This window comes from Chenopodium quinoa, unplaced genomic scaffold (genome assembly GCF_001683475.1).
Source record: "Chenopodium quinoa cultivar QQ74 unplaced genomic scaffold, ASM168347v1, whole genome shotgun sequence".
In the NCBI taxonomy this organism is placed as follows: domain Eukaryota; kingdom Viridiplantae; phylum Streptophyta; class Magnoliopsida; order Caryophyllales; family Amaranthaceae; genus Chenopodium; species Chenopodium quinoa.
In genome coordinates, this window is record NW_018743204.1 from 2,380,489 (window position 1) to 2,452,577 (window position 72,089).

Sequence of the window (72,089 nt, forward strand, 5' to 3'; positions counted from 1 at the left end):
ACAGGGAAGAGGAACGTCATCCGGCATGTTCAACCAGATGGATCAAAGAAGACTTATTCGGATGCCCGGATGTTAATCCAGCAGGAGAAAAGTCAACAACTGTATGAGTTGGCTTCAACGTTAACTTACCTAGACAGCTTTCACAATACCTCAATGAGGTATTCGCAATCAAACTGAGAGAGTCAGTCAGGCGGCTTCTCCGTCCACACTAGCCCTCAAATAATCCATTTGGCTCCGTATGTGCCTCAGCAGCCATACATGCCGTATGGACAACCATACATACAGCCGACCCTCTTTGGGGGTCAAGCGGCACAAAATGTCCAACCTTTGGACTGGCAGCTTCGTCTGCTCAAACTTTGAACAACCTTCTGCGTTTTCCAAGGAGATAGCCGAGGCGGAACAGCCGGCCAAGGTTAAGAATGTCATGGTGGGTACTTATGATGGTACCACCAACCCTGAAGATCACTTGATGGCCTACACCAACCTCATGTACTTACAGGAGTTGGATGATGCCACCTAGTGCCGATGCTTCCCGGCTACATTGAAGGGCATCGCCCAACGATGGTTTGACAACCTGCGTACTTGTTTGCTTCTAACTTCTCTATGAACATCCCTACTAAGAAAACAAGTCTTGACTTGGGTGCAATACAGCAGGGAGATATAGAAGGGCTAAGGTCCTATGTCAGGCGGTTCAATCTGATGAGAATTCAGATTCAAGGGCTATCTGACGAAGTGGCTTATACAAACTTCTTTAAAGGTCTGAAGGACGGGTCGACCATTAAGTTCGACCTCGTCAGAAAGAGGGTTGCTACTCTCTAAGAAGCTCTGATGGAGGCGGAAGCCTATATACAGGCAACTGAACTTTGTGCCATTAGTAAGAAGTCGGACCTTAAGAAGTCTGACAAAAAAGAGAATTGGCCCGCTCAGCCGGCTAAAAAAGAAGAGAAAAAAAAGAGAAAAGAAATCTGGGTGGCAGATGATTCTGAACAGCCGTCCCAAAAGAGAAAGAAAGAGTTTAAACCGTACATTCTCAAGTACGAGTTTAACAAGGACTACTACTCCATCCTCATGGAGATTAAAGACCTGGTGACAATTGAAAAACCGGTTGCAATGAAAGGTTTCATAAAAAACCAGAACAAAAACAAGTAATGTCATTTCCATGAGGATATTGACCATGACACCAACGACTGTTATAGCCTTAAGCGGCTATTGGACCGACTGGCTGATGAAGGGGTGTTGAAGTCTTACATTCTGAAGTCTAAGGTAACCCTGAGGACGAACCAAGGATAGCCTTCTAAAAAGGCGGCCCAACTTGCTCATAGTTCGGACACTGATGAAGAGCCGATCTATATAATAGTAGGTGGCTTTGTTAGAGGGGATCCAACCATCCAAGGCATCAAAGACTATATCAGGTGGCTGGATGTCAACTCAGTTGATGAGGGCCAGGCGTCTAAAGACACCTTTCCTGAGGTCATTATCACTGAGAAGGACAGAGGCAAGGTCAGGCGACCACATGATGACCCTATAGTTTGAATGCAAAGTGGCCAACCAAAGGGTAAGCTGGATCCTTATTGACACCAGCAGCTCGTCTGACCTTATCAACCATAAGTGCTTGGCAAAGCTCAAGTACAAGCCCAGCAGTATGCATGAAGTATCTCACCCGTTAGTTGGTTTTGGGGGTGGAGTATTGCATCCGGTAGGGAGGATTGACTTACCCATTCGGCTAGGGGGAAAGGGGGAAGGACGCCACATGGTAGTCCGGTTCTTGGTTGTAGAAGAGTTGACCGCCTATAATCTGATATTGGGTCGTCCAACATTGAACGAATCCAAGGTTGTTATTATTCCATCCCTCATGATCATAAAATTTGAGAAGGATGACGGGTCTGTAGGCTCCCTAAATGGGGATCAGAAGACGGCAAGAGAGTGTTATCTCTCAGACGTCAAGCCTACTGTGGCCGCATCCAGCCAAGGTGAAGAGCCTATAGACCTTAATGAACTCAAGGAAGCCGCACCTGCTCCAATAGCAGCTGGCAAAAAGAGAAAGGTCGACCAGTTGGTGGCCGTAAAAAAGAGAAGCAATAACAATCACTGATCGGGGAACAATCAGCTGAACTCCGTCTCCATCCGGCTGGTGAACACATTGACATCGTTCTGGACGCCACCCGTCCGGAGCGTACTGTTAAAGTTGGAACGATTGCTTTTGCGAAGTTGGGTGCAGACTTGCACAATGTACTGAAAGAATTCAAAGACATTTTTGCCTTTGAAGTAGAAGAGATGCCAGGCGTCAACCCGAATCTCCCAAAAAGAAGCCGGTTAGGCAAAAGAAAAGGAACCACGGTGAGGAAAAAAGCCAGGTGGCAGCCGCCGAAGTAAAGAAGTTGTTGGATGCTGGGTTCATTCGACAATGTTACTTCCCGGATCGGGTTGCAGATGTTGTTCTTGTAGAAAAGCCGAATGGTACTTGGCGCATGTGTGTTGACTACGCAGATCTGAACAAGGCATGTCCAAAGGATAGTTACCCACTTCCAAAGATCGACAGTCTGGTCGACTCTACAGCTGGTCATGCCATGATGAGCTTTATGGGCGCCTGCTCAGGCTTTCATCAGATACCCTTGTGGTAGAAAGATCAAGAGAAGACGACATTCGTCACTGATCAAGGGTTATTCTACTATACCGCGATGTCGTTTGGGTTAAAAAATGCGCCTGCTACCTTCCAATGAATGATTAATACAGTCTTCATTAATCAAATTGGGAGGAACGTAAAGGCGTACATTGATGACATGATAGTCAAATCCAAGCTACACACGGATCATCTTGCTGACCTCCGAGAAACCTTCACCGCCCTCAGGCGGCACAAGGTCATGCTTTATCCCTAGAAGTGTGTCTTTGGTGTTAAGTTAGGGAAGTTTCTCGGATTTCTGATTGACCAAAGGGGGATAGAGGCCAACCTAGAGAAGATACAAGCGGTTATTGACATGAAGTCACCCCGCACTGTCAAGGAAGTTCAAAAATTAACCGGTTGTCTGCGGCATTAGGGAGATTCCTCAGTCGGTCAGGTGACAAATGCCTTTATTTTTTCCAAGCAATAAAAAGAAGACTAGATTTGAATGGGGAGAGGATGTTGAGACGGCCTTTTAGAAGTTGAAAAGAACACTTGCACTCGTTGCCAATGCTTGTTAGCCCTCTGCCACAGGAGGTGCTTTACATGTACTTAGCTGTCTTAGACTGTGCCTCAGTGCCGTTCTCCTTGCTGAGATAGACGGCACCCAGCTCCCGGTTTACTTCATCAGCCATGTTCTTAGAAATGCTGAACTACGGTATCCAACCGTTGAAAAGTTTGGCCTTGCTCTTTTCATGGCAGTTAAGAAGTTGAAACCTTACTTCTTGGCACATCTGGTTTTGATATACACAGATCAACCCCTTAAACGACCAATGACAACTACGAATTCATCCGGTCGAATGATCAAATGGGCTATTGAAATTCAAAGCCTTGAAATATCTTTTGAACCAAGGAAGGCAGTGAAGGGTCAGGCGTTCGCCGACTTCATTGTCGAAATGACAAGGCCGACTGAGCTAGAGATCTTGACCAGGTTTGGAAAGTATACGTAGACTAGAGCTCTACTATTAACGGTTGTGGTGCAGGCGTTATACGTCAATCCCTTGAAGGGGATAAGTATGAATATACACTACGGTTTAAGTTCCAGGCCTCAAATAATGAGGTAGAATATGAAGCCCTACTAGCCGGTATCTGCATATGTAAGGCAGCAGGGGCAAGAAAAGTTGACGCCTGTTCTGATTCACAATTGATCGTTAGCCAATACCACGGTGACTATGAGGCCACCCATTCGTCCATGATCAAGTATTTGCAAGCGGTCAAAGAAGAGGCTGGGTCACTTGAAGAATTTCATCTAAGTCAGGTGCCCAGATCAGAAAACAATCAGGCGGATGCTCTTTTAAAATAGGCGGCAGGTCTCTAACAAAAAAGGTCAGGCGGCAAGGATACTTTTGGCCTACTCTTAAGGCAAACGCCATGAAAATGGTGAAGAAATGTAACAAGTGTCAAAGATTCGGCAAACTCATACACCGTCCGGCCACTGACCTGATGGCCATTCACAGCCCAATACCATTCGATAAATGGGGCATGGACATTCTAGGTCCATATACACCTGCTACAGGAGGACGGCGATATATTCTAGTTGTTGTTGACTATTTCACCAAATGGGTAGAAGTAGAGGCGGTTAAAGGCATTAAAACAAAAGATGTCATCTCTTTTATTGGAGGAATATTATCACCCGGTTTGGGGTACCTATGTCCATGGTCTTTGAAAATGGGCCTCAGTTTGAAACGCTTACCCTCAAGAATTGGTTGGGAGACCAAGGGATCTCTCACTATTTTGCATCAGTCGGCCGTCCTCAAGCAAACGGCCAGGTTGAAGCCTTCAACAAGCTTATCTCAGACCGCATTAAGAAGAAAATTGAAAGGGTTGGCGGTCTATGGGCAAATGAGTTGTCTCATGTCCTATGGGCCATTAGAACAACTGAAAAAGGGGCAACCAGTGAAACCCCGTTTCTTATGACATATGGCGTAGAAGTCGTCTTGCCTATTGAGCACCATGAGCCGACTCTTCGAGTCATGCTTTATGACGAAGAGGCTAACTGGGAGGCCATGCAGCTAGCATTGGACTCACTCCTAGAGCGCAGGGGCAATTCCGCCTTGCGTCATGAGATTTACTGTCTGAGAATGACAAGAGCCTACAACAAAAGAGTACACAAACAACCCTTGAAAGTAGGGGACCTTGTGTTACGGAAAATGGAGGCAACCGGTAGGGCAAATGAGTAAGAAAACTCGACTCCAAATTGGGAAGTCCCCTATCGGATCTATGAAGAAGTAAGAGGCAACACCTACTGCTTGGAAACCCCAGACGGTAGACAGCTAGCCAGAACTTGGAATGTAGACAACTTAAAAAAGTACTACTTCTAAGACTTCAAAAATTTTGTAAATAAAGTTTATCAATGAAAAGTTGTCCTTTATATTCAATCATATTTATTGCTTTCTGTATAAACACCGTCTTTGCAATGTACAAATGGACTTGTTAAAATTTTACGTCTACTCCAACATGAGTAGGTATAAGCTAAGTCCAAAAACTTAGCAGCTATGTGTTGTTCCTTTTAGAACACCCTGATGAGGCCAATGACCAGATAAATTTAAAACCTGTCTGCTCCAACATGAGTAGGCAACCGGCGACGCCCATTCGGGTGAATTCGTCGTAGAGAGCATCTTCCATTCAGGTGGCACATTGCTCTATAAACTTAAAAACCAACGGCCCTACCGATTGTCTGGATTAAGATAACTCGCAACCGTTTGAATGATCAAGTGAGACCTGGATAACATAGGTTATCGTCTGATTCGTAACAAACGGTAACCGATAACTATCTTGGTTGGATATAACCTGTCATTGTTCAGAGGCAATACAAACGGTTAAATTTGAGGATCTAAGCTAAGCCAAAAACTTAGCAGCTATAAAATACTCGTTTAAAGAAACTACACACGACCTATGATCGTTTGCTACTAAACGATAAATCGTCTGCTCCAACAAGAGCAAGACATCCGGCGAAGCCCATCCGGGTGAATTTGTCGTAGAAAACAATTGGTCAAGACTGATTTAACCCCATGAGGATTAACTCGCAACCGGTTGACCTGAATAATCTAAGATGGCACCTAGACGGCATAGAAAAAACCGCATGACAAATTGACACTAGCCGGTATCCGGTTGTCATTCCAAATTAGATTAAAATTCTCTGAAAATCGATTCAAATGCGGTCAATGACTGTGTGATATTCAGTCCGGATGCTCAATTGACGACTGTCCGCTTGGTTTGGGGCAATCAACCCACTTTTAAAACAAGCATACATCCGTCCAGGGGCAAATACACCTGGCGCATCCGGTAAACCGCATGTATTAGGCTATGTACTGGGCAAAATAAGAAATTAAAGCAAAATTGATAAAACCGACTCAGTCGGCTATTTTATAAAAAAATGAGCAATTGTCAAACCGAATCTACGTCCGGGGAGTTGAAACAGATTTTCAATAGGTACAACAAAGATACTCGGCACACAGGCCGGAAATACAGACGGCCCAAGGCCAAAGAACTAACAAAAGTTGATATTTACTGAGGCGTGGTCGCAGGCGTATCCTTCCCAGGCGGAGGTGGAACAAAGTTCACTTGGGCTTCGTTTTCACGTTGCTCTTCCTCCCCTGCAACAGGCTCTTCCCCGTCTGAGGCCTCTTTGTTGGCCCATTCCTCAAACAATTCAGGCTCCGGCTTCCCTTCCGCCCTTGCAGAAAGAACAAGATCTGCGTACTTATAGGCCAGGGCCCAGACGTCATACTCCACGTCCGGATGTACAAGCTCCCAGGCCATCCTCTTGCGGTCTTCGCAGTCCTGCTCATTCTCCTCTATGAGGTCGCTTTGCACAGCCTCCAGAGTTACCCTGAAGTTGCCTTGTGAGGCGGCCATCTCATTCTTCAGGTGGTTGACGTCTGCTCGATGAGTGGCGTTCTCCTTGTTGGCGTCCTCCAGAGCTTTGAGGTCCGCTTGAGCATCCTTGAGCGCCACCTCAAGATTTGTGGCCTTCTAGTTAGGGGCAAGGGCAACCGTTAGCCGCTTGATGGAATCCGCCTGTGACAATAGCTCAGCTTTAGTCTCAAGTTTATTTACGATAATCTAATATTGAGCAACGTCAGTGGACTTAGACGCCTATTTTTTGACCCGCCTTACCTCTTTATACTTTCGAGCATACGACTTTTTCAGCCCCTCTACTCGCAGCATCGTCTGTATACATGTAAACGGTGTTAGAAAAGTAACCAAAAATATACTCAAAGAATATGTGAGTAAAGTTATTATACCTCAGAAAGCAGGGAGAGGATGCGATCAACAGTGAACACCTGAATCCCATGGATGACCTTCTTATCCTCCTTGGGAATAGACCTCAGCATGGTCTTGACAAATTGCTGCACATCCGGCCACCGGGGGGATTGATCTGCAGCAGAAGGAAAATATGGTGAGAAAGCTACATAAGCGCCACTAACGACTGTTGGTTGCCTAAAGAACCCTCTTATTGTAGCTGTGAATGTGATTTGACCCGCATGGGCCAACCAAGCTCAGAGGAGTTGAAGGGATCAGCAGTACCTTGGGGACAAGGCTGAAGGCTCAAATTGCCTACAGCTGCTGCAGAACCGCTTCCAGCTTTGGGTGGCTCGCCACCCTTCGGCACCTTAGACGCACTCGACTTGTTAACAAGGTCTATCCCAAGACTAACATTTTTGAGATTCTTCCCCCCAATGGTCAAACGACCCTTCCCAACCGGAAGCTCAGGAGCTGTCTGAGCAGAAGATAATTTTCTGGATTTGGTGGAGCTGGTGACTTCGTCATCTAGCTTCCGCTTGATTATTTTCGAAAGGGATCTAGGAGCCCCTTTGTCTCCATCCTGAAAAATAGAATCATTCATTAACCATACAGTCGGGTAATAGCCGTTTATATACCTAAACGTCTGTAAACATAAACATGCAATGGGGGAGAAGCTGGGGCAGACGGTTTTTACTTGGCCCTTAGCCGCCAGTGCGGCTTTCTTCTTTTCCGAATTTTCCCTACGGATGTCAGCTGCAGAACAGGCAGGCATTTTGTCCTTGGAAAGCATTTTTCTAGCGGTTTCTGCAAAAAGAACCGTCTGTCAGATTATCGAGCAAACAAAAGTAAATCACAAGTTACACATTAAAGACGTCATAACATCGCCGGATGCATGCTCAACGTACGTTTGTCAAACTGGGTACTCAAACCACAGGCGGACAAGAACCCCTCATCTCTCAGAAATTCATGCTTGGGTATCCAGGTCTTGGGCACACTAATTAAGTCGCCGGATGAGAGAAGGGTGGTTGTAATTTCAAAAAACCCCGGCTCTATTATTTTTTCATAGTCCTCATCTGGGACCTGTGGAAGTTTACATTTCTGCCCTAATAGATCCAGCTTCTTATTATAATTGCGATAATCAAAGTACTCTTGCCGTTTCGGGGCAGAAACTAGATAAAACCGGTTCTTCTAATCAGACCACTTAGACAGTTTGTTTAGGGTCATCATATAGTTGGGGTAGGTGGTCAAGGTGTACCACGTCCTCCAGCCGCCCGGGCTACGACTCAGATAATGCATGTGGGCAAAAGCCTCTTAGCCGGGATGGATGCCCTACATCTCACAGGTGGCGATGTAGCCAAGAATGTTAACCCAAGAGTTTAGGGTTAACTGCCACACACCCAGGCTGTATCCTCGCAGGATAGCCTTGATTGAGTCATGAAGGGGAAAGCAGAGACTGGCTAGGAAAGCCGCCTCATAGCAGCCAAAATAGTCGTTGGCATTTGGCTGGTCATCTTTCCAGGCGATGGTTCCCAATTCAGGCGGCACCCGGATGACATATCCTTCACCAAGAGGACGTTTAAACTTAAAGACCTCCAGGTGCTTTTCCATGTTTGCCTTGTCTCTGGCAGATACATGGATCCGGAATGGATTCCCCTCATTGTTCCATTCTAACCTCTCCTCTATTTCACTATCCTCAACCGGTGATAGTGAGTTACTGCTCTCTTCAGGGCTAGACCCCAAGGCGGTCTCATCCCCTCCTATGTCACGATAGTCTCATCTGCCTCCTCAAAGCCAGACATAGAGGCAACTTCTTCACCGTCTCCATCCTCTGATTCAAGGATCCCGTCACTAGGAGTGCTGGGTGCACTCGGAGGGAATCCTCTTTCCTCTTCAGCCTGTTCTACCTCAGGCGGCACACCTTTTGTGTTATCCTCCCTATAGTCCGGATCTACAGCCGTCCATCTAGTCCGAGCCATAGTGTCATGCACAGACACGGAGACGGTCAGATTTGGAGATGAACAAGAGTATCCAAACACCTAGAGGCGGTACCCCCAGTCCTAGACTCAGCCATACCAGGGGATCGGCTGCCTATTGAACTAGGTTGTGCCGTGTGTGCTATTGGTGAACCCATTTATGAAATGATATGTACATAAACAAAAAAGTATGAAAGAGCTGAGAGGGGGGGGGGGAGACGATACCTTTAAGATGTGCTGAAAATGAAGTCAAGCGTTGACCAGCTGTAACTAGCAGGCAGAAATCGAGCAGTTGCTTGCAAGATATACAGGCGGTTAACCGGATGTACCTACTTTGAAAAGGAGAATTGTTTGCAAAGTACCCAGGCGGTTCTTAGAAGTTCTGTCTGTTAAAAGCACAGACGGTAGACCGGCTGTATCTAGCTGGGAAGAAAGGACAATTGGCTGGAAGGTACACAGGCGGTTGTCAGAGGTTCTCTCTCTAGAAACGGTTGACTCTCTTTCTAAATTTTGGAAACGTCTGGGAAAAAGGAGGGTGAAATGCTATTTATGGAAGGGTAATTTCAGGGGCATCCCCGTAATTTCCCAAGAAGGTGAATAGTTAAAACTGTTCACCAATACCTAAGTGACAAGTGTCACAGGCGCCACGTGGCACTTCACGTCACACTTGTGAGGGGCAAATGTTTTGGGTAAAAATACCCAAGACCACGTGGCCCAATAAAATGGTGACACGTGTCACCCTAAGAGAGGTTCAAAATGAACCAATCCTCAGCTGACACGTGGCATCTCCAATCATTGGGAAAATGACGGCATTAAGGCCCAATTTCTGAGAAAGGTCGTACAACGGCGCAGCCCAACATTCCTAGGTTTCTGTAACCTAGGATGGTGGCACGAATCCCAAGACTCTAAAAATAGAGGGATGTTCTCCCCCTAGGAAACACACCTTCATTATTCACAAAAAAACCAGAGAAGTCAATGATTGCAAATAATTAATTCTCACCACCGAGAATATACCTGATCTCGGAATCCGAGAGGATCCCACCTTTCTTTCAGCACTAATTACATCTTCCGAACACGTTCTAACTTGATCATCGGAGTCGGAACTCCACCCAACCGGAGTCTCCATTGTTTTGCAGGTACAGGCGTCCGGAATCCAGTCTTGGTGTTGTAACTCTCCCGATGGACACAGAAAACCCCGAAACATAACATATTTTCACTTAAATGTAATTAATCAAAATATTATATGGTTTAATTAATAAAATTATCCTTTTACGGAATTTATATGTAGAAAAATCGTCCAATGCACAGGCTTTCATCTAGTAAGTGAAAAAAATAATGACACGTTTCACACCTACTTTGCATAATATGCTCAAATACAAAAGGCCCAATATCTTTAGGTTTTTGTCCTCTTAAACTATCTTAATGGCCAAAATCTAGGAATTAATCTTTATTGTATACTTGGAACGATCTCAATAATATTCCATTCATATCATAGTATTTTAGGTTTAGCAAAAGGAAACACTAATCCCAAATGGTTATAAATAACTCTAAGAGTGTATCATTTATTAGGACATGGAGACTCATATTAGGTCAAATGTGCTCAGAAGCACTCACTTCTCTCTAGTTTTTCATTCTAGAATATTTTTATCACTATGTAAAAAAACGAAAGGAGTGAGATGATTACAAACAACTCATGGTATTTTTTGAAACTTTATTTGCAATGTGGTTTACTTTCACAATTTTCAAAATTGTACCTGTTGCAAATTGTAGTATTGTTAAAACCCAAACAAAATGTAATTTTCCAAATGTGCGTAAACTACGACAAGTAAACAATATTTTATAATTTGTGAATAGAGTTGATAGCATATATAACTATGTAGCATATATAATATATTTTATGAAATATAACTCTAATTAACAATTCAATTAGATGTAGAGGCAATGAACCTCAAACACATAAAATAGGATTGACAACTATTTGTGTCTGTGTTTAATGTGTATACATGTGAATACTAAACGAAAAGAAGGTACTAGTGAGGGTTCCAAGAGTAAGATATAGCTACCACCCCTGCAAACATCCATCCTCCTCGGTGCCACATCCCACGTTGGCGACCCCCAACCCCTTCTCTATCCCCCCACACAAGCAACACCTCATTATCCTCTTCCCTTTTCCCTACCCATCACCCTTCCCCGATTAAACTCTCAGAAATTACCCAGAAATTTCACATTACTTAGCTTACATTGAATTATAAGGGATATTGTATTCTTAAAAACATATATTATATTTTTATTCAATTGAATTTGATTTTAGGGCCCTTGAAGTAATCGATTTCACATATTTGATGGGAGAAAATAGAAAATTTCATCTGAGTATAAAATAAAATTCAATTGATGTTTTCTCTTATATACCTAACAAAGATTCCCATCAGAATGAAGCCTAAGAAATCCTTTTTGATTTTTTGCGATCCTTATATACTAAAATTAACCGAATAAAGAGGGAATGAGCGCCAACGTAGGGGTGGGAGCAACCGACTATTGGCAAAGGTAGTAGAGGGAGGGTAGGCTGGTGGGGAGGGATTTTTTTTTTTATTATTATTAATAAAATAATTAAGTTGTAAGAATATTGTTTTAATTGTTAAGATAATAAATTACCAAACTATAGTTAAAGAATTGTTAAAAAAACATCACTAATGTCACGAATGAGTGACTAGATTACAAAATTAATACATTAGTAGAAAGTTTTTTTTCCAATTCACAAAAGATTACAATCTATCAATGCACGGAACTAAAGCTAGTTTCATTAATCATTATATAGTTATGCCTATTCACACTTTCTTTTTCCAAAATTTTGCCTACTCAATTTATTTATTTATTTTTTATAATTTTTTTAGTGGTAAGAAAAATCTATACAATATATTAAAAGGTGTTAAAAGGTTGATGTGCCACGTAATCCCTTTTTTGTTGCGCCACATCATCTTCCCAACATCGCATGACGCCACATCATCACTCAAACAATGCCACATCACCCAATCATCAACTAACATTACTAAATATAAAAATGTAAGGATAGGAGAATTGAACCCTCAACCTCTTATAAGAAAGATAACAATTTCACCATCTAAGCCAATTATCAAGAATGTTGTTAATACGTAAAAAAAATTTATATAAGTGCAAACCACAAGGTTCAATGAAAAAAAAATACTCAAAAAATAACTCAATTTTGGTTTGACAATGACAATTACATTTTTGAAAAACCCTTAAAAAAATTGATTGATTGCACGTCTACAACAGTAGTAACCCGGGGCAACGCCTGAAATACTCACTAGTTATTATTATTGTTATTGGTAAACTCTAATTAGCTACATTAATCAAATGGTGACATAAATGATGCATTAAGGCATTATAGTTAATGGTTAACCATGGTTAAAAAAAATTTATACAAAAGTTGAAAACCGCTAAAATTCCTAAACTACCGTCACTGATTGCTTTCAACTAACTATGTCTAATGAATTAACACTAATGAAGGATTTAAACCATTTACCTTCTTCATCTTCTACTTTCGAATTTCAAGGAGAAATTGAGAATTTCGTTTCAATTGTTATGCAAATAAATTAGGGCTAGTTTTTTCTAGGCTTTAATTTGGGTATTTGTTTAAAGGTGTATTGTCAATCGCAAAGACAAATTTCGAGGGAATTTTGGTGAAAAGTGTGGGTAAATTGTGTGACGTTTTGCGCGCTAGTTTTTGAGGTAAAATTTTCTCGGCGATTGTTCATTTGGAATCAAAGTTCGATCTTTTGAAGATATATACCATTGTTAGTGAGAATTGAAGTTAGATATGTTTTGTGTGGTCTCTGATATCTTCAACGTAACTATGTGGTGGGAACACAATTGCAACACACATGCTTAACCCAAGCTATCTTATCATCCATGGTGATAGGCTTCATAAAGGAAGATGCGTGCGAATTTTTCATTGCAAATTAGAGAAGACAGGAATAGAGAGGAGAGAAAATTGGGGGAAATATTGAAAATTAGGGTTTATATAAAGGGGGAAATCGATTAGGAGGAAAAAAGGGAAATACCTTTTGGAGGGAAAGCCAGATTTGGGAATAAAATAGGGTTAAATTAGTCATTAAGTTAAGCCTTTAGTTAACTAGAGTTAGCCTTATAATTACACATAATCATCATTAGTGTCACCATTTAATTAATGTATGTAGCTAATTAGAGTTTATCAAAGATAATAAGATTTTTTACAATTTACCATTGAGAAAATTTAAAAAATATAACATTACCAGACATTTTTGAAGAACATGTTATTTCCATACCTTATAAAAGGTACTTGCATTACTTTTCTAAAATGAAAATGTCACATTACACATTATCAAGAAAGGTTTTAATGGTGAAAACTGTACTATTACCTTTATTTAAAACTCATGACTCACTTGATTATATTTCTAACAACCTATTAACCTCAGTGTATTATATCATGTGAGGTAAACTTTTTTTAAATACCGTGAATTGACAAAAGCAACTCGCAAGTAGCTCGAACTCGACTCGGTCAACGCTTGGTCAAAACTTGACTCGAGTTTGCTCATGCTCGCTCGAATGAGCTCGAAACTTGATAAGTGTACAAGAAATTCAATAATTTTCTATTCTTTTGTCTTTAAAAACAAAAATTTACCTTGACACTTAATAAATTTAAAATAATAAACTTAAGTAGGAAAAATTTATATAAGGATAATAAAATATTTGAAATTCAAGAGACCTAAACTTTTAAACGAGTAACTCGTGATCGACTTGACTCGACTCGAAAATTAACGAGCACGAGTCGAGCAACCCTCTGCTCGTGATCGACTTGCTTGATTAGTACCCCTAGTTGCAACTATAAAAAAAAGGAGGAACTATAAGTTTACTCATATGAATAGTGCAATGCCAATTATACCTTTTAAAAATGTGTATTTACATGTTACCCTTATTAATATGTACAATTTTTTTTAATAAATACTTAAATAGCATTTGGACAATTATACCCTAAAATGTTTATTTACTTATTTGTTCTCATTAATGTTAGTTGTTTGGACATTTATACCCCTAACATAGTTATTTACATATCAACAACTAAATTTATGATTTAAGACCAAAACGAAAGAACTTCCAAATATGGTTGCATCGCACGCGTAAGTTGCCTTACTTGTTTTAAACGCATATAATTATAATTTTTTTTATATAATTGCACACTTATTTAACCACAACTCTCCAAAAACCTCATCCTCAAATCCTCATGCATATTTTTTTTTTTGGTTTACAACATCCAATTAAATAACCTCCACTTTTATGATATTATTACTTCCCGTTCAAAAAAAAAAAAAAAACTTCCACTTTTCCTATTGTTTATTATAACTTCTACATGCTACATATTTACTGTGCGTTAGCACGGGATACACTTTAGTTAGGTTAAGTATTGACGCATAGCTGCTATTTACATGGCAAGTAAATAGCAGCTATAAGACAAAATAGCGCTTAATTATTTTTTTTTCTAGTGGTACAAATATAGCACCACTGTTACCTATAATGGCTATAAATAATACTACTAAAATAACTTATACTCTAATAGTATGAAAAATAGGATAATAATACATTAAAAATACCATTATAAATATAGTAGTACATTAAAAATACCACTATAGCAATAAAAAATCACGAAAATTAAGTGAATTTACCAATTAACCCTCCTATGTGCATCCCAGACAAATAACAACTATACGCCTAATTGCACTCCTCTAGTTATCCTAAATGCGGAGGGAGGGCTCATTAGTCCAATCGGCAAATCCTTAGTGGTTTGTTGTTTCACCGCCTCACTTGTCAAACAAACAAAGCCAAAAGAACTTCAAAGTTCCCGCCTTGTGAAAAAAGTTTCCGCTAACACACATTGCTCACTACACATTTCATATTTCAATTACCCAAAAGTTGAAAAAGCCCTAAACCCCAAAACTCGCCGGAAAATTGACGAATTCTCGCCGTCGACGCCGTGTAATGTCGACTTGGCAGATATTTTCCGATGCCGGAGACAATTTCCGGTGGGAAGTTTCTCCATCACATCAACCCTCCCACCAGCAAACCAACCACCATTGCTCTACTCCTCCGCCTTCTCTTCCTTCCTTCCACGATGTTCTGCTTCAAGGTATTCCTTTCTCTCTCCTTTAATGGAGGTTTTCAGTGATAATTGATTTGATTTTGATAAATGATGGTGAAATTGTGCAGGATGTTCGAAGATTTTGGAGGATTGTGACAATCGAAATGTTGTTGATGATGATATTCCGATGTTTCGAACTGGATCCGGGAGTTCTGTTGTTTTGAAGAAATCGTCGATTGCGAAAGCTTCTTCTGTTCTTGGTGATGATTTTATCGATAATTTTGATACAGGTTAGGGTTTCAACACTTTTTGTTTTGTAGAATTTTGATTTATTTCTTAGGTTTATGTTTGATATTTTGATTTTTAATTGTATTAGGTTTTTTTCAATTATGCGTGCTCAGCTGGAATTGATGTGATTGAAATTTGGGGAATTTGATTTGTGATAGGTTTTGCTGGTTTAGTTTTTACTGTGCTTTGATATATTTGTAGCTGAATTTTCAGCTATAATTTATTTTGAGGTGTTCGAGACAGTGCTGAACTCTTGCTGATTACCATTTCGTTGTTTGTTAACGTTATCTTTTGGCTGTGTGAAATTATTTTGAATAAGTTGATGTTAGTGTACATCCTAAACTAAGCACTATGCAATAATGCATTTTATAGGAACTGGTTAGAAATACTCCATAATTGGAATGTGAACACCTCGGGGATTGGAAAACTAGAATTGTGCATGTTATGCTTAATAAAGTTTTTATTCAATTGCTTTTTCAGAGCAACCATGTTTTAAGGGAAATGGGTTCAGTACTCCTAATTCTATGTTTCAAACGGGCTCTGGGAAGAAAGTTAATGTATCTTCTAGTGGGCTTCTTAGAGCTAGAGCATTGTTGAGTGTCGAAGAAAGTAATGATGATTTCTCTACCCAAGGGTCTGAGCCTGCAAAGAAGAAATTTCGTGGTGTGGACACGTCTGCATTTGAAAAACATTCATCTTCAGGGAAGAGGAAGTTTGGGATCAGCAGTATGGGAGCCAATAAGGATATGCACTTCTCAAAGTCTCCGTTTCATTTGAAGAGTGATTCGTCTGGAGCTGAGTTTGGTGATGAGGATTTTGCTAAACTTATACGACCAGAGATGTCTGATTCTATCTGCAAACCGCCCGCAATTAAGTTCAATACTGCTGGTGGCAGATTCATATCAGTTTCTAGGGATGCCTTGCAGCGAGCGCGAAACCTTCTTAGCGATCCAGAGATGGACAGTCCTTCACATGAGGGAGATGTAGGTGCTTCCATGTTTTCGTTTATCAAGGCTGGAGATTCTGATGGGAGCTTCTTTAATAAGGAAAATAAGACTGATTACTCTCATAAATCTGAACAAAATCCAAAGATCTTTGTATCTCCAATGAAATCATCTTCTACTATGAAGCCATTGTTAGAAACCAAATCAGAGAACTTGATCTCAGGGACCAATTTAATGAGGAAATTCGATGCTGAGGAAAGTAACTGCAAATCAAATGGTAAACTATCGTGCCCGACAAATAGTTTGCAAGGAAAGTCTAATGTACCTGATCCAGTTCTGCAGCCCTCCATGGCCAATGGTGCTGGTCCAGGATTCCATAGATTCTCAAAGTCATCCGGGGTGCCACTATCTGATATATCAAACACTATAGGCATTGACTCTAAAGTCTCTGCAATTAAAAAAGGAACAACCACTGAGCTGAAGAGACTTGGGAAAAGAAGTTCTGTTTCTCCATTCAAAATGCCAAGAAATTCAAAGTTCATCACTCCTCTGAATAGCAACCTTTCTTCCATCCCTGATGGTGAGTTATGAAATCATTTAATGGATTTGACAAAGATTCAGTACCCATTCCTACTTAACAAGCTGTTTGTGATTTAGGATTGTCCAGCAGGGAATCCGAGGCTTCAAATTGTCGAAAAAGAGTTTGTACCCGTTACCCCTTTCAGAATTCAAGATTGTATGTCAAGGAATTTTTTGAAAAGCCTCCGACCTATCCAGAATTGGTATGTAATGGAATTATAATCGATCATTTTACTGTTAGCACTTCCGTTTGTTGTACCTGAAATTTCCACTGAACCTTAATGAATGTAGCTGGACCATATTCCAGAGGAAGTGCGGCAGATAACCCCTCGAACGTCAGAGAAATACACATTTGTTGATGGATCCCAGCGGTTTGGTGTTGAAAATTTCTACCATCTGTTGGTTCAGTCTGGAGCTTCTGTGCAACATGCATCAAAAGAGTAAACTATTCTAACATTCCCCTCTTCTCCCCTATCTAGACCCAGACTAGTTGTATTAGGAAGAAGTTAAGTTTTTTTAGTCTTAGAAATCTTACCTTCTGACTTAGATAGCAGAATGAATTTAAAATTTTATGAACTGCTTGAGCTTAAGCTAGTTTTGATGTGTGCTCTGTTTACCTGATATATACCAGACACTGGAAAAGACCCATGTGGTACATTATAAGCAGTTTTTGTGAAAGTTAACATGAAGTTAGATTAATTTGGCTGGAAACCTGCGGAACAATAATATATTAGACCTGACTTGGGCCCCCCTCATCCACTTGCAGAATTGTCTAGCAAGAGTTGGAACACTATGAGATAGACCACAATTTTACCATGCATATTTATTTCATTCCTAATAATATGGGGCAGTTGAGATTCAGTTTTAATCTTTTTGATTCTTCAACAGTGAAGGTTGTTTTGCTTCTTATAACTTTTAGTCCTTGAAGCTAATTTTATTGTTTATCTTGTAGGTGGGTCACAAATCACTTCAAGTGGATTGTGTGGAAACTTGCAAGCTATGAGAGGTGTTATTCATCTAAATCTATGAAGAAATTTTTAACTATTTCTGATGTGCTTGAGGAATTAAAGTATAGGTAAATGATAATTATGTTATGTTATTTTTTTTTTCATTGAAATAAGTGCTTGAAGACATTTTTTAATGCACTTTTGCAGATATGAACGTGAAGTTAACCATGGTCAGCGTTCTGCAATCAAAAGAATTCTAGAAGGAGATGCATCACCTTCTTCCATGCTGGTGTTATGTGTCTCTGAGATTGAGGATCCAAGTACAAGTATGGCAGATAAGAGTAGCAATTCTAGAATAGAACTTACTGATGGGTGGTACTCAGTATGTGCCCAGTTAGATCTTGTGCTGTCAAAGCAACTTGATGCGGGGAAGTTATTTGTGGGACAAAAACTACGGGTATAGCATTTCTGTTTAATGCACTCCATGGCTTTCTAAGGATATTGCTTGAGAACACAGTTTCTTAATGATTATTTGTCCTGTAGATATGTGGAGCTGGTTTAATTGGCTGGAACGGACCTGTTTCTCCGCTCAAGGTTTGCTTTGCCTTTTTGGCTTTCTTGAAGACTTCAAAGTAGCTGAGTAGTATAACCAATTGTCTACATCCATTTGGGTTATTCTATGGGTTTCCTCAGACCTGTTCTTTTTTCTCAGGCATCACCATTAATTAGTTTAATGCTGCACATTAATGGAACGTACAGAGCTAGCTGGCATGAACGCTTAGGATTATGTGAGTATCATTAACTAATTTACTTCTCTTCTTTCTAAACATTTTGATTGTGACTTGATGGTAGTCTCATTGTCTTGGCTGTCTTTACCTGGTACATTGAATTTGAAGGTAGAGGAATGTGTGCACCATTGGCATTCAGATGCATCAAGGATAATGGAGGTCTAATCCCTAGGACCCTAGTTGGAGTTACTAGGATGTACCCTGTCCTTTACAGGGAAAGGTAGACTTCCGATGCTGATGCACATTTGAACAATGTTCTACTTTTGATGATATAATGTAAACCAATTGTGTCTTCTACAGGTTAAAGAGTGGAGGCTATATTGTGAGGTCAGAAAAGTTGGAGGCTTCACTAACTCAGCTTTACAACCGGAGGTGAGGTTTGCCCTGCTATTGTTGGTTAGATGTGTGATTGTTTCTCATTTTTTGAACCAATGATCACTTTAATACATCATGGTGGAATACTATCCACTGTCATTGTTGGTGAATGGCTAGTTGTTTACCTTTTAAATCGATGATTATTTGTAATCACGGTGGAATAGTTGTGTTGCCATTTATTTGGCATTTTTGGTGAACAATTTTGTTTAGATCCAAGTAATACTATTGAATCATGGTGGAGTAGTTGTGTTGACATATGCTTAACTATGAAAAAAGCCTGATCACATGTACTGTTGAACTTGTCTTTAATAATTATATTCAAGTGGAAAATTCTTCTCGAGTTTTCTTTAAAATAATTTTTTATCCTTTCTCATGTAAGCTTTGTTATAAGGTTCATATGAACAATTGCTGCAAAATTGTCTTTAAAGTGAACAAGTCCGCCAAAAGATTAAGTTCTTCCAATTCAAACCAATGTGATGTGATGAGTGTTATTTGACATTAATGATGAGTTTGGTTGACTGATTCAATAAAGCTCAAAGTTATTTCAATTGATGATTTTAGTTTGCATATTAACTGCAGCAACCACCTGGGTGCTGTCTCACCAGTGGCACTTGGCATGGTTGAAGAAGATTGCAACCTGATCCCTTAGGCAATGTTTGGATAGAGAGAAATGGAGGGAAAGGAAGAGAAAAGAAAAGGAGGGATACATCATCCTTTGTTTGGGGGAAATTTGGATATCTAATATTAGGAGGGAATGGGAGGGAATTGGAAGGATCCATTTTCCTTCTACCTTTTTCTAAACTAAATCCCTCCATTATTGGAGAGATTTGGAAGGAAGATGAAAAGCCACCTTCTCCCTCCCATCCCCTCCCTTTCCCTTCCCTCTTTTTCCTTCCCCTCCCTTTCCCTTCACTATTGTACCCAAACATAGTGTAAGAAGCTCAGACTAGTAGGGACATTATTTTCAGAAGTATTGTGGATGCCCCCCCCCCCCTCCCAAACACACACACACACACAACAACAACAACAACAACAACAAAAAAAAAAAAAAAAAAAAAAACCTGAAGTATGTACATTAGCTCTAATGGAACCTATGTACATTGGCTCTGTTTTCTGTTTGATCACTTTATCCATTCTTAATGGAACCATAAGATTCAATGTACATTGGCTCTGAATATCACTTGCCCAAAAGTATGCTGAAAAATTTAGGAGACGTTTCACACTAAACGTTCCACGCTTTTTTGTTGTGCAGGCGCTCTAACATTATAGAAGGACTTACATCAGACTTTCAGAGAGGTTTGGTTGGTTCTTGTACAGAGGATGACTATGACAATGAAGGAGCAAAGATCATGAAGATGCTTGAGAGTGCTGCTGAACCAGAACTATTGATGGCAGAAATGAGTTCTGAGCAGCTAGCATCATTCTCCAAATATCGAGCAACCATTGATGTGTGTTCCTGCTCTCATGCTTTGATGAGATTCCAAATTTTATATAAAGCTAATATACTTCCTTACTGCAGGAGACAAGGCAGGGTGACTTGCAGAGGTTGATTGAGAAAGCACTTGAAGACGCTGGATTAAGTGCTAGAGACGTCACCCCATTTATGCGAGTTAGGGTTGTTGGATTAAAAAGTAGAGGACAATACAAAGGTGAAGTTCAAAGAGAGGGATTAATTACAATTTGGAATCCTACCGAACAGCAGGTTGGTACAGATTAAGAGAAATCTTCTTTTGTTGCATGCTTCCAAACTTAGATGTAACTTCTTCCCTCATACACCATCTTGACTTGACAAATTGAACTTGTCTGAGTATCTGTTCTCAATTTGAAATGGTATTTGCACTTGTCAGAAGCTAGAGCTCGTAGAGGGGCAGGCTTATGCTATTTCAGGTCTTATACCATCGCATTCTGATCTAAGTACGCTATATTTACAAGCTAGAGGTTCTAGCACCAAATGGAAGCCTTTGACTACTAAAGAGAAGGAATCATTTGGGTAAGTATCTGCTCCCTGGATTGTCAAACTGTATATAAGACTTATCTAATCTGACTATATTTTTTCTTTAGGCCCTTCTTTAATCCTCGCAAGCCAGTATCATTGTCAAGAATGGGGGAGGTTCCTTTGTCCAGGTGATTGTAACATGGTAGCATTTTTGAGTTATTATGCTTAAAGCTTAAGAGAGTTGTGGAAATATGTGTTTTTCTTACTTCCATTATTTTGGCTGCACAGTGAATTTGATACAGCCATGCTGGTTTTACATGTGGGCCTTGAGTATATATCTGGTAAGCAAAAGAAACAGTGGGTGTTTGTTACTGATGGATCCTTGTGCGAAACAGAAGTATCAACATTCTCCTTGCTGGCTATTAACTTCTGTTCACCGTGTGGTGATGACGATTCCTTATCTCTAGTCAATTATAACCTTGTTGGCAGCATAGTAAGTAACCATTTTTTTTTTATATATTTATTTATTTATTTGTTTATTTATTTTATTTAAGCTAGAGAAGTTGTTTGCACTTTGCAGTGACATTTACTTGGAAGTATGAACATTTGAACTGCAATTTTGCATTTAATGAGGACTAGTTTAGCTAAGAAGGGATAGTTGGTGGTATGATAGGTTGAAATGAAGATCTTCTTCACTGATCAAGCTCAGGGCTGAGCTTATATATATGAGAACAAATCTAGACCATTGGTCAAATTAAATCTAATTATTTTAGGGATAATTTTTAGATTTTAGGTTTTATTATTTTCTAATCTTTTCAAGCTGTTCGTCTCAATAGAATCTGCGGTTAAAGGCTTTCTGATGTAGTTTATAGTTGAGATTTAATGTAATGGTTGACTTTCATTACATATAATTAGTGTAGAACAATTGAGCTTTCTTCTCTTTCTCACTGGAGTATGGTGAGGGTGTGGGCATATTTGATATTTTGCAATTGTACCCAGGATGGGATGGGGGAGGAGGGTTTAGTCAGCTTACTTTGTAAATTGATCATTAGCATATAATGAAAAAGTAGGTTCTGCTTATCTTGCATTACTTTATAGCGATTAATTATGATGTTGCGTAAATTTATTGCCATATGTTCATTTTTTGGCTCATTATTTATTCAAACTGGCATACATTGATGATAAATTCCACCAAGTTGCTTTCATTTTTATTTGCACATTGTTATATTATATGTGGGAGCAGATGTGCAATTATGCTCCCAGAGTCCCAGTCAATGTTCTTTTCATTATACTCCATAAAGAGTACTGTCATGTTCTTTTATTTTGAACTTGCTATGCTCTTACTGCATTTTTTTAATTATTTATTTATTATTTTATAAATGAAATTGAGATAAGTGTTCTAATTGTGAATTGTTTCTGGTAGAGTGTAGGATCTAATTTTTCTATGTTTTTTTCCCCTCTAATTTTGTTACAGATTGGCTTCTGCAATCTTGTGAAGAGAACTAAGGATCATGTAAATCTTATGTGGGTAGCGGAAGCTACTGAAAATTCGACATATTACCTTAAATACAATCATCCTTACTGTTCCCATCTCAAGGATGCCTTTGGGCTAGTAAAGAAATGGCAGCAGAGTGCAAGCTCGGTAAGCATCAGCTTCATATAACTTTTATTTCTTTGTTTTTCCTTTGATGCTCACTATCATAAACTATGGCGTACATAATACAGACAATCGAGAAGCTCAGGGAGAAGATTTTGCATATAGTTGGTGGTCCTAAAGGTTAGGATGTCTAAAACCTGACTGTTGTGTAAGTTGAGATGTTGCCTTTATCCTTTTTCATAACTCATGCATCTGAGGTGTTTGGAACTTTGGATTAGGTCCAATTGGTCTAGTTGTCAACACAAATGCTCACAAGTAGGGGACTTTTTGCAGTGATTATTAGCAGGAGCTGAATCCAGGTTCCTGTATGAGCCCTAGCAAGTTCTAATATTGAATCTTCTTATACCATGCTCTGACATATATGGAGCATCCATGCAACATATGAAATAGATGAAGCGTGCATCTTAGGAGCTCAAATTTTTAGCTGGATCAGTGAAAGAGGGTGTATCAAACTATTTGGAATCCCGCAAGTGATGATACTTCTCCAAGCTGTCTCTCAGCTACAAAGCACGACCTACAACCAGCAGGATGATCTTTGTTTCTGTCCATCAACATAGCCAAATGACAGACAGATGCTGGGATAACCAGGCAAGACAACAAACATGTAAGGTTGTGGTAAGAACATCCTTTTCAAGCTTGGAAACTTGATGGCTGCAATCAACCTAATATGTAACACAACACTGCCCCTGAATGATCTGATACAACTTCAAGCATTTAGATGGAGGTTGCGTCTGCTAGAATTGGCCAGAGTCATGCTAGTCTGTTCCTGCAGGACATTGCCAAATTTGTACAGCAAAGGGGGGCTGATGAGTTATTTAATGTAACAATATCTGTAATTGTGTAAATTCAGCATATTAGGTTGTACAGCCCCCCTCCCCCAACACAGAAAATAGGTACACACGAAGAAACCTTGAAAATTGAATGAAAGAGCTGGATCAATTGAGTTGTAGATATTTGGAAGTTGTTATCATCTTGTACCCAGCAATGAATTATTGGAAGATTATCACTTTTTCTTCCTCTAAAGGATAAGTCAAACTGTTTATTCAAGACAGGATGAAAGTATAGCTCCGTAAAACAGTCCCTTTGAGACAAGAATGGTTAAGGCTCAAGTTAAGCTGGTGAACAAATGTGAGTTGGCTTTGGCCTGCCAGAGTTGGTCCGCTAGTCACCTCTAACTTCACAAGTTTGCATAGAATTTGGATTCATGTTTCGATAAATGATGAAGCCTAATTATTCACTTATAATATACTCCCTCTGTTTAAATATAACGGTTACAATTTTCTATTTTAGTCATTTTAGAATAATGATTACACTTGCATTTTTTTTATTTGAAAAATATAAACCACTTCTTTTTAAACTTTAGCTCCACTACCTTATTATATATTTATTTTTCATATAATATTCCATTATTATACAACATTCCACTTTTTCGTTCTCTCCGCCATAGTACAATTAATGATTAGTTGATTAATTTTACTATGGCTATGATTAAAAGCGAAAATGTCCATTATTTTGAAATAAAGGGAGTAATTTAATTATCTATTATCAATTATTTCTTAAACTTTTTAAAGTTGCTTTTAATTTACACTGTATTGATTTCCTTCCAATATTACGTTTACAAAACATTGTCATTTGCTTGTTAATTATTATTCCTCATAAAGTCAATGTCAGTTGCCATTTTATGTAAGAACAAATTTTTTAGGGCTATCTTTGACTCTTTGAGAAAGGGTTCTAGGTTATACATTAACCAAATTCTACAATAGGTGTTCTTAGTATACTTCTAAGAACTTGTACTCTTGTTGTACCAGGTTCAGGATTTTTGTCTAAATAAGTGAGAGTATTCTAATGTATATTTTAACTCGATTAATTATTTTAAAAATCCTTATTTTAATGACTAACATGCTTAAATCGCGTGTACATATATATATATATGTACATAACCACATACCTATTCAATTGGACCAAATGACCAGAACAAACTAATAGTATATGCAATATCAAATTATGTGGTTTTTGATCCCAAAAGCATAAAAATTTCATCAGAAAACCATACTTTTCCAGACCTTTTTCTTACAAAATAATCTGAAAGAACATGTTTGAAGCTCATACAACATGCTCATTTGCTAAGAAAATAAAACAAGCCGCCATAATATTACACCCTATGCTTTTGCATGTTTGTTAATCTCTGCATTTTTTGTACTACTTTTATTCTTCTCTCTCAACTTTTATTAACAAACATTCTCTGTTACTCAATGGTAAGCTTTAGTACACTACTAGTACACTCACACATATAACTTCATTTAATCATGTCCGTTAATCGAAACACTATCATCAACCGTTGATCAAACTCTCACATAAGTTTGTTAAAGCCTGTTTCATCGTTATATGTATAAATAGGACAACAAGGAACAAGAATGTTCAGAGTACTTGAAACTTTTTTATTTTGAAAAGAAAAAACTAAATGGAAGGAATGAGAGTTATGAAGAAAAGTAACAAAGCAAGAGGGTGTATTAAGACTACTCAAGGGCCTTGGATTGTACGTCGAAACACTAAGAAGAAGGGTGTTGTTAGCTCCCTACGGTTTCCTAGTGAAAGGGAACGTCTAAATAACAAGGAGAGGGAGAAGAAACGTCGCCTTATCACTAGGAAAATATTTGAAGGGCTTCGAGCTCATGGTGGTTATAAGTTGCCTAAGCATGCTGATAATAATGATCTTTTGAAGGCGCTATGTGACGAAGCAGGGTGGCATGTTGAGGAGGATGGCACCATCTGTAAGAAGGTATCATTCTAAGACTAATTTTATTTTTCTTGAATACTTGAAATTTGAGACAGCTTATGTTTATTTTGAGTATTTGACTCATGAATTTTCTACTTACAATTTTGTACTAGGATGCTGTGACTCTAGGCTTGAACAGTGGGGTGATGACTCAAAACTCGAGTGATGGTGTTGCTTCTGAAGAAAACTCTCAGTTTAATGGAAGTGATGGATGCATTGGCGGTGGAGGCATTGATTTAACACTCTCACTTTCTCTGCCTGGCTATAACTAGTTAGGATTCAGAAGACAGCCAAAAATAGCAATAGATATAGAAGAAAAATTCAAGAAATGATTGATAAAAACTTGAAAATGTAAATGAAACTCTTTTAATGATTAAATACACAACAGATATGGTGGAAATTGTTACTTGGATTTCCAGGTTAAGATTAATCATAAACTACTCAATATTACAGTAATTAAGAGCAATTGTCAACTTAAGTTTGGTATGTGTTTGTTCCGAATTATTTATCCACTCGTGCATCAGATTGGTGCAAGTGCTAGAGTTTCAGAATCGGAACCAGTATAACAATTTTTATTTATTTTTTACACGGTAAGATACAGGTGGTGCCCCTCTTGTCACAGGAGGGGTGGGGTGACGATCGAACCCAGGTCACTCCTGCGGGAGATGGAGGGACAAACCGTCCCTCAACTCCATGATCCTCATCAGTATAACAATTTGTAACAGCAATCACTGCTTGATTTGAGAGTTGATGGTCAAGTAATGTGATAACTGACGACTCATAGGCAAATCCTTTGAAAAATTTGAGACAATTATGTAGTATTGACAGCAGATGTTTAACCAAGTGTAAACCTCATAATTCATATTCGAGCACATCTATGAATTTTTGGTGAAACTTTTGACTTAATTATAGTAAACAGTGTTGATAATGGAATATGCTAATTACAATTTTGTGTATCCTTCTAACAAAAAATGGAAGAGCAGCTCATTCCATACATCAGGTATACCAGGTAAGCACCAATGTATACAATCAGAATATGACTCAGGTTTTGACAACTGTTCAGGACTAAGTGTTTCCCAAAACTTGCGATAAATAGAAGGATGGCCATCTTTTCGATATTCAGAAAGCTGAGTGATGTTGAGAACTGTGACCTTAGATCCTAATCGACTAAGGATATCCTCCACAATACTCATTGTTTGCAAGTCGGAACCAGTTCCCCAGTAATTCTCCTTAAAAATGGGGTTACTCTCGTTGTAGCAGTTTCCTTGACTTTCTGGATTCCACTCTTGGCTCCTGAATGGAGACAAAGCAAGATGAGGTTAGTTAAGAGAGGAAAGAAGAGGTAGCCAGAAGTAATCAGCAATACTAGCTTTATGAAAATTGCAAATGATGAGTCCACTAAAGCACACTATAGAGACATATAATGCGGTAAATTTCAAATGTGTTGCTCAATAGATGCGATATTTCTGACTTCTCTCAAGACCTGGGACACAAGATGGATAGATATAATTGGCTAGTCGTAGATATCAGGAAATATAGGAGAGATTGGTAGTCTTGGCAAATGAAGGGATTTTGCAATAAACTAGGACACATATGTAACTACAGGTAGGATCTTTCCTCATTAAGTTAGGGTGACTACAAAAATGCAACTTTCCTAGACAAAATGACTGATATTATCACTGTTTCCTATCAATACAACCATTCAGATTCATAAACCATGGATGACACCACAATGAAAAATACAGCAGCAAAAGCCGAGCATGGACAATAAAATGGTGTTTGAAGTTCTTAACTTTGCAATGAAGAAATTGGAGCTGAAGTATAGGAGCTAGATAATAGCTTCTATGAATTCATTAGCACACTTTGTTTTATTTCACAAATATATTGATATAAGACGGCTTTACCAACTGCACTTCAGCACAGCTTCAGGAGGCTATGGTGTTTCCAAATGCAGTGTATACTATTAATACTTTAGGTTTAGAGGGAGATCATCACAATTGTATATACTCAAATGTACCAATCAATATTGGAGAGTCTTATTCCTACTATCAGTCTACAGTTGTAGAATAAGTTTGTTGATTGATTTTCTAATGGCTTTATGCTGTTGTTTCTTTCATTACTGAAATTAAGTACATATTACCGTAAGACGGCTACATAAGATTGACACACACAACATTAAAGCTGTATAACAGCACAGTGAAACAGAAATTATCTAGGGTGTTTGGAAGTGCCAGAAATTAGTTATCTTGAAATGTTTTGTTAAAATGTATTTAACTATATTAGGCTCCAATTGTACCAATCAACAAATTCATTTTGTTTCCACCAAAAATAGAAGATAAACAAACAGATGAAAGGAGTAGCCATCAACTCCTGGAGAAGAATTCCCAGTACTTTAGTTTAGCTTAACATAGCTGAAAGCCTAAAATTTCCAAATATGATTCTATGCCTATGTCTATTGCCTATTGCAACCATTTAAAATGAAACTCACATTAAATTTTTACTTTTTAAAAAAAAAAACTTAAAAAAAAAGTCTTAGATTTAAGAATCATCAAACAATCTTTATGAAGCCAATATCCTGAATCAATTTTATACATGTGCCGTAGAGGTGCTGGCTTCAAAACTCAGAAGCTTCATACAGTTTATAAATATACATAAATAAGCTGCTTTAACAAAAGATTGAAACATTAACAGTGTGGTGCCACAGAGAAATTCTCTTTATTCACAAGGAATCATCATACCATCCAAACACAATAAAAGACATTTGTTCTCCAATTCCCTTGGGTGACTATCCTTATCACAACATACCATTACAAAGCAATAAGAGGTGATATAAGAATAATATAAGGGACACAGATTTATTCACATATTTATCTAGGAATAGGATATGACAGTGTATTCCGGTTAGGAGAATATAATATGTAATAGAACTGTAATCCTATTAGGATTCTAAAAAAAGTAGTCCAGGCTAATTGATTGCTCTAAACTGTAACTCCGTAAGTTGTCTTTCAAAAGGTAATGACAAAATTTTTCTATAACACAGTAATGACAATAATTGTAGGCAAAGGAAACCAATGTTGGATGCTCAGGTCAATTTGAAACTAATTAGCAAGGTTCAATAAAATGATTTAGGTGGTTAGGCACTCACCACATATGAGTAGGTGACATGGTAACAAAAAACACCCGCTTCTCAAGAGGACTGACATTGGAATCCACCCACTTAGCCCAGGTTTTCATGGCCAGCTCCATGGCTCGTACACCATCCAACTCTTCACAAACTCTATTATCTTCACTACTCCATCTGATGATTCATAAAATGCATGACAGTTAAATATTAATTCTTGGCCACAAGTTAAATCTGTGCCAAAGATTAAAAAAGGATCATACTCACAACAGCTTTACCGGTCCTTGTCTCCACCATAAGTACGTATTGAATACAAGTATATCAGCATTCTCCCATTTGGAAAGATGCCTTGAAGTTGAATCTGGACGAATTATTCGATCACCTAACCTATGATTTACAGGATCATCGGAATTCGAATCAACAAGTAAAGGAGCCCATAGAAATTCAATTGAGGCATTATACTCCTGCATAACAGAGGGTGTTCAAATCAAGAACTTGAAGTTCCATGAATTATAATGGGATATTAATTAGCTACTACAAAAGATCCTCAACACTCCAACATAGATACGGACACTTACACTTCATTTTGAATGGGAATTTTACCCAATATTACTAAATTTGCTACTTGACATGCACAACAGTAAAGTACCCAAGTTTGAGTAACAAAGCTGACAAGTACAACGCACATGAAAGGAACATTCAAATAGAGAACTGCAAAAAAAATTACCTCTGCTCGAAAGACAGTAAGATGAGCATTTGGGGACATAGACCTCTTGTTAGCTGGAATCACTGACTGTAGCAAGCACACCATAGAGATCCATTGCCCTCTATTGAGCGAATCTCCCACAAACATTAATCTCTTCCCTCTCAGCTTTTCCCACATTTCAGTAACACTCCATCAATTAACAACACCAAATCAAACCATCATCAAATTCAGTAGAAACAACCATAATACACAAACCTCAACTCAAAAACAGCAAAATTACAATGTCCCATCAATCATTCATAACACTTACCTTTTCAAGTTGCAGTCGTTTGGCTGCCACCTCCAATACTGGTACCCCAAATCAGGTCTTCCATGCTTATGACAAGCTAACTGATCAGACATGTAAGGACAATGGGACTCATTGTATAGAGGATATGATCCATTATCAAACACCCATTTTCCTGTAAATACATCACACTCCTTGACACCACCCGAAACCGGCGAATGCCGGTCACTTCCACCCCACCTCACATCTCCTCCACTGTACTCTACAGCAGAGCTACATGTAGTGAATCTATCCAACTCCACTGCAACAACCAATTCAGAAAAAATCACCTTTAGGGCAAAACATAAACACAAACACAAGATACTCAACACTAAAAAACGCAAGAAACCCACCAAAATTCAGCCACCATTTTAAGAAATTCAACAAACCCATTACTCAAAACACAGAATTTCAACAAACCCACAAAAATTCATCACAAAAATAGCAAGAAATTGAAGAAAATTAGTGATTATACATAACAAAGCTGGAGATGAATTCTGGGTATTTTGAAGATGAGGGTTATGATCTTGGGGTTGATACTCGTGAATTCTGAACTCGTTGAAAAGAACAGTAACAGTAATTAAAAGCATAAAGATAAGAGAAATTAGAGGTAAGTGAGACCTTCTTCTGCTCCATTTCCAGCCCTGCACCATAGCTGCAGGAGAGAGAAAGTGAAAGGGACGAAGTAGAGATTCGAATGTTGGATTTTGTCCTGAAAATTAAATATAGCACTAAATTGACGTTTACCGACAGTGACTGGTAATGGAAACTTGAAGAATTAGACGAAGACTCTACCTTATTTAATGATTATTTGATTAATTAAGGGTTGAATTTGAATCATAGTACTGACTTTACTGAGAATATGTTCTTCAATAATATAGTATTTTTTTGGTTTACTTTACTAAAATTTTAGTTTACTTTAATGGTTTTAAGCAATAAAAGTAATTGATCCTTAAATTAAATGCAATTGTATTTGGTTGTAAGTTGTAACATGTAAGGTGCTATTTATATCGGTGAATTAAACACTCTCTAAATGTTGCATAATGCAATTGCTATTGTATATTTTTTTTCACTACTTCCTCCGCTTTTTTTTTTTTTTTTTTTTTTTTTTTTTTGGACATGATTTGAATTTTTTGACCTACTTGATAATTTTATTTTCATAACATCAACCTTTTGTGCATACATATTGATAAATATTAACTAGAGATTTAAATCGTTGAACTTGTGTGTTGACAAACATGACAACAATATATTATCTAAAAAGAACGAAACAAATATTTATAACTTTAATTATGTATTAGTAAAAATTAAAAAAAATAAATTATATTCTCTTAATATTTATGGAGACAAATCAAACAAGTCGTCACTTGATTACGTTTTATCTTATACTCCGTATATTAGAAATAATTTTATATTTTTTCCCAAATAATAAGCATGCACCCCGTTACTTATATAAAATGGGTAGGAGTTTTGTGCTCTACGTGCTTTTATTGTTATCATAACTTGGTTGTCCCTTTGAATTCAAATCTTGGGATCTCCATTCAACTAAGTTGGATAGCCGCTACAACAACTTAGTTGATATTGTAGGTCTTAGCCACATCCCTTGGATGACTAATCCATTAGCTCTCTAGTTAAAGTAGTGTTTGATGAAATCATGTCTACACTCTACAACGTATGTATCTAAACTTTCCATTATACATTATGACATTCTTGATTCCTTACCCTGGCCTCTTTAAATTAAGCTGCTTAACTAATAATATGACTATCACAATGTATGCAAATAGCATGCGTAGGTTTTGGCCAATTCGGCCGAAATTAGCTCTTATTTACAAAGTAAGTTGCTCTAATTTTGTATCATTCCAAAACGAACATTATTTCTATACCATTCGTTTTAGCTATAGCACGTTATTTTAACAATAGCCGTTAACTTCAATTAATTTGTAAACTCTAATTTGAAGAATATACGTGATATGCACATGCTTTAAAAACATGCATGAAAACCATTTTCAAGTAAGAAGTCTGTTATAAGTGTGAGGTCTTTGTATAATAGCTAGTCAGGCTACGCAACAAACAAATAAACTTTATCTGAGGGGGCTTATTATTTATTAATGAAAAGAGCAATGTACCTACATACATTTTCTTTATCTGATTAAGAGAATAAACCTAAATGAATACGAGTTTCAAATTTCAAATCACCCAATGCCTCAACTTTTTCTAGCTAGAAGCCTAGAATACTACCTGACTTTTCTCAGGAGCCATAACAATTTGCAAGACAGTTATAACTAAGGATATGTTCTCTTCAACTTATTTCAGATACTTATTTCAGATTTTCTGTTCAAATAGATTAATTCAGATCAGATCAGAACTATTCAGACCAAATCAGATTAATTCAAATTAGACCAGAAAAGTTCAGATCAAACCAGGACACATACTTTATTATTATTTATTTTTGAAACCATTATTATTATTATTATTATTATTATTATTATTATTATTATTATTTGGAGGATTATCGAATGGAAACATTATAATCGGGAGTAAAATAATAAATTTACATATAATACTCTGTATTATTTTTATTATGGTACTTAAAATATTTTTTTTTCTTAAAACCAAGGTAATTAAAATTAATTAATGATAATCAAAGTACAACAAGCTAAAAGTTCAAGAGGCATAAATTGCCATAAGTCCTACTGTCGTAACGGCTACAAGCCGAAGTTATCCAAACCCAAAAGATAACTATGAATACTATTCTAGAGTTATAAGCGTGAAGATTGCCAAACAATTTCATTCATTAATAACAATTTCATTTATTAATAACAATTTCTACCCTTTCAAAATAAAAATGTAAGTACTCCATATTTAGTAGTATGTAGCAACTACTATCACTGTTTGTATACAAATTATGAAAACACATTTTTTTCAAGTGCAAGAACAATTAGTGACTTTTGATTTCCTATTGTATATTAAACAAAAAAAATTTAAATTAGAGTACATTTTTTTTTTGGTCATAATAGGTCATACATATTATTATTATTATTATTATTATTATTATTATTATTATTATTATTATAGAAAAATAACAAAAACCTACCAAGTCAAACGATTTACTAAAAATTAGTGGGGAGCCGAGATACAATATGGGCCCTCACCCCTCTAGCTATAGCGAACCCGATTCTGTTGAAGATGTGAGCAGCTGCAGGAGCACCAATAATAATAATAATAATAATAATAATAATTATTATTATTATTATTATTATTATTATTATTATTATAGAGTTAGTAATAATTATAATAAAAATTATATAATAGTATAAAATAATTATATATATTTCAATTAAGTAACAATTATAAAAAAAAAAAAAAGTTGTTAAACAAAATTCAGATTAGATCAGACAGATTCATATCAGATCAGAAATATTCAGATCAGACCAGAAAGATTCAGATCATATCAGAGCGGATCTTACAAAATTCAGATCAGATCAAACCAGATCAGACGAAGAGAACAAGTCCTAATTGCCTAAATATATCTAGCTCAGCTCCACCTTTGATATATTAAATTATCTATCAACCCACCGTGACCTTCTAGTTCTTATGAGCTCATGCCTAAAGAAGCTTACCTGGCCTATCGTTGCCTATTGTCTATTCCATCCTCCAACTACTTTAGCTAAGCATAAGGTATTCCATGAAACCAGAACTGATGAATAACCTTGAATTTTCCTAAAGTTTGACACCAAAATGTTTACAGGTTCAAAAGAATAATAACCTGAACAAGCTGAAGCCTCCTTGCAAAGGAAATCATGCATTTTTAATTACCAAGACTTTAGCTCTATGCAAAACTCCATCAATTAGAGGCTTACATTGAACACTGAACAAGCCTGTTGATAGAGGAACTCCTAAATACCTAAAGTGAAAATCATCAAGCTAAGCAACTGACATTTGAAAAGTGTCTTGTAGATTTTATTAATTAGCAACAGTTAAAACACTTATAATTACATACACTGCAATAAGACTATATATAGGCAGAAGAGAACTTCAATAAAGAATTAGGGCCTGTTCTCTTCAGCTTAATTTCAGTTCATTTCAGCTCATCTCAATTCAGTTCATTTCCTAATTTTCTTCTCTTAGCCCTTAAAGATCATTTTCACTTATGTACAATTGGCTCTAAATAGCATTAGAAGGTCATCAGGAGCAAACATCAAATATGTGATGTCCAATTTTTCACATTGAGGAAATCAGGGTCAAGTTTCAACTCATACATCTTTATACGTAGTATGTCATAAGTGTTATGGTCTTATGGAGACATATATAGGGCCAACTTATCTGAGCCGTCCAGGGTAAGGCTTGTTAATTATTCGACAATATATAACTGATTGAGCAATGCAAACACAACCAAAGATTCACTTGATAACAATCCGGGGAATCCTAATTCAATCACGATACTATAAAAAATAAAAAATAAAACCTAGGGAAAAAAATACGCAAGTTAGTTATAAGAAGTTAATAATCAAATACCCTAACCATTGTGCATACCCTAAACACAAAACGGTGTATATTTTGTTCAGAATTACTCTATGGCTGATAGAATTAAATTAGTTTGTATGAACAAATAATTTGACCTCTAAAACATCATTAGCAAATAAAAAACATTCTTTTTCAAATTTGAAAGAAAGTACAAAAAAAATTGCATGGATGGACAGAAAATGTCCTTGATCATGTTGAAAATGAACTCTTGATCAAACGTAGTGTGTAATTTGTTAGAATAATAACTAAACTTTCCTCTCGTCAGTTTATACACAAAATTTTCACGTTAGTAAATAAAATAAATTATTTGTGTATTGATGTTCTTCGTGAATCTTTCTTACCTCTCATACAAAAAAATCATTCCTATTTACATGATGTATGTATATTTTCTACGTGTCACAAAGAACTAAAAATGTAAGCGTAGAGGATTTCATTCCAAGTATCGGGTACACCAGGAAGACACCAATGAAAGCAATCAGCATACCCACTAGGGTTTGCTAGTTGTTCTTTCGTCAGAGGATCATAAAATTTTCTATATATCGACAGGTGTGCATCTTTTCTATATTCCGATAGTTGAGTTATGTTGAGTAATTCAATATTTAACCCCTTTTTCCCCAAATTCTCAATTGCTTCTTCAACTAATTTCATCATATTTGGGTCTGATCCACTTCCCCAGTAATCTTGCTTCATTATTGGTTGTGTTTCGTCGTAGCAGTTTGGACTGCCTGTACTTCCCCATTCTTCACTCCTGTACATTGGAATCAATATAATGAACACGTAAGGATACCAATTGTCGGGGTCACTTGCAAGGCAGTAATAAACAGTGGTAATGATAATGATTTTATACGTAACATTATTTACTACGGAGTACCACTTATCAAACAATGTTTTTAGTATTCTAGTCACACAACTACTGAACATGTATCCTAAGTCGAAATTTAAGCTAATTAGTAATTATTAATGTTTTTTTAGTGTATAAATTATCAATTTGTAAGACAGTTCATAATTGTATACCTTTCATGAGTAGGAGACAAGCTCATCCAAAAAATCTGAGTTTTAGAATGGTTGACATGAATTTCCAGCCAATCAGACCACGTCCTCAATGCCATTTCGTAACCCTTTAACATTTCTACATCTTTGTATACTCCGTCTGGACTTTCAAAGGTTCCCCACCTGAACATTTTGTACATACAAAGTCAAGATGGTTCTTAATACAATTAACAGAGTATTACTGTATTGATTATTTGATTAACACTAATCTTTGGTGGTACCGCGTGAGAGAAAGAAATTTTTTTGGGTGTCATATGAAAAAAACCAATAATACAACGGTACCATATGAAGAATCCCAAAAATCAAATGAATTTATTCCTAATTTTCTTTTAGTTGACGTATTTGTTCCATATATAATTAGAAAACTTTATATTAACCACAACATTCGAAATTCCTTATCGTTAATCTTTGAAAAAAAAAAAAAAAAAAAAAAAAAAAATCTATAGCTTTCAAATCCTACACAATTCATATTTTAGTCTTTTAGAAGTATGTTATTTCTAAGGTCCTATTTCTAACTATCTAATCCACTAATTTTTTGGATAACTTTTATTTAAGAAAATCCTAGTGTTTTTTTTTTTTTTATTCAAAAAAAAAAAAGAAAGATATCCTAGTGTTGTCTAAGATTGTGGAATGTGGATGTCACAAGAAATTAATCACGTGTTTTAGCATGGGTATATTGTGGAGACAGTAACTTACAAGATTTTCATGAAAGGAACTCTCCACCACAAATAAGAGTCAAAAATGAGGAAGTCAGCGTGAGTCCAATGTTTGGCATGCATTTCAATTGCTTGAGTTCTGGCTATTCTATCCCCAACTCGATGTTTAAATGGGTCATCTGCATTGGACTCCACCAACAATGGGGCCCAATAGAACTCTATCGTCGCATTGTACTCCTTCAAGTTATTAAAAAATTCAACCCATATTAAATTGACAAATAATAATAATATTAATACTTTCATCGTATTTTAATACGAGTATTAGTTTTGACCACATATGATCTTATAGTTACTCGTAATATAAATTGGGTGTACGCAAAAGTTATTGTATCAGTAGTTAATATTACGCATTAACAAATATAATACGAGTCTAAAAATCCAAATGATGCATTGATGCAAATATTGAAAAACAGAATAACTAATAATCTGCTATAGCAATCTACCTAGCACTCACTGAAGAATTAAAGAATTTTCCTAGAAAAGATTAGAGGGTACTTAAGTTGATTAAATTAGTAAAGTACTGTGTTGAATAAATAATGAGACACCGTACCCTTGAATTAAGCTTAAGAGATCTTAGATATGCATTATATGATAGAATAATTAATGGCATGATCAATAATTAAGAACAAAGATTCAAGTTTCAATATATATGTAGATCTGAAACAACAATCATAAATAAACCGGCTACTTAGCCGCTTTTCTCTCTAATCTTTTCTGCTCTATGTTGCTATATGCTAAATGTTTCTATCTTATTTTATTTCATGTCATATTTATTCTATGTTTTCTTTTGGGAACTCTTAGAGTAACACTGATCAAATGATGATGCATGTAAATTATTTTAAAAATTGAACATGTAGACTAATAATTTGTGTGAAATCAAAGAAGATACAACTTAAAATAATACATGTGCCATATATGTAGATCTAACGAAAACAACATAAATTTGGAGTACAGAGTATAATGCTAATCATGCTCTTACACTAGTCTCATACTCTCATACATGTAACTATGTAAGCTAATAATTCATCATTATGTTCGTTGCTCCGAAAGCTATATAATAATCTTATTTGTCAAAAGCTTTATAAAGTTTTTGGACTTAAAGACTTTACTAATTTGTCAATTTTTTTTTTTTTTTTTTTGAAGAAGAATACTAATTTGTCAAATTTGTCATTTAATATATAAATAAATTAAAAAAAAAAAAAAACATACTAAAATCATGGATCAATGAAGAAAAAGCAAATGCTTACAATGGCTTTGAAGGTGAATAAGGAACCATTGATTTGCATGGATTTGAGAGAAGAAGGAATTGAGGAATCCACCAAACACATCATAGAGACCCATTGATTTCTATTCAAAGAATCTCCAACATACATAAGTCTCTTGTTCCTTAGCCTCTCCAGCAATGCTGTGGCATTGAACCTTTTTTTAACATCACAAACGAAATAAATCCCACAAATACCTTCAAATACATACTACCTTCAACTAACCACAGATTAATGCTAAAAAACACGTATTAGAAGAATTAACTGCTTGTACAAACGTACAACACAATAACATAAAGTATTACTCGGGTTAATAACTAGTCTTTCTTTTTAATATATATGCGTCTGACCAATTAGTTACAGTACTACTTAATCGTTACTCCCATATAGTAGTGTCAGAATTAGTTATTAAAACTGTACTTTTAGTGTTAATAAATTGAATAGTAAGAAATGTACGTACGCTCAAAACAAAACGTCAATAAGATTAGGTTTGACATTTTGATTTCTTAATTGTTATTGGTTCTGATTCTGGCTTAGTACAATAGTTGGTAAATTGGTTGATCCAAAGTCAATAATTAGCACCGGTTTAACCGCAGTTTGAGTCGGACATAATAATTTTTTTCCGGATAGATTGGATCAATAATTCGATAGTACATTTTTAATTTATTTTTTTTAACAACAATTTTTAATGACTTATTCTCTCATTCTTTCATCACTTTGTAATCTTTACATTTGAATTTATTTTTTAGAAATGATGAAAGCGTAAAAATTGAAATATAATAGAGAAAGTATTACACTTTGGGAAAACAGAATTATTTTCCATTTATAAATTATCTATCAACTAGTTTAGTTTATCTAATAACTCTACGAAAAGAAAGAAGTGTTTGAACGTAAAAATGTTTGTACTTCCACCATTCCCAAAACTAAAGTTCAACTTATTGAACCTTTTAGAAGATTCGACTCACTTTTACTTTATTCACATTTCGACAAACTTCTTGTATTACTCCAACTTCTTATTCATATTAGTTACATTTTTTTACTCACTCATTTATTACCTAATTCACTTAGAGAACAACTCTAATTACTAGCTATTTTATCCCCTACCTTGAATTGTCACATAATCTTCTCTAGTTATACTATTCTAAGCTATTTATTCCATTGGCTAGCTAGTTGTTATTTGAATTTTCAACTTATATAATTGAAACAATGTATTTCGAGTGAATTCTCTCCGTTGTTTAATTTATGACCTTAAGTTATACGAAGTATATATTACTAGCTAAGTGAGTTCTCAATTTATACTAGCAACAATTGAAATTAATTAATTTTGTATCTCCAACTCTATCAACTTTAATTACATTTACTTATTTTTAAAATTAGTCCTAAAAACAAGAGTAAACGGAGATAATATATATATATATATATATATATATATATATATATATATATATATATATATATATATATATATATATATATATATATATATATATATATATGAAAGGGCATAAATGAAAATATGATAAAATTTAATCATTAAAAAAAGAGTTTCAAAAAGAAAAAAAATCATTAAAAAAAGAAGAGATATATACTATGCAACATCAAAACTTTGTACTTATACGTGAAAAGTCCTAGGTAGTAAACTTGTTGGTATCTTCTAACAACAAAAAAGGTTATCTCATCATTTTCTGAAAATTTTTGTAAAAAAAATAACAACCTTTATAAAATATATATATATATATATATATATATATATATATATATATATATATATAATATATATATATATATATATATATATATATATATATATAGAAGAGAGAGAAAATGAACACACCTTGGAAGATCACAATGGTGAGGTTGCCATCTCCAATATTGATAACTCAAATCTTGACGTCCAAAATACTCACAACCCAAAAGATCTGATAAAAATTCACACCTTTTCCCATCATATAAAGGGTATGTTTCATTATCAAACACCCATTTTCCCGAAAAATAATCACACTTTTTTTGCAACATTTCTACTTCTTCCTTTCTTGTATCATTGTTATTATTCCTAATAACCTCATTGTTGTTTACCAAAGGCGGCGACAATGATGGCGATGACAATGGAGACAACGGATCGAGTTTGTTGAGACTCGATCCGTTGTCGTCTTGGGTGAAGTAGAAGATAGAGATGACAAGAACAAGAAGGATAAGTGGTGTTAGGAGTTGAAAGCTAGTTCTAATACCCCATGATGAAGAAGATAATGATGACATAGTGTTATTATTAACATTAGTATAATTGTGGTTTATTTGAGGTTGTGTATTAGGCTTATTAGCCATTTTTGGTTTAATTTTGTGGGTTTGGTTAAAATGCTTATATTTGTGATCTAATGAGTTGGAAATGGTTGGGTTTTTGGTGTAAGAGATAGTTTATATTTTCAATGGAGTTGGTTAGTTTTGTTGTATGAAAAATGAATGAATTATTGGAATATTTATTTAGTGTGAAAATACATGTGCCAAGATTGGAGTAAGCTTAGGTAGCAACTTTGACCTTATTGAAAACAACAGCATGATAATCCTGGATATAATTTATTGTAGATACTTCGATTCTTTGTTTGAATCATCACCATGATACCCCTTAATATTATAATGGGTGTTAATTTGTGTAAAGCACGAGGTTATAAAATGGAGAATAGTGTTATTAGATGTAAACAATGATATTTTTGTAGGTTTGATTATTTTTCAGAGATCTACATATAGCTTAGAGGTCATCATTGGGCGAGCCGGCCAGACTTAAGGCAAAAACTCGTACACTTTGGCCATGCCTAGCGGGCTTTTCGAATCATTTTCATGGACTGATATGCCAAACCCGCAACCCATATCAGTCCATGAAGTCCTAACAAGTAACAACGTTGTTTCACCTTTTTCATTAACTCATTTTTAATAAGTTTGATCAACAAAAAATTAAATAAAAAATCAATCAATAAAAATTAAGTGTAGTAATATTCATTTTAATGATGACTATTATAGAGTTGAGTGCTTCCTAGGGCCTCACAGTTAGACACAAGCAAATACATAACAATGACAATTTTGTAAATAATGACATTTTGAGAGTACTACTAAGAGGTAATATGGTACTACTGAACATTCTCAGTAGCACTACATATGATTTCAATAGTACATAAGACACTCTGAGTAATACTAAAAAAAAAAAAAAAAAAAAAAAACATCTCTGTAGTACTAATAGGACGACTTTCAGTAGTACGAAAGGCTGTTATGCAATTTTACTTGTGTCTAACGATGATGTATTAAGACTTCCTCCTATAGAGCTATTGTACTATTGAATATATAGTACTTCGTACTATAGTAGTGAATTCGTACAAAATAAAAAAGTTTTGCAATTAATATGAACCAGACGGAAAAGCAAATGCATTGTGATTAATACAAAATGGAAAAACTATCACATATTTCAAGAGGTACATCAAAAGAAAAGTAGAAACAATCTCTCCATCAAAGGAGAAGTTAACATTTAAATGTCAATTTGTTTTCCATACAATCTTATACACTGGTTTTGCATGTTTAGGCCCTTTGGCCATTGCAAAATCTTATACTCTGCTTTTGCATTGTTTAGGCCCTTTGGGCGTTGCAAAATCCACAACATAATCACAAAGGTAATTTCAAATCATTCTATGCAAGCAAATTATACTATGACTGTAGCCCTTCAAACACAAAGAGGAAATATATACCATATGTCATAAGGAACTATAAATGTAAGTGTAGAGGATTTCATTCCAAGTGTCTGGTACACCGGGAAGACACCAATGTATACAATCAGCATATCCACCAGGGTTCGATAATTGTTCGTCTGTTAGAGGCTCCCATTGCTTTCTATGAATTGATGGGTGACCCTCTTTCCTATACTCCGAGAGTTGAGTTATGTTGAGTATTTGGATGTTTAACCCCTTTTCGTTCAAATTCTCAATCTCTGCTTCCACTAGTCTCATCATATTCGGGTCTGATCCACTTCCCCAAAAATCTTTCTTCTGTATTGCTTGAGTTTCATTGTAACAATTTAACCCCCTTACTCCACCCCAATCTTCACTCCTGCATATATATGCAAATATCCATTTTATGACCCATAAGTCGCATAATCATTTATGTAACGCGATTGAGTAATTGATCAAATGTACCTTTCATGGGTGGGAGACATGCTCATCCAAAAAACCTGAGTTTTGGAATGGTTAACATGGATTTCCAACCAATCTGACCAAGTCCTAAGAGCCATTTCATAACCCTTTAGCATTTCTATCTCCTTATATATTCCGTCTGAACTTTCAAAACTTCCCCACCTTAACAAATTTCACAAACAAAGTCATAAATAGAAGAAAAAAATATCTTAACATGATGGAGTACGTAACACAAAAGTAAACATAATATTTGCAAGAATGAGCTATTAAAAACTCTTAAATGTATTGAATAACACGATATTTGTATTCAGTATTATATATATAGTATCTCAACGTAGTTATTGTTTATATTATATTACGTACTATATACTATACAAGTATTATTTCGAACAAAATATTGCAAACATTATTATAAAGTGAAAATTAAATAAGTATTAGAGATACTTACAATACTTTCATGAAGGGCCTTTTCCACCACAAATAAGAGTCAAAAACAAGAAAGTCAGCGTTGGTCCAATGTCTAGCATGCTTCTCAATTGCTTGTGTTCTCACTATTCTCTCGGGCACCCGATGTTTTACTGGATCATCCGAATTTGACTCGATCAACATCGGAGCCCAATAGAACTCTATTGTCGCATTGTATTCCTGCATTGTCCACATCAATTTATTTTTCGTTAGTTTATCAATTCGTTGATTATTTCAATACAACCTCTAATATGCACCTGAATACGTACAACAATTAGGTATAAAAGTGGTACTTTGTGTCTTTTTGCTTATTTGAAATGAGCTAAAATTTACCTAGATAAAAATGATCATATGATTAAAAAAAAAAAATCATCATCGACACCTTAAGAACACACACCTAATTGTACAAGTACTCGAGTGCACATAAGAATTGCTATAAATTAATGGATGCAAGGGGTACTTACAATGGCTTTGAAGATTGATAAGGAGCCATTAGTTTGCATGGATTTGAGGGAAGAAGGAATTGAGGAATCCACCAAACAAATCATAGAGATCCATTGCCCTCTATTCAAGGAATCTCCCACGTACACAAGCCTTTTGTTCCTTAGCTTCTCCAACAATGCTGTGGCATTGAACCTTTTTTTAACATAAAAACGAGGGAAATCCCACAAAACAGCTTAAAATACCAGCTTTTTTCAACAGCAATTACTGCTCAACTAATCTTATAAATCTCCAATAATACGTAATTAATTTAAATTATGAATTAGTTTATTAGTACTTTTGGGCCCGAATAAGCCAAAAGGGCATTACATCAAATTACAAATAGGGGAATAAAAACTCAGATCTAGTACCTATTATACACAAGCTCTCAGTTTTTGTCATTAGGCAAGGACCTCGTTGATATTGATTGGTTTTTTAGTGTTGCAGCTAATACAAAAAAGAATATTTTGGATTTTACTTTTTTAGTGTTACTCCGTAATTAATTGTAAATATCCATTTCCATTGCAAAACCTAAAACTAGTTTTATTTAGTTTTGGTTTAAAAGTTGGTAAGTTTGTTGATTTCAAGTCAAGATTGAGTAAAGTCACTCATGTATAATCGTTGGCTGTTATGTCATATTTGCGTTAGTGCGTATTTTATTGCGACTAACTCCTAATTTAAAAGTATTTTACAATTAAAGATCATTTAAAAGGTAGCGTAGGAGTATTTATGTGTATTACTTGTATGTAAATTCAATATTACACACATTTCTGGCTCTCAATGCTCTAATAAACTAGAATATACTCCATTCAAATGAGCAAAATTTCATGAACATTTCTACATATTTAACTAACATTCAGCAACACTAATGTTGCCTCTAAAATTCACTCCTATGTTTTAAACTAACTTACTTTTCTCATCCTTAATGTTGATTATTTAATTATTGACATACTCAACTTTATATTTGTCATTTAGAATATTACTCCGTAATATATTACACTTGCTAATATTTGATATTTTTAATAAATATATATCAGTACATTAACTCGTAAAATAAAATTAAAAGCAAAGATAGACTAACAATCTTATTATTCAATGGGATTAAAAGCGGAACCCCCCTCCCAAAAAAAAAAAAAAAAAAAAAAATTGTATTGCATTGAGTCACACAGTACTTTCATGACCCAACTGAATTGAAGATTTGAAGTACAATAATCATTTTTATATAGTTTAGAAATCTATAGAAAGATGATGAACACCATTAAATTAAAATAAATAAATAAATAAATAAATAAATAAATACCTTGGAAGGTCACAATGGTAAGGTTGCCATCTCCAATACTGATAACTCAAATCTTTACGTCCAAACTTCTCACAAGCCAATTGATCAGACATAAAACTACACTCTTTTTCCTTATATAAAGGATATGTTTCATTATCATACACCCATTTCCCCGAAAAATAATCACACCTTGGCATCATTTGTATTTCCTCCATAGTATCCCTAACAACACTATGGATCTCCAACGATGGCGATGATGAAGGTGACATCGATGAGCCCGAGCCATGGTCTTGGGAGAAGTATAGGGCACATATGACTAGAGCAAAGAGGATCACCGTAAGAACTTGGAAGCTGCTTCTAATCCCCCATGTTGACCAAATTGTAGTGTTGCTTGTAATATTATTGTGGATTATTTGGGGTGACTTAGCCATATTGTATATGTAAGTAATAATAAATTGCTATAGTAATGATGTTTTATGTTAATTTTGTCTAGGGTGTTTTTGTTTCAATTCACAACTCTTATGCTGTAGAAATGTTTATTTGTAGGTGAAAAAGATGATTTTATATTTTAAGGGTTAGTTTTGTTGAATGGATTTGGAACACTTTTTTTAGTTTTTATATACAAAAAAAATATAATAGGCCAATGTTAAGTTAACTTGAAGTAGCACCTTACTGATTGTAACAGCTAGACACTTGCTCCCTTTTTTTCTTGAGATATTTTTATTCTTTATGGAATTACCAATATATTCCTTAAAGAGCGACAAGGAGCTTCTAATTGATCTTGAATTTCGGTTAAATAAGTTCAATATCATATTTTGGTGGTACATAAGATAACCGTGAGTTATGTTGATATTCAATACTCAAAGGCTTGTAATAATAGAAAAAATGAAGGGTTTTGTAAACATTGCCGATTTTTTAGACCAATCCATCAATACTGCTCGTGATTAGGAATGTAACTCCTAATTAAACAAGCTTTTTTTCAAACTTTACCATACAATATTTATAATCGTATGTTTCTTAAATGTAATTTTGAATAAGTAGAACTCCTTTCAAATAATTAGATAAAAAAAGATAGATAATCAACATCAAAACCCCATGTGCAATTGATAATTATTACTTAATTTTCACTAGTTTTATCATTAGTGATTGTTAATTGGTCACAAACCCATAATCTTTAGGGTGCAGTGGGCCCTTCCTGTCGTTCAATTGATTAAATAGTTGGTTTCATAACTAATGCTAAAAATATAACATCAATTGTTGTCCTAAAATAGTAACATTGCTTTTCAAGCATCTCTAGCTTGTACAACTGGTTTACTAACTTATTAGTGGTATAAAGATGAGAAGGTTAGTTTGGAGTTGTTTTCAAATTCGGTTAGTCAAACTTTTATTATAGGTGTGACCCTGAAATTCAAATACTTTATTAGGTGAAGGATCGGTTGGCAATTTTTGGAAGGAAGAAATCTCCAACTTGCATTGTATCCGTAGCTTATAATTGTGTACCAAGATACACTTTAATGTAGTCATTCTTACACGTGATCAAACTTTGATAAACTTTCCCTTCCTTTCCTTCTACTTGATTATCCAAATTAAATAAACCACCATAAGAAGGGTTACTAATTCTTCAATTATTTACCCTTAAGTGCCGGTAATTGAGGGTATTATGGTTTGAAATCATGCATTGACGAACATGTCTAAACAATTGTGTCAGCTAAAAAAGAAATAAAAGAAGTATATCTTCAAAACCTAATGTACCTTTCCTTCATACTACGTTTGTTTCATATATATTTTATGCAACATTTACTAAAAACGTCTGCTACGTACATATTATATGCAACAAATGTTTTCTTTCCTTTTTAAGAAGTCATTTTTCTCTATCTATCTCATCATCACATGCACCTTTATTTTTGTCTCTCCATTTAACATACAAAAACAATTTTGCTAAGAGTCCGTGCAAACATATTGGTTACAAATAATATGAAACAGAAGTAGTATAATAGGAAATTAGATCTTATCTTTTTTGTCTTATACCTTGAGGAATATTGTTTTAAAAAAAAAGTGAATGATCAACAAATTTTGTTGGTTAAAGGTTTGAGGGGTGATATTTACGAGATCAAATCTCTTCTCATCATACGTTATTGTGATCCTCCATTAATGTCTAAAAAAATAAAAAATAAAACTAGTTAATTCAAAGATACGTATACTAACGAACTATCATATTATATCATATCATATGACTAATAAATAAAGCCGGTCTCGCAGCCAGGCCACGAGACAGCGACACTTGACATTCCAATTTTTTGCCAAGTGTCGCGCCACGTAGGCGATAAATAGGTTTTATTGTGACACATATGATGTTAAGTAAGTGATTTTTGGATAGATTTATTAAGGTAAAATTGTTGTATAGAGTTTATTTTCACTATACTTCTAATATATATATATATAATATATATATATATATATATATATATATATAAGTAATCATAAATTTTAATAAATATCCTATAACTCAATTTTATTTCCATCATAAAATTCGTTTTAAAAAGTTCTTTAAAATGAGATCCATTTATAATATATTTAATTTAGTTAAAAAAAAATAGAGAATCAGTAAAAATAATTTTGGTTTGGTAAAAATAATTTCAATTCAGTAAAAATAATTTAAGTTCAATAACAATAATGCATGTCAAGTCAATAATAACATATATATCTATTTAAAAGCAAAACTACAAAAAGTACACTATTCTATAAATAAGCAATAAGATATCGTATCTCTAAACATCCGGCATTATCAAAAGGGATTACATGACCGTATTAATGAACATTCAAGCCAAAAAGTTTATCCTAAAATTTATCAACAATCCGGGCATCGCCCGAGCACAAAACTAGTCACTAATAAATAAAGTCGGTCTCGAAGCCACGCCACGAGACAGTGACACTTGGCATTCCAGTTTTTCGCCAAGTGTCGCGCCACATAGGAGATAAATACGTATTATTGTGATACATATGATACTAAGTAATCGATTTTTGGATAGATTTTTTAAGATAAATTTGTTGTATAAAGTGTTATTATCGATAGAATTCTAATATTTCATATGTACGAAATTAATCATAACTTTTAATAAATATCCTATAACTCAATTCTATTTCTATCATCAAATTCGTTTTAAAAAGTTCTTTAAAATAAGATTCATTTATAATATATTTAATCACAAACTTTTATACGTAGCTAGTCACACCGTGTCACCAACTATTACAAGAGTTACTTCGTTAGTGTTATAGGAGTTACTTGGTTAGTGTTATAGTGGTTACTTAATCAGTTTTATAGATAGGGGTTACTTAGTCAGTGTTAGAGGTTAGTTACTCAGTTAATATTATAGGTATTACTCATTTAGTTTAATAGGGGTTACTTTGTCCGGCTAGATGGTGTGACTAACCGCATACAAAATGCATTGTTATTTAGTTTATTTTAAAAAAAAATATTAGAGAATCAGTAAAAATAAGTTTTAATCAATAAAAATAATTTTAGTTGGTAAAAATACTTTCAGTTCAGTGAAAATAATTTAAGTTCAATACAAATAATTTTAAGTCTTTAATAACATATAGATATTTATTTACAAACAAAACTGCAAAAGTACACTATTATATAAATATAAGCCATATGATATCGTATGTCTAAATATCCTACATTATCAAAACGAATTATTTGACCGTATTTAACATTCAAGTAAAAATGTTATCTTAAAATTTTATCAATCACCTGAATATCGTTCGGGCACAAAACTAGTATACATATAACCCTAGTGGTATTGGTTAGAATGTACTAATCCGTACGTACTTATGTTCCTTTCAATCCATATTGTGCTTTGATTGATTTGCCTTAATTTGGTTGTTGGTTGACCCATCTCTATTAAACATCCCATGAATTCTTAAACTTTTTTTTTTTAATCGAGGGTTGGGCTTTCGTCCAAAAAGGGGCCCAGTTGAGCTTAGACTATTCATGAGCCCACAAAAAAATGAAACAACTGCCCAAACCTGGTGGGTGAGTCAGGCCCAGGCCCACTATGCATGAATAGTGGACCATGCTAAATAAGTTGATTGAATTAGCTCCTTAATTTACTTTGGGGTTATAACTCTATAGGTATATGTTAAATTTCTAATCTAACATGGCACTCATGTCAAAATTCATGATCCCCTCAAACTTGGTTGTACTTGTAATCTTGTATAATGGTAAGAGGACTAAGAGCAACATTCAAGTCTCTTCCTTTGAATCTGAGAGTTCTGATTTAATTTGTTTACTCTGCTGTTGCCACATTCAATCTAGATGAATACATAAAAGTTATTTCTTAGACATTCTCTCCATTACTATGTTGTTTCATTGGTGGATGATGGATTGATGGTAATGGTAATTAATAAAATTATGATTTAATTTTAGGAAGTTCAGTGTACAGTTCATAGTAATGCGATGAATTCATTTCTAAGCACATATTTTTCTTTATTAATTCCAATGACCAAATTAAAGGTGGCAATGAGAATTCATGATGAAAAAACGATATTTGGAATCGACAAGCTTTATGGTGTTTATTGAGATGAGATTCTTCTTTAAAAATTACAAATACACCATATTTATCTACCTACTATGAATACATTTCAATCATACGGTGATTGTCTTGCTTTTAATAAAAGTCAAAATACTTCTTCCGTTTTTAATTAAATGCATCATTTCTATATATGAAAGTTTCAATTTAGATGCTTCACTTTCTCTTTTACGCTTTGTTTGGATAGCAAATAAGGAAGGGGAGAGAAATAGGAGGAAGGAAAGGGGAAAGAAAGGGAGGGTGATGTAAGGCAACATCGGCCTTGGAAGCATGTGTCGATAACGGCTTTGGCTAATGTCGTTTACATCTCCTGCACAAATGTAGGTTTCAGTTAATAGTTTAGTGAACGCTGATTTATGTGAAAAACACAACACTCAATCGTACCTGTTTGTCGTGCGCCGCGTTCTTGGCGGTTTACATGTTCAAAATAAGAACGATCACGTCTTGTATCATTGTTTCTTGGTCGACCACGAACCCGGTGGTTTACAGCAGGCTCTCTGAGATCGGAATGATCCGGATGCAGCTCCTCTTCAATGATGCGAGACACGTTTCGAAGAACAGCAGGATCACTATCAAACACCTCCTCCATCAGAGAACGAAAATGTGCGGCATCCTCGGTCGAGTCATTGCCAGGCACCGTCCCACCATCTCCAGAACCAATAACCAAGGTCCTCCAAAACGGGTGAATTTGCCTTATGTACAATCCTGTCCTAGCAGCTAGCGAATCATGTATCTGGCATGCACAGGGCAACCCGTGGGTCACACGCATTGCACATCCACATCGTTCGTGCACTTGATAACTCAGCTCCCTCATCCTCCTTGTCTCCTCATCGAGAACCTTCAAACAATGCTGAGACACCTTCCCGTTTATACGTGACATTGGCAACTGTCGGTACTTTTGACCTATCTTCGACCTAGAAGCCTCCAAACCATTACGAATTGCGTTGATTTGATTACCAATGTGGCTATGAACTCGAGCCCATACGGTATCTAAAGAACCTGCACATTACAAAGAAAAACCGTTATGATTTGTAACTCAAATTCCTAAAATAAAGTACATACATGAAGTTCAATAATCTTACACCAAACCTGTCGAGGAATCAAACCACATCTTCACGGCCGAATGTTGGCTCTCAACTCTGCAAGTGCTGGTGTTGCCATAATGTAGAACTTGGTTTGTCCAAAATGTCACGAACTTCGTTTCATGACAAAGCCATGTGTTCTCTACATATTGTATCACTGGTGGAAAACTTGCCCACTTATCTTTCATGTTTTCTACAGCGGCCTCATAATCTTCCTCGGTTGCAGCGTCCATGATACGTTTCCATTTTCCGTTTTTGAAAGACGCACCGATTTTCTTGCTTTTGAACATAGCAGTGACCCGAGCCTCCACATCTTTGTTAATGTGCCATCGACAAAGTAAGTGCGAGGTTCCTGGAAACACTTCCCTCAATGCAGCACATAGCCCAAGCTCACGGTCTGTCAAGAAAACCGACGGCTCCTTATTATACCCAATCACGTCTCTCAACCTCTGCAAAACCCATCGATAGCTTGTCGTGCTCTCGTTGCGCATGAACACATAAGCGACGAGAAAATTCTGATTTGTCGGTGTCACGCTAACTATCTCAAAGAACGGCATCCCGTATTGGTTAGTCTTGTAAGTGGAATCCATACCGATCACATAGGGGTACGTCCGTAGGATGTCTACCATGACTGGATGCGCCATAAAGGCGTGCTGTAAAACGCCTTCATCATCAGACATGACCCAGTAAACATACTGACTCTGTCTCGCCAAATGTAGAAATTGCTGAACAACTCCTCTCCCATCAGACATCTCCTCTCTGAAGTCATTCCGGCAGTTGTAGATGTGTCTGATGTTTGGATGATCATCAGAAAATTGCTCTGCAATAGTCGCCATGATGTTACGCGGTGCAACCTTAGACTTCGTCATGTCACGCACAACCTGCTTCGCATTCGGGCTCAACCCACTAATTTTACGATGACCCTCTGGATACGCAATCATTGGATGGTTGTGGGTCCCAGTTACATCATCTTTCGCCCGGATAAACCAAGTATTGGTGACGAACTCGTAACATATCTTGATGTAGAAAGGACAACCAATGCCCTTGGTTTTAGTGTCCTTCCGAATTGCGTTCTCAAGATCTCTCGGCTTACTCCTGCGTCCCCGGTCACATCTTAAATATCGAACTGGTCGACCATCCCTCTGTTTGTTGAAAGACGATTTCACCAAAATAAATCCCAGATTTATTGCAACAGCATCCGCCCATGTAACTGCATCGTCAAACGTTAGAAAAACCGTGTCTGTCACAAAATGTGCACTGTAATTCACAACGTCACCGTCGTCTTCAACCTCCGAATCCTATCAAAATAACAATACAAACAAATAAAACACGCAAGGATTACTATTTTAAATTTAACAATAATAATAACAATAATAATACAAATAATCATAATAATAATAAAAATAACAATAATAACAATAATAATATTAATAGTGTTAATAGTAATAATAATAATAATAATAATAAAAAAAAAAATAACAATAACAATAATAATACTAATGATAATAATAATAACAATAATAATACTAATGATAATAACAATAACAATAATAATAATAATACTAATAATAATAACAACAATAACTACGTAACATTAACAAATAATAACTAATATAATAATAATAACAACAATAGTAATAATAATAGTAGTAATAATATTAATAATAATCATAATCATAACAGAAATTTACAAAATTAATATTAATAACCATAATAATAATAATAATAATAATAATAATAATAATAATAATATTAATAATAATAATAACAATAACAATTACGTAAAAAAACAAAAAACAAAAAAAAAGGACATCCGCTTGTTTTTTCCGGAAATCTGGGGGAGATCCGCCCAAAATTTCCGGATGTCCCTAATTACATCCGGAAATTTCATTCGGATGTGTACATCCGCCTGAAATTTCCGGATGTTATTGGGGACATCCGGAAATTTTGGGCGGATCTCCCCCAGATTTCCGGAAAAATCAAGCGGATGTCCTATTTCCAAAAAAAAAAATTCCGAAATACTTACAGATTCTTCCGTCGAACCCTCCGGCGTGTGAACGTTGTCGTCGTCCATCGTAAAACATCACTCCGTACACTTTCCTTTTCTGGCCCGGGATTTTTAAATTCCTCAGGATTACCGTACAATGGTGGAACCGGGATTTTTTAATGCTCGGGATTTTTTTAACACAAGTGGTGGGTTGGTAATGTTTTTAATGTTGTCGGTAACTAAATTTACCTATGGTGGACCCTTAAATAGATAAAATACCCACAAGGGCAAAAATGTCATTTCAATTAAAAATGTGAAGGTCACCCAGTAATTTGCGAACGACGAATAGCAGTTCAGTTTTTTTTCCAACCAAACATGGACTTATACTTGTAATTGGTATAAAGTCTATAAACCTCAGCCTAGTATAAAAGCGGCAAACTCCCCAATCCCCGTCTTCACTCTTCTCAATCAACCTAAGTTTTCTACTCGTAGCACAATAATGTTGAATACATGATTAATAGATAAAATGATAAAATCAATTTAATTAGTTTTCACCCCAATTATTAATGTAGTTATTTAAATGATACCAATTTGATAAGTATCTCTAATTATATGTACTTCTCCCGCTATCTTTTGTAATTACAATATGTGGAAATTTACACTTTTTGCTTTCTTTCATTTGATTGCATTAGTTGAATTATATATATTGGTCATCAAAACATAGTCATTTGAGATCGTATTAGATTTATCTTAATTGGTATTTACGTTTTTACTAAAAATTTAAATAATGTATTGACAAGTGTGAAAGTCAAAACGTTACAACTAAAAGAGAATAGAAAATATCTATTTTATCCTTTTGCACAACGTGCATAATTGTATATTTATCAACAAAAGTTACTCGTCGTTGTTTAGTTGACAAAATATTCATTTTAAACAATCCTAAATTACTTGTCAATTTGACAAGTCATGAATGCATTTGTGATTTTATTGAAATAATTATTTTGAAATATACATGTATTTTTTTTATATGTCATAGGTACCTATTCCATTTTCTTTTGTTTTTCCTATTACGAATCAGGCGAACATAAATAATTGTATATTTAATACAATTTGGGATAGTGACAAACTTAAATAATTGTGTATTTAACACACTTTGTGATAATAGTGATAAGTCGTGTTTTGTGCATATTTGTTAGCTTATTTTTGGTTGGTTTTATTAGTTTAGTCGAGTGTTTTAGTCCATTTTGGTGTAATTTGGTTTAGTTTCGATGATTCAGTGCTTTTATGGGTAGTTTCGTTGTTTTTGATGTATTTCAGGATTAACGGAGCTAATTGAGTAAAAATGAAGCAAAACGTTGATGAAATACTTGACAAATATGACTCCTGTTTACTATTATGCTCATAACTTTTTATATACAAATGATAATGGAGTGATTCAAATTTCATTGGAAAGTAGACTTGAAGACCTTTCCAACAATATATTACACGCCTCAAACGAAGCTCTGGATATGAAGTTATGACTGATTTAAGATGAGTGATACGCGCAGCAGGGGAGGCACGTCCGTGCCTAGCTGAGGCACGTCCGTGCCACCAAGTCAGTATACTCATCAAATTGCTTCGACACTAGGCACGTCCGTGCCTAGCAGGGGCACGTCCGTGCCCAAGACTGCAGAATTACACTCGTCAAGAGGCACGTCTGTGCCTGGAAGTCAGAAGCCAAGGAAGTTTTCACTCGCTCAGAGGCACGTCCGTGCCTATGAGGAGGCACGTCCGTGCCTCCTGGGAAGATTGTGCGCCAAGTATTTTAATCGCTTTCTTGTTTTTCTAGGAGTATAAATACACTAAGTAAAGTTTTATTTGGGGATTAAGTTTTTATTATTCATTAGTTTTACGTTGTTAAGAAATTATTCTCTCCATTTATTTTCTTTGCTATTATAATTCAAGATTCAAGATTCAAGATTTACACTTTCCACCTTCAATTTAATTCAAGATTTGGTATTTTCTTTTCATCTCTTATTTCTTAATTATGTTTTCTTTAATTATTTTTGTTATTGTTTATTCCATTATGAGTGAGTAGATTTCCTATTCCAAGATTTAGGGTAGCCCAATTATGATTGAAGCATGAATTAAATCTTTAAATTCTCTAATGACTTTTGCAATTGCTATGCTAAATTGATTGTGATTATGCCAATACTAGGTTAGACGTAATTTAAGTATTGTGATTATTCCATTGTTTTTATCACAGCGAGAGTTGGGTTTAAACGGATTTGAGTAGATCAATTTAGGGTTTGATATTCAACACGAGAGTAGTTGGGTTTGATAATTGGGAAGTGAGAGTAATGTGTTTAATGTCTCTAATATGCATGATACCATGAGAATAGGCATGATTGTATGTCAGAGAAGCCATTGATACTCGAGAGAGGTCCTTGGTATTTATTAGGGTTTACTTTTCCCCGTTCAATTGGAATTGTATGTTAGGGGTAGAAATATAATTGCATCATTCGTAATTGTGGTGATACTTGATCTTGGATGTTTTAATTACTTGATTTCTTCATATTCTTTAATTTATTTTTGAATTTTCCATACATTAGTTCCTTAGTTAATCGATCATTATTGATTCTTGCTTAGTAGGAATTTGAGTCTATTTAATTATTTTTGAACCTTAGTCTCTTGGGATTCGACCTTTGCTTGCCAGTCTACATAGTAGTGGTTAGTTAGGTTATATTTTGTTAGGTACGCGACACGCCTATCAAATAGAAAATATAAAAAGTGTGCATTTGATGCATTAATAATTGGAATTTTTAAAACAAATTTAAACTAGGTTAAGTCTCGTGTCATGCACAATCATAATTTAATTTTACAACAAATAAATTATAAATAATGGTGTTAATTCAACAATAATTTATCCAAAAAAATTATTTGTAGCAAAATAACTTGAATTTTAGTTTATACCAATACCAAATATGTAAAGGTTATTGAATTGGATTGTATAAAAAAATAATATAGTAATAGAAATTTAGAAGCTATAAGGTTTTATATGAGAGAATTAAAATATTAGCATAGGTTAGTACCCATATACAAACTCATATACATTTATCCTTAAATTGTTGACATACTTTAATTTGAGCGGCACAATATGAAAATTTAATTGATTTTATTTTACTTTAGGATAATTAGTATTCCGTAATCAACTTTTTTAAATATATTTTTAGTGAGTAGTAGAGGTTTTTATTTTTTAAATAATCACATAAACATTTAGAATGATTAGATTTAATGATTTTGTTCTTATAAACATTATGTAATTTTAAGATTTATACAAAGTATGCTATCAAAATGATTTTTCTTTTTTAATTAAAATAAATTTTATTGTCAAATAATAAAAGTTGGAGAAAAAAATTAATAGTGATAACATTATAATAATCTTGGAAAATGATTGTAAAATATACGTACAAAAAAATTGAGTATAATTGGATTAAATATGTTGTCAAAGGAAATAACTATTATTATAAAATGAATGTCATATAAAAAATGGCACAAAAAAAAATAAAAAAAAAAGGGAAAAGAAAAAAAGGCGGAGAAATTTTTAACCAGAAAATGACAAGTGTCATTCCAGGTTTCGCCTTTAGTATATAGTTATTGATTGAAGATAAAATAAGGCTATCATGTCTAAAAAATATACCGGGTAATATTAGTAGAAAGATTCCTAATAGAAATGACTTTTTGAAAATTATCTATGTAAAATTCAAGGACCAAAGAAAATGGATAAAGTATGCAACTAGGCGCATAGCTGTTATATGTTTGGGATGCATATAGGAGGGTTAATTGGTAAATTCACTTAATTTTTGTGATTTTTTAATGTTATAGTCGTATTTTTAATGTACTATTATACTTACAGTGGTATTTTTAATGTACTATTATACATGTATTTTATTTTACTGGAGTATAAGATGTTGCCATTATAGGTAATAGTGGTACAATATTTGTAACAATGGAAGAAAAATAAATAAATTAACCACTCTTTTGTCTTATAACTGCTATTTACTTGCCATGTAAATAGCAGCTATACGCCAATACTTAACCGATGGGGTATTAGGCATTAATTCACCTTGCTACCTAAAAGAATTGAAGTTTGATTCACTTATCTTCTTAAAGCATGTAATGAAAATTAAAAGATTAAAAACAAAATTAATAATTTATCTTTAAGTTTAACAAGTTATTGAAATACTTATTTTTCATTTTGTCTAATGCGTGCCCATGGGCATGCACATGTTATTGTTGTTAAGCTAGCTACACATGTTATTGTTGTTAAGCTAGCTATAGAGAAGAGAAGAGAGAAAAAAAAAAGAAGAAAAAAAAAAGAAAAAATTAGAATATAGTGTAAATACTAGGCCTGTTCTCAGTTATCCGAATACTCGGATATCAGAAACTGATATCCAATCCGATCCAAAAATTTCGGATATTCAAATTTTTCGGATCAGATGTTTCGGATATTCATTATCCAATATTTATTAAAATTGATTAAAAAATCATTAAATATATTATGATTATAATAAGTTAATAATACATGGTCAGTTTTATACGAACAATTTAAAAGTTATATATATATTTCACTATTTCAGCCTTTATATTTCAGTTTTCGGATACTCGAAACTTTGAAAATCAATATCTAAATCCGCATCAGATATCCGTTTTTTCGGATCGGATATCCGATCGAAAATGAAAAATCGAATCGGATATCCAAAATTTCGGATTGGTTGCGGATCGGATTTTCGAATTCTCGAATAGTTTCGTACAGGCCTAGTAAATATGACAATGATACTTCTAAATGAAAATTTAGAAATTTCCTCATAACTTTAAATAATTTTAATAATATTTATCAAAAAAATTATTAATAAGTAATTTTGTACTCCGACTTAATTTGAGCTTATGGACACATGCTAGCAAATCTCCTAATTTTGTATTGACTGCATCAAGTTAGAGGGATATCGGATAAAACACTAAAGTATGAATCATTTCTCTTCTTTTTTTTTTTCCTAAGATTGACAATTAAGAAGTAAAATGGGATCGACTGAGTAAAAAATTAAGATTTTAACTCACTGATCTTCATTTGATTACACTCCCTTTGTTTTTTTAGTAGGTGTTACTTTGTTTGACAATACACTTTTACTTCATAATTCATAACTTTGGCCATTGTGACTATAAGGAAAATGACCAATATCTATTTTTCAAGAGAAAAATTCATAGACTAAAATTAATATTATGAAAACATACATTATGACTTACCCAATAACATTTTATACAATATCATTTCTCGATTTAAGGTCTTGTTCTATTCACCTTATTTAATTACGAATTAATATTCATTAAAAATATCATTTAAGTAAAAATAAGTTCAATTTTTTTTAGTTCACTAAAAATAAATTTTAATAACTGAAAATCATAAACTTTTAAAAACAAATATATAATAGAGAATCATTTAAAAAAAAAGTTTTAATTAATCAAAATAAGTTTTAATCCGTAAGAAAAACTTAAGTTCAATAAAAAATAATTTAAGTTCAGCAAAAACTCCAGTTTTGTAAAAAATAATTTTAGTATAGTAAAAATGGTGAAGAGAACATGACCTAAGTTAACAAGTAATATTATTTGAATATTGTAATAGTTAGATTGTAACACTTAATATTTGAAGTAAAAGTTTGTACCAGTTTAATAAATATATATTTATTCATAATAATAATAATAATAATAATAATAATAATAATAATCTCATTGTATATTTTCAAAATTTCATCTATTTGTCTTTTACAAACATGTACTAAACTTAATTATGCATGTTCGAAATTTAATATAGGAAATGCAAAAAAAACATATACTTCGTATATATAGTTTTTAGAAAAGTACTTCATATTACTATTAATATCAATAAGAATTATTACGTATCAGCAAAAATTATAAAAAATTGTTACATTTTAGGAAAATATATTTTTCATATTGATATTAGGATTGAGTTAGTAAATAATATCATTATATATTTATAGGGATGTCAATTAATGAGGCGATGCGCTCATAAACAGCTCGTGAATATAATAAACTTGGTTAAAACCCAGTCAAAGCTCGTTCATTAATAAACAAACGAGCTCAAACAAAAATTTAAAACTCATTTAGTTAACGAGTAGCTCGAACAACTTAGTACTCGACTCGTTTAGGCATGTGAAGTTGTGAGCAATTCATTCAAGTTCGGTTATATGCTTGTTCTTGTTTGTTTGTAAGTTCGTTTAAAACTCAATCAAGCTCGAATTTTTAAAAAAAAAAATGTAAAATTTAGCAATTAGTTTGTTTGAGGATATGAATTGTATCTTTAAGAGATTTATAGTATAACAGAACATTACCCCAAGTTTATATTATTATAATTGGTTATTTTTAATAATAGGATGTTTGTTAATTACTCATTGAAAGTCGATATTGTTCATTTATGAAGCTAAGGCTCGTTTACATTATTGTAGCTAGTTAAGCTCGAATAATATCAAAATATACCTAAATGATTCAAGATCAAACTAGAAAACATAAAGCTTAGTTCGTTGAGCTCAACTCGAGCTCGGCTCGAGCTCATGTGTTTCTTACCAAGCCTAGCTTAGTAGGCTAAGCTCGAATAATATCAAAATACCTAAATGATTCAAGCTCGAACAAGAAAAAAATAAAGCTCAGTTCGTTGAGTTCGACTTGAGCTCATGTGTTTCTTATCAAGCCTAGCTTAATAGGTGCTTAATAGGCTAATGCTCGGCTTGACTCGTTGACATTCCTAGATATTTGGTATTACACAAATTCTTATATTTGGCTGGCCACACCGTGTGGTTAGCTATCATAGGGTTACTTCATTAGTGTTTTAGGGCTAATTGGGGAGTATTACATGAGTTACTTCGTCAGTGTTATAGGGGTTACTCAGTTAATATTACATGGGTTATTACTCAACCAATGTTATAATTACTTTGTTTTTTTACAAGCGGTCACATGGTGGTTAACCGTACACAAGACGCACTATTGGTATTATTTTATAGCCTTTTAGCGTTTATGTTTTTTTTTTTTTTTTTGAGAAATTGTCTAGGTCAATTTCGTTGGCCAGTATTTTCAAAATTTGAGCATGTAATTGAAAACGAACACTATATTATAGAACTGATGAAGTATTATACAAAACTCCATAATAATTTATTTTATAAGTAATGCAAAATTGACATCATTACTATTATTTAAGTAGGGGTATTAGGGTACGATTAATTATGATGGGCTATGCTATGATATTATTATCAAACACATAATTTATTATTGATTTTGTAGTACCAATAACGGTACCAATTAAGGACTGAAGCAGCAAATCTAAAGAGAATATTGCATCAATTAAAAAATTCCTAATGCCACGGCAGTCTTAGAGCGAACCCAAAGAAACAATTCCACCGACCTGGAAATCAAAGAGGTGAGACTAATTGACAGTGCAACTACCGATCTTAACTAGTCGTTGCACTCAAATTTCTGCACATACTAATTACTTATCTCATAATAAAATTAAATTAGAAAAGTGAAGTCAGACACTTAAACACGTATCTAATATAACAACATACGTACGTTAGTATATATTCGACTGAGTAGTCGAGTCAGATGCTTAGACACGTACCCAATAAAACAACATATATATGTATGTATCTGATCGAGTCGAGTCGGAGAGAGAAAGAGAAGGAAAGAGGGTGTGGGAAGTAGCGTGATGAAGGCAAGTAGACAACTCAATACCCACACGAGATTCATTAAAAGCCCACCTCTTTTAATTTCTTTTCTCTCTCTCTCTATCTATCTTCTTTCCTTCTTCCTTCCAACTTGCATATTTTCATTTTCTCTCTCCTCTCCCACTTGCCATTACAATATTCTCTACTCCTGCAACTTGCACTTCTTTTTCTTTATTTTTTTTAAAAAAAATTAAAACTACATTTTACTCTGTATGTTCCTTAACCAGTAGTACAACCTTAAGAAATTAGGAGAGAGAAAATTTTCAGAAACAAACAAACTTTTCTACTCGTACCATGCAACTTGCTCTTCTATTATTTCTTTATTCATTATATTTCTCATTTAAAATACCAACAAACTATTACATCACCAACAACCCAGTTGATCTTTAGATTATCAGTTTTCTTCCTCTTTTTTTTTTTTTTTTTTTTCTTTGCATTATTATTATTATTATATTATTTCAAAAAAATAAAAATAAAAAAGAAATTAGTGCAAGTTGCAACAAAGAACGAAAGAAGATGACCCTTCTGATTCTTCTTCAATACCCCATTCCCACCTTTCACGTTATTGTTTTCTATCTTTCCTTTTCCTTATTTCTTTATTGCAATTGGTTTACTTCTAGATAATATTATCTATCACGCCCTTTCGATCTTTTTGACGCATATTCTCTAACTAAACAACCTCTTCTATACTTATCTGTTTTTTTTTTCTCCCTGCATGCGGCGTTTGCTATCTTTTATTTCTATAACATATGTGACAATTAATTTCGGACGAAGAGAGTTAAACCTCACATATATGAAGGTATTATTCTTATTATTAGATAAAAGTTTAATTATGCACATGTGGAGGGAAGTAGTAGATGTTGTGAAGAGACAAATTAAATGAGCTGGAAATTATAATTAGATAAATGATAATTATAATACTAGTGGGGGTTAGTAGTGTAATTAAGCATTGTTGCTATTTGCATCACATGCACTCAAAGCATATACGATCTCTTTTAACATGATCTATCAAATTCTTTAAGCAATTGGGTATTTCCACTAATTTATTTTGTTATTGCTATTATTAGTTGAGAAGCAACTAGCTTAGAGTTAAATACATAATGGTGAAGTAAGCTAAGCATCCTTTTTGTTTTATTAATTATTTCCACTAAAAAGTGTACAATGTACCTATGAAATAAGTAATAAACTGCATTTCATAAGCTACCAACTTTACTATTTAGAGGAGCAACCTTACAAACCTTCCAACCTCCCTAAACAGGTAAAAACCAAACAAAACAAATTGCACAAGATAAATTCGAATATATATATATATATATATGACCATATAATATAATCATAGAACAATACACTACGAAATCAAACATACAACCGTATAATAATGCTTCATATACCACAAATTAAACAATACATACATACGTAGTATTTTTGAAGTACGACTACAACAAACTAAAAATCGTACTCGGTATTGCGATTTACATATTATACATTAATACCTCCTCAAGAATCCAAGAGATTAAAATCATTCTACAAAAAATTAAAACGGTTAGTTGTTCATTAAGATCATGCATTTTCTGACATATGCAACGAAATTAAGCTGTGATCCTCATGCCGTAACCCCGCCCATACTTGTAATAATTTGGATCTCTATCCACATCCGGATTATTGAAAAGCTGTTGGTGGTGCAATGATAAAAAAAAATAATCCAAATTGCCCATAAAAATTTTAATATCCATTTTTAGATATTCATTCATAATAATAAAAATAATAATGCTAACTCCACAACTTCAATTTCCAACCAAGAAAACAATAGTCCCCACTTTGAGTCTCTTTCCTTCATTGATTTGATTCAATTCCACAAACTAGCATCAAAATATACATTTGAAATTCAATCTACACATTGTATAATTAAACTCGAAATCGAAATTTATAGTTTCCTACATTTATCATCTAAATTCTTAACATAATGTAAAATTTGAGTTTACCCTAGCTAAAAGAAAATTGACGAAAGCATGAACCCCAAAAATCAAAAGGCATGCATCAAAGCAATACATTAAAGAAAAAAGGAAGAAAGAAATTAAGTACAGCAAAAACTAGAGCTATGTTCTATGTATCATCAATCTTTGTTTTTGACAAATTCAAAAATTAAAAGAGAGGGGGAATGAAAGGGGCAAATTATTAGAGCTTGAATTTGTACTCCGATCAACAACACAAAAAAATTTATATATCATCAACACCCCATTTGGTTGTCGAAAACGCTGTCGATCGATTGTCATTTGTTTTTCATTTCGATTCTCGAGATTATAATACACAAAAGTTAGGACAGGTCTTCTCTCAAGACCTTGTTTTCAATTCCTCGAGATCGCATTTGATGGTGGTATCATATCAAAAGTTGTGAGAAGAAGAAGAAAAATAAAAGAAAAAAATTCCTAATTTTAATTTTTAAGATCCGGAGGAATTCTTCTTGTCATCTCTCCCTCTTCCTTCGGCGATCTGAGCCAACGATTGAAGATTGCACCGAACAATGGTATCGACAAACACGCAAGTCTCCTCTTTCGTGTTCCCCGCGGGCGTATCGACCACGTATGATTCGACCACAAGCGTAGACTCGCCAGTATCGCCAACCGCCGGGTGCAACGACGTGACCGACCTGTAGTTGGAGAGGCGGTGGTCCCCACCAACAACGGAGAAGGAGATGACGTGGCGGTGGTCGTCGAGGATCTCGAGCCTCTCATCGGAGGTAGCGGCGGGGAGACCGGAGACGACGCGAACACGGCGGAGAGTGCCGACGTCACCGTTGCCGGATATGACGTCACAGCTCCGAACAAAGTGTTTGTAGAGTTGAGGAGCGTCGAAGCGGCGGACGACGGACCAGACGGTGGAGACAGGGGCGGAGATCTCTTGGACGACGGCGGAGGAGCACTGGTGTGAATTGACGGATTGAGCGTGGTACCGAACGACGTCGTCCGGGACTTCGAAACCCGGAGGAGATAGCGGCGGAATGGAAAGAGGTTTGGGGTGGAGGTGGGAGAATGGTGAGGTGGTGGTGGGGTGGGTGTTGGTGGTGATACGGTGGAGTAATACGGATGATTTGGGCATTTTTGTAATTTTACTTTAGACTGATATTAATTTAAGTGTTTGTTTTTGGAAAGTGGTGGTGAAAATGAGATTACTACTTTTGAAGTTAAGGAGAGAGAAAATTTTGAGAATTTGGGGTGGGAGGGAATGGACTTTTTTTGGGGGGGTTAGGGGTATATATATGAGAGGGATGGTCACTTTCTTCTAACTTTTTTGATTATTTTTTTAAAAATTATAATTGGAGGGTATGGTAACGGGAAAACGAGTCGTGTGTTGTTGTTGGTTAGATTTTTCCTTTTGGTATGGGTTAATTGCTATACATTGTTTTATAACAATAAAATTAATAAGTTATGGTTAGATGTTATAGGGGGGGTTTTAACATAGGGTGATTGGACAAATTCAAACTTGTTTTATGGGATGGGATGGATGGTATTTTGTGGTGATGAGAGTTTTGGGAATGGGATTGTATGGTGGAATGAGGAATGGAGGTTTATACTACCTATATTTAGTAGTTGTTTTTTCGTTATTAAATTTAGGAAAAATTGACCAAAATAATACCACCTATTCATGAGATGCATAGAATACTACAATCTATTAGTTAGATACCATATAACACCACCTATTGTCTTGAGTGCGTACAATGACATTAATGATACGAAGACTTGAACATTCCACTGGAAAAGTAAAATTTTGCTTATTTCAATTTTTATTTTATTTCTCTCTATATGTTTCCCTTTATAAAATTTTTTTACAACCCTCACGTGACTTTGATTATTACTTTGTTTATTCATTATACTTTATACTCCACCACTAAACCTCTAATCCCCAATTTAATTTCTCACCCTCCACCATTCATTTTCAACCATGAAAAATCACCATTGTTGAGAAAGACTGTACTGTAAAAATAAGGCTGTAAAAATGAAAAAAAAAATACTTTATTTCATTATACTTTATACCCCACTTTTATACCATAAAAATTATGCAACAAAGACTGTAATAATACAAATTTGGGTGAAATTCTTGCTTTCATCTTAACTAACAATGATGATTAGGTGAATAGTGGAGGGTGAAAAAATTTAATTGGGAATATGAGGTCAGGTGGGAATGTGGGATATAATGAAATAAAGAAGAAATAACCAAAGCTACATGGGGTGTAATTTTTTTACAAAAGGAATCAAAAAAAGTGAGAGAAATATATATAAAAAAAATAATAATAATAATAATAATTAAATGAGCAAGATTTTACTTTAATTTTCTGGTGAAATCTCCGGCCTTCGGTGTCAATAATGTCATTGTACACGTCCAAGAGAATAGGTGGTGCTATAGGGTATCTAACGAATAGATGATGCTATTCTATGCACCTCATCAATAGATGGTGTCATTGTGGCCAATTTTGCCTTAAATAGGAAATACAAAGTATTACGATATATTACTTTATCCATCCTTATTTGTTTGTCCATTTGTTATTTACTGTTCTTAAGATACGTTTTAAAATATAGATTTCTTCAATTTTATACATAATTTTTATTTTTTTGATATTCTTAAAGTAGACGTTGAAATGAAAGAAATAAGATTTCGCATAACTACATTAGTTATTATAGATCAATGAGAATTCATGGTCAAAGTTTATAAAATTTGAACCCAAAAAATAAAATGAGACAATTTTTAAGGGATGAAAAGGGTATCAAACGAACTAAGAAATTAATGTCATACGTTAAATGAAGTTATGTGTTACTCTCTTCGTTTTTTTTAAGTGACACAATATTACATTTTACGCATGTTGATACATATGTTTGACCGTTAAAATCTTTAATGTGTATTAGTATATAATTCATAAAATTCATAAACTATATACATTGAGACTAGTACAAAAATATATTATACAACAAGTACTTAAATTGTGCAAAATGTTACTTAAAAAAACGGAAGAACGCACTAATATGTAAATTGTGCAAAATGTTACTTAAAAAAAGGGAAAAAAAAAATTAAATATAGACTTATTTAGAATCAGATAAGTTCCTTCTTTCAAAAAAAAAAAAAAAAGAATCAGATAAGTTCCTAAGTAGAACTTATTAAATCCAGTTGTAATTTATTAGACTGCTTGAAAGTTATCTAATTTTATCCGAACTTGTAACTTACTTTGTATTTCTTAAGGCAAAAAGAACGCACTAAAATCTCCTTTCACATATCCTAAAGAAATAATTTCTAAGCGGTCATTTCACACTTCCTGTTTAGAGACTCTAATCTCCAATACAAAAGTACTAAACAACCCTAAAATATTAATTATTATGCGTAATAAAAAACAAGTGGACGTTTAATAAAAAAATGTGGAATTAGGAAATTGAATATTCAGTAGTATAAAACCCAAGTTGAAGGTTATGACTTCTGATAATTTAATTTAAGTTGACATTTCCTCTATAATTTCATTGCATGAGATGAAGGTGCCGCATATGATAAAGAATTCTAGTCTAATCTTTACGCGTTTAGCAGCCAATGTCAACTAAAGTCTTGCTACTATCTTCATCGATGTGATTCTTATTTTATACTTCTATTGGAACTTTTTACTCCAATAGGGCCCATGCATCATTTTATTTCATCTTAGGATTTACACAAAATTGTTGTTGCATTTCATTTTAGAAGATCATATTTGTAGATGTTTCTGCAATAGCCCGAGAAAGCCCCTCCAACGAGCAAGGATCACTTAATTGTTTATAGAGAGAGTTTGTAGAAAGAGAGAGTCAAGAAAATGAATTACCCGGTTGATCTATGTTGATCATTATTTATTGAGGAAAGCTAACTAACTGATTAGGAGTAATTATGGTTGTGTTGGGCCGTATTTGGGTTTGTCAAGATTCGTGCTCTAAAAAAATCCTTGTTCCAGGATTTAGGCCAATGGCATTTTGATAATTTCATCATTTTATGGAATTGGGCCCATAGAGAGGGACACAAATAGTAGAAATTTTTGTCCCCGTCCTAGTGGCTTTTTAAACACACAAAAGAAACAAAAAAAAAAAGAAATTTTTGTTTTGATTTTTTATCATGTGAAACTATGCTATAATATGAAGAGAACACAATATTTTCATTGAATGATGTTTAGCTGGGTTGTACTCCATAATTGTTAACGTAAAAAAGAAAGTGGAGAAAAATAGTAGGACCATATATATCAACTAGTATGAATATGCATGGGTAATATCTTAAGGATACCTTTACAAGAAAATGAGGTTATTTTTATGGACCGTCTGAAAAGAGAAATAATACAATTGGACGTATCATAATAGGTTAATTGTAAACATTCTTATGTATGTGTATTAATATTAGATGCGAATAATACCATATATAGTAGGGTTAAGAGTAAAAAGTCTTACACTAAAAATGGATTCAAATTGTTGGCGTAATATTATTTAAAAATATTCTTGGAACTTTATAATTAACATTAATATATTCTACTATAGTTTATAATATTTCTTATATTATAGATTAATTGTAATCATTGATCGACGAAGACCCGAACATGCACTGTACTGAAATTATTATAAAAACAAGACTTAATTTATATCTTATGATTAAGGGTACTTCTTATCAAGAAACTGGTATGCTATATTTTTTTTGCAATTAGGCAACCATAGTGTTAATCTAATGCTACTTGCAATCTTTCTGTAATTAATTAATTATTGAAGCGGCATTGAGTATGTCACAAAATGGATAGTCAACAAAATCATACTTCGCAGGTTGGAATGCTTTAATTTTTAATTTCATCCTTTATTTCTAAATTACTACTTGTCTATTAACTTCCAATTTATTAGTTTATTTAGTAATTTGTCCTCCTTATTGTCTATTAGCTTCCATGATCGGACATTCGGACCTTTTTCTCCCTCTTTTTTATAGTGTATCAAAATTGGATCAAATTTATTTTTAATTTGCTAAATTTATTATTATTCGAATTAATATTTTACTTGTTATTTATTTAAAAAAAAAATATATATTTTACTTGTTATCATCTTCAAATTATATTTTACTCTCATCACTTATAGATCCACACATTAAGAAAAATAAATTTAAATACAATTGAGGCTAGAAACATCTTCGAATTATAACTTATAAATAAATTGGTCAATTATAGACAAAGTCATAAAGGTAGACATACATACAAAGTTTAGGCTAATAATCACATCTTCTATAGCAGCTATTTGCATTACTAAAACAAGTGTAGCTCAAAATCCTACAATTTGCCCAGAGCATGTCAACAACTCAACGTACTTTTTTAATAAAAAACTTGGGCTAATGAAGTCTGATCGACGTGTTAATTAAATTGTTAATGTAATAATATACAAACATTACAAAAATTAGATATGCCTAGTTGCATTTGGCCTTAACATACACAAATCCACATATCATATACGATATACCACATGTCCAAAGTGTACCCCTTGCAATCAACCCTTAAGGGTGCATGGGACTTGGCCATCATAAGTATGTTTTTCACCGTATCTCAACCCTATATATAAATCGCATAATTGTAATATTTTATTCGATCACTTTCTTGTTTGTTATTTACAACCTGTAGGGCATACAATACCTTTAATTTGAGAATGGCCGATTAAGAAAATTTAATACAGTATAATTATTGGCTAAATTTAACTAATTAATGGTACCTAATTGTCAATGCAAGCTGATCAAGTATTAGTTCGAAAGGGTTCATGAGTTGTAATGACTTATTTTCAGCTAATCATTATAGCAGAATTAGAGGTGTCAATTCAAGTGTTGGGTCGGGTTTAATTTGATCGATCTAATTAGAGTTTGAGTTATGCTAAATCTTTGTGTCCACACAGGTTAAATTTTGAATCAAACCAATTTCAACTTAGTTTGAATCTAGTTAGAGTTTGAGTCATGTCAAATCTTTGTGTCCACACATATACAGGTTGTCGAACTCTGGATCAAATCAATTTCGACTTAGGTTAATCTAGCCAATTTATAACACCTCTTTTGTGTCCACACAAGTTAAATTTTGAATCAAATCAATTTTAACTTAGTTTGAATCTAGTTAGAGTTTGAGTCATGTCAAATCTTTGTGTCCACACATATACAGGTCGTCGAATTCTGGATCAAATCAATTTCGACTTAGGTCAAATCTAGCCAATTTATAACACCTCTAAACAAAATTAATCATAAATTGTAAATTAACATCCGTATATTCTAAGAACATACAAAATACATGACATAGTAAGTTGGTTTGAACAATTAATTGACTAAATTTGTTTTGTGGGTAAAATACAACACTAATTTAAAGTGAGTTGTGCTCTAGTGCGTGATTAGGATGTGGATAGGATTGAAAATTTGAGGATCTTATATTTGAATTACATAAGACCTAACTACTATATAATATGAGTGAACAAAGTCTGACGAAAGTTTTTGTTATGAAGATTCTATAGTAAATTTGTAGGAGCCCCCAAATTTTATATTGACAAAAGGCCCCCAGGCCAAAATATTTTAGACGCTCTTGTTGGCTAATTGTGTTAATAGACTATCTCAACTAAAAGCTTAAATTGATGGTTGAGGTGCATGAATATGTTTTATACTTTATGATGCCCCCTCACACGAAAGGCCATTGGGCTTGAAGTGTGGATGCATCATGGGCCCTCCTCATACCCAGCGCTTAATATTCCACTTGAAAGTGGGGGGTGGAGAAGATTCGAACCCGTAAACTTTGTGTTACGTTGGCTCAAATACCTTATTAATGGATCATCTCAACCAAAAGCTTAAACTGATGGTTGAGACCCAAGAATATATTTTATACTCTATCAAATTGGCCTAAATATATTGTTGAAAAAGATGAGGCTCTTTGCATTGAAGACAATTGTAATAATCCTTGCATGCACTACCTTTGTTTTCGAAAATTTGAGTCACTTAAACCATGTTTTGTTGCTATTTTCACTTATTTTAAGAAAAATAAGTTTAATTTACAAAAATAAGTTCAATTTAAAAAAAGTATAAGTTCAAGAAAGTTTTAATAATATAAGGATTAATAGGGATTATCTAAGTTTAATTAACAATTAGTAAAATAACTGATAATTTCATATAAGTTCAAATAAATAATAATCAAGTGAATAGAAAACAATTTACTAGCTATAAACTCTATTTTATAATAAATAGGATAGTTTGAGGGTTGATGATGTCCAACAATATTTTGTTTTAATAATAGTTAAAGAATTACGAAATATATATATTTGTTTTGCATGGTCATTTAGATATTTTCAAGTAAGAAAAAAACTTAAAAGAGTAATAGAACCAAAAGTGGAAGCTAGATATCAGTTTTGTGTGCCGAATCTGCCGACATCTCTTGTTTCGTCAGTTAGCCTAAGGCCATGAGGATACCGCAATTGTGTAATAGTAATCCTCACTCTACGTGTTGTTTAGCAGCGCATGTCGACTCCATCTTCAATAATCTTTGTATTTGAAATACCAACATTTTATATCATTTTTTGGCTTAGTGCAATAATGCCAACAGTGTTCCAGGCCACTTTAGTCACTTCTCCGAGGCGATATTTGCTGGAACTCATATACTCATGTTTAACACAAGCACGAGTAGATAAAACAAGTATCTAAGCGTTTGACTTAGCTATTTTGTGAAAAATATTGAGACGCTCATACAATTTTGATTAATTTTACTTTATCTGAACTTATATTTTATAAGTTTTGTGCCCGAGCAATGCCTGAATTATTAATAAAATTTTAGGATTAAGCTTTTGACATGAGTGTTAAATACGATCATATAATCCCTTTTGATAATGTCAAATGATCATATAATCCCTTTTGATAATCCAATATACTTAGACATGCGATATTATATCGTTTATTTATATAATAGTGTACTTTTTGTAGTTTTACTTTACCAAATAAAAATTATTTTTACTTATTAAAAATTATTTTAGATTTAATTTAATTTAGTTAAAATGATCATATAATACCTATTGTCGCCTACGTGTCACGACACTTGGTGAAAAGCTGAAATGTCAAGTGTCGCTGTCTCGTGGTCTAGCTACGAGATCTGGTTTTATTTATTAGTGATATAATATGATATGAACTTATTTTATTGTCTAAACTTTTTTTTTTTTTGATGAAAAAGATATCTAAACTTATTTTACTTTATTTGTTTAGACATCTTCACATAAAAAAAAAAAAAAAGTTAAGATAAATTAAAATAAATTGACAAATAAGCACGAGTATATTTATCAGAATTAATCTTAACTTTTTATTTGGTTTGAACTTATTTCATCCCTTTGAATTTTTTGAAATTATTTTGTCTAAACTTATTATTGTATCTGATATTGTTTTGTTTGAAATAAGATATAAAAAAATAAAAAATATAAAGAAGAAGATGCTAAAAATAATATGAAACACACAGACCCTAAAATGACATATTGTTCACATCATACTTCAAAGTGTAGAGGATCCAATATAGATATTTGATGCAAAATGATTACGTATTGTGTTAGTACCACAATTTATGTCTTTTAGTGAGCATTCAAGCACTGTACTTTCCGTCAAAAAACAAAAAAACACTGTACTTGATATATACTTTCTCCGTTCTTTTTTAGATGACACGATTTGACTTTTGCATTATTCACAAATAACACTTTGACTAGCTTTTGTGATTTTTAGCTACGATAAAACATAATCATGTGGGATCTTATTTGAATCGTCTTAATGTATATTTTATTAATATCCACTTTTTATAATTTTACAATGTTGATAATGGGAGATATAACTCGTGAAAATTGTGCGTTGGCAAACGTGATAAAAGAAACATGTCATCTATTAAGGAACGGAGGAAGTATGGCTTAATTAACCGGTTTATATGAGTCCAGAAATTGTTTTCTTCACCTGAAACAAGGTTATTTGGTCTGATTTTAATAGGTCTAATCAGCTTTGATCTGAAATTTTTTTAGTATAGTCTTTAATTTGATCTGTTTTAATCTGATTTTATTTTTATCATGTTTTTACACTAATCTACCAAAAAAAAAAATCATTATTAAATTAGATCATGTTAGATTCATCTTATTGTGTAATATGTAATTTCCATAAACTTTTTGTTTATACACAATTTAAGATATTCAACAATAAGTAAACAAGAATTAAAAATTCTAATCTAGTTTAATGTGAATATATCTGGTCTTCTGATCTTATCTAATTTTGACAATAATAAGTAACAATTGAAATAAGTTGAAGAGAACAAGTTGATATACTTTCTCCTAGATTAATTGCAACAGTACATATATAGTATGCATAAAGTTTAGGAAAATTTGTATTTTACCACCTACAAGTAACCCACTTTTTGAAATTACCACCCAAAAAAAGTTTTATTTTAAATTAGTACCCATAAAAGACAAAAAAAAAAATACAAAAAAAAAAGAAAAAGATTTACCACTTTCCGTTAAAATAACCGTTCAGTTTAACGTTTTGAAAAAAATTCTTCGATTTTTGAGGCAAAAACATGCTCTTTAGATGTTTTGGGGGTCATTTTTACGTTTGGATCCGATTTGAAGTCTGAATTTACCAAAAAAAAATGATTGAAAATGTCTTGTTTTGCGTACTAAAAGATACCTCATTTTGCGTGACATGTGCAAAATGAGGCATTTTCATTAATTATTTGTCAATTTTGACATCAAATTAGTCCTTTTGGCCAAAAATAACCCCCAAAACTTCTAAAGAGCATATTTTTGGCACGGAAATCGATTTTTTTTTAAAACGTTAGGTTTAACGGATTTGGTGGTGAAATCTAATTTTTTTTTGTCTTTTATGGGTGATAATTTAAAATAATTTTTTTTTGGGTGGTTATTTCAAAAAGTGGGTTATTTGTGGGTGGTATAATACAAAATCTCCTAAAGTTTAAGGGAAAATGTTGGCAAATGCGGGGATTTTATAATATCATTAATAGTTAGGGGTGCGTTTGTTCATCAAGGAAAGGGAGAGAGTTTACGAATGGGAAAAGAGGAGAATGGAAAATGACTCCCTTTAGTATAAAATTAGTGTGTAGCCCGAGCGTTGTATCGAGTTGCTACTTTAATTATTCTTTGTGATTATATGTATTTGATATTTATGGTGTCTTTTTTTAATTAATTAAACCTTGTGATTTGTAATTATATACATTTATTTTCATGTTTATAATATGGTTGATAATTGGCTTAAATGGTTAAATTATCATCCTTCTTATAAGAGGTTGGGTGTTCAAATCTTCTTATCCTCATGTTTTTATAGGGAGTATGTTGGTTGATTGGGTGACGTGGCATAATAATGATTAAGGTTGATTGAGTGGTGATATGACATAATGAAAGGTTGAGTAGGTGACATAACGTAATGAAAAGGTCGGGGTCTACATGGCACATAGATGTTCTTAGGAACGCCTTTTAATAAATTATATTATAGATAGATGCAGTTTGGAATCAACCCATCTTCCTTCTCTCACCATGTTACAATGCATTCACACTCATGACACCATCATCCCTCCTTATCATCGCATCACTGCCCTCGGCCCACCCCTCCCTACTCACGAGCTGTTGTCTCCACTGCCCTTTCCCTGCCACCGTACTACCACCCCGACCCACCTTTCCATCTCGCTGCCGCCCCTTATCTATTTCTTCTCTATTTTTTAATTTCAATTAGCCTTGTTATATATATTTGAAGTTTTGAAGATTAGATTTGACCTTAAAAACTCCGGATTTAGAGTTTATGCTTGGATCTAAACTTTATTATATATTAAGAAGCATTTCTAAAATGTTTATGTGCCACATGACACCCTCTTATATTAAACTTGTCACGTGATCTTTAAACTATGAGCATATTCTAATGAAATAATTAATCAAAAATACTTATCATGAGGTTTGAACTCAAACACTAAAACATGCATTAGAAGTCTTACCATTCACCTTATTTATCGATTAATCATGCTTCTATACTCAACTCGTTTAATTATTTGCTTTGATAAGTAGGCAAACAACATTATATTCAAGCAACAATAAAAAGTATCAATTTTAATTTGTAGTTGTTTTTCGTAGAGCGTGGTATAAGGGAGTGTGTAAGGAAGGACTCTAGTTTGCGGATTGGTTCTTGGAATGTAGGGTCTTTTACGGGAAAATTGGCAGAAGTGGTAGAAGTGATGAAGAGAAGACGTGTAAACATCATGTGTCTCC

The 72,089-nt window shown here is 34.2% G+C and overlaps 5 protein-coding genes across 6 annotated transcripts; 1 reads left to right on the plus strand and 4 right to left on the minus strand.

The window, feature by feature from the left end:
• The first annotated feature begins 14,762 nt into the window (after positions 1-14,762).
• Positions 14,763-23,892, plus strand: LOC110733881 (protein BREAST CANCER SUSCEPTIBILITY 2 homolog B-like). Of its 2 annotated transcripts, none has more exons than XM_021913958.1 (19): positions 14,763-15,058; positions 15,139-15,300; positions 15,779-16,822; positions 16,900-17,024; positions 17,113-17,261; positions 17,774-17,896; positions 17,976-18,225; positions 18,312-18,362; positions 18,481-18,556; positions 18,665-18,776; positions 18,857-18,928; positions 20,184-20,379; positions 20,451-20,633; positions 20,779-20,921; positions 20,993-21,055; positions 21,156-21,360; positions 22,342-22,509; positions 22,593-22,672; positions 22,798-23,892. In XM_021913958.1, the coding sequence occupies exons 1-18, from the start codon at positions 14,911-14,913 to the stop codon at positions 22,647-22,649; spliced, it is 3,327 nt and encodes a 1,108-aa protein (XP_021769650.1). In that variant the 5' UTR covers positions 14,763-14,910; the 3' UTR covers positions 22,650-22,672; positions 22,798-23,892. The 2 variants fall into 2 exon arrangements, with proteins under 2 accessions (XP_021769650.1, XP_021769649.1); XM_021913957.1 differs by having other exon boundaries at positions 22,593-22,644.
• Positions 23,893-25,954: 2,062 nt separating this feature from the next.
• LOC110733882 (protein trichome birefringence-like 35) lies at positions 25,955-30,405 on the minus strand. The gene is made up of 6 exons (XM_021913959.1): positions 29,928-30,405; positions 29,439-29,714; positions 29,149-29,321; positions 28,689-28,885; positions 28,446-28,598; positions 25,955-26,593 (listed from the first exon to the last, which is right to left on the minus strand). The coding sequence occupies exons 1-6, from the start codon at positions 30,103-30,105 to the stop codon at positions 26,242-26,244; spliced, it is 1,329 nt and encodes a 442-aa protein (XP_021769651.1). The 5' UTR covers positions 30,106-30,405; the 3' UTR covers positions 25,955-26,241.
• Positions 30,406-34,270: 3,865 nt separating this feature from the next.
• Positions 34,271-39,584, minus strand: LOC110733884 (protein trichome birefringence-like 34). The gene is made up of 5 exons (XM_021913960.1): positions 38,839-39,584; positions 36,990-37,161; positions 35,723-35,919; positions 34,991-35,149; positions 34,271-34,724 (listed from the first exon to the last, which is right to left on the minus strand). Exons 1-5 carry the CDS (start codon positions 39,324-39,326, stop codon positions 34,373-34,375), a joined length of 1,368 nt encoding a protein of 455 aa, XP_021769652.1. The 5' UTR covers positions 39,327-39,584; the 3' UTR covers positions 34,271-34,372.
• An 895-nt stretch (positions 39,585-40,479) lies between these two features.
• On the minus strand, positions 40,480-44,126 carry LOC110733885 (protein trichome birefringence-like 34). Its single transcript, XM_021913961.1, has 5 exons — positions 43,419-44,126; positions 42,103-42,274; positions 41,622-41,818; positions 41,177-41,335; positions 40,480-41,090 (listed from the first exon to the last, which is right to left on the minus strand). The coding sequence occupies exons 1-5, from the start codon at positions 43,826-43,828 to the stop codon at positions 40,739-40,741; spliced, it is 1,290 nt and encodes a 429-aa protein (XP_021769653.1). The 5' UTR covers positions 43,829-44,126; the 3' UTR covers positions 40,480-40,738.
• A 16,780-nt stretch (positions 44,127-60,906) lies between these two features.
• Positions 60,907-62,456, minus strand: LOC110733886 (abscisic acid receptor PYL4-like). Its single transcript, XM_021913962.1, has one exon. The coding sequence runs from the start codon at positions 61,921-61,923 to the stop codon at positions 61,267-61,269; it is 657 nt and encodes a 218-aa protein (XP_021769654.1). The 5' UTR covers positions 61,924-62,456; the 3' UTR covers positions 60,907-61,266.
• Between the last annotated feature and the right edge of the window lie 9,633 nt (positions 62,457-72,089).

What these genes read in the sequence shown, in the direction of transcription:
- LOC110733881 (XM_021913957.1), top strand. Translation starts at nt 14,911, where the DNA reads ATGTCGACTTGGCAGATATTTTCCGATGCCGGAGACAATTTCCGGTGG. An exon ending in GTGCAACATGCATCAAAAGA is followed by an intron (nt 17,262 to 17,773) that starts GTAAACTATTCT and finishes TTTATCTTGTAG; the next exon opens with GTGGGTCACAAATCACTTCA. An exon ending in TATAGTTGGTGGTCCTAAAG is followed by an intron (nt 22,645 to 22,797) that starts GTTAGGATGTCT and finishes GACTTTTTGCAG; the next exon opens with TGATTATTAGCAGGAGCTGA.
- LOC110733882 (XM_021913959.1), bottom strand. Translation starts at nt 30,105, where the DNA reads ATGGTGCAGGGCTGGAAATGGAGCAGAAGAAGGTCTCACTTACCTCTA. An exon ending in AAACGACTGCAACTTGAAAA is followed by an intron (nt 29,322 to 29,438) that starts GGTAAGTGTTAT and finishes GTGTTGTTAATT; the next exon opens with GATGGAGTGTTACTGAAATG. An exon ending in ATGTCACCTACTCATATGTG is followed by an intron (nt 26,594 to 28,445) that starts GTGAGTGCCTAA and finishes GTCTCCATTCAG; the next exon opens with GAGCCAAGAGTGGAATCCAG.
- LOC110733884 (XM_021913960.1), bottom strand. Translation starts at nt 39,326, where the DNA reads ATGGCTAATAAGCCTAATACACAACCTCAAATAAACCACAATTATACT. An exon ending in TATTCACCTTCAAAGCCATT is followed by an intron (nt 35,920 to 36,989) that starts GTAAGCATTTGC and finishes AATAACTTGAAG; the next exon opens with GAGTACAATGCGACGATAGA. An exon ending in GTTCCTTTCATGAAAATCTT is followed by an intron (nt 35,150 to 35,722) that starts GTAAGTTACTGT and finishes CAAAATGTTCAG; the next exon opens with GTGGGGAACCTTTGAAAGTC.
- LOC110733885 (XM_021913961.1), bottom strand. Translation starts at nt 43,828, where the DNA reads ATGGCTAAGTCACCCCAAATAATCCACAATAATATTACAAGCAACACT. An exon ending in TACCATTGTGACCTTCCAAG is followed by an intron (nt 42,275 to 43,418) that starts GTATTTATTTAT and finishes TGTTAAAAAAAG; the next exon opens with GTTCAATGCCACAGCATTGT. An exon ending in AGGCCCTTCATGAAAGTATT is followed by an intron (nt 41,336 to 41,621) that starts GTAAGTATCTCT and finishes AAATTTGTTAAG; the next exon opens with GTGGGGAAGTTTTGAAAGTT.
- LOC110733886 (XM_021913962.1), bottom strand. Translation starts at nt 61,923, where the DNA reads ATGCCCAAATCATCCGTATTACTCCACCGTATCACCACCAACACCCAC.